Source organism: Elaeis guineensis, chromosome 4 (genome assembly GCF_000442705.2).
Source record: "Elaeis guineensis isolate ETL-2024a chromosome 4, EG11, whole genome shotgun sequence".
Lineage (NCBI taxonomy): Eukaryota > Viridiplantae > Streptophyta > Magnoliopsida > Arecales > Arecaceae > Elaeis > Elaeis guineensis.
This window is the reverse complement of record NC_025996.2, coordinates 23,588,037-23,659,289: the sequence shown is the minus strand read 5'-3', so window position 1 is coordinate 23,659,289 and position 71,253 is coordinate 23,588,037. Positions and strand designations below refer to the sequence as shown.

General features: G+C 38.5%; 6 protein-coding genes and 1 long non-coding RNA gene across 11 annotated transcripts in view; 2 read left to right on the top strand and 5 right to left on the bottom strand.

Moving 5' to 3' along the window:
* LOC105043341 (uncharacterized) overlaps window positions 1–2,554 on the top strand; it is a 7,276-nt gene extending 4,722 nt beyond the window's left edge. The window contains exon 2 of the long non-coding RNA XR_012140758.1: window positions 2,390–2,554. This is a non-coding gene — a long non-coding RNA (uncharacterized lncRNA). The remainder of the gene's footprint in view (window positions 1–2,389) is intronic.
* Window positions 2,555–12,933: 10,379 nt separating this feature from the next.
* Window positions 12,934–17,498, bottom strand: LOC105043541 (uncharacterized). The gene is given in 3 exon segments (XM_010921118.4): window positions 12,934–16,221; window positions 16,224–16,656; window positions 16,659–17,498. Coding segments are annotated over 3 exon segments (3,615 nt in total). The 5' UTR covers window positions 17,421–17,498; the 3' UTR covers window positions 12,934–13,801.
* Window positions 17,499–28,919: 11,421 nt separating this feature from the next.
* Window positions 28,920–43,205, bottom strand: LOC105043342 (lysine-specific histone demethylase 1 homolog 3). Its single transcript, XM_010920851.4, has 9 exons — window positions 43,052–43,205; window positions 40,065–42,911; window positions 38,716–38,857; window positions 35,762–38,281; window positions 35,567–35,660; window positions 31,099–31,580; window positions 30,248–30,964; window positions 29,696–29,770; window positions 28,920–29,399 (listed from the first exon to the last, which is right to left on the bottom strand). Exons 2-9 carry the CDS (start codon window positions 42,848–42,850, stop codon window positions 29,334–29,336), a joined length of 6,882 nt encoding a protein of 2,293 aa, XP_010919153.1. The 5' UTR covers window positions 42,851–42,911; window positions 43,052–43,205; the 3' UTR covers window positions 28,920–29,333.
* Window positions 43,206–45,382: 2,177 nt separating this feature from the next.
* Window positions 45,383–55,740, bottom strand: LOC105043343 (polyprenal reductase 1). 2 transcript variants are annotated; one of them, XM_029264061.2, is made up of 6 exons: window positions 55,367–55,740; window positions 51,618–51,970; window positions 49,082–49,283; window positions 47,564–47,659; window positions 45,880–45,951; window positions 45,383–45,769 (listed from the first exon to the last, which is right to left on the bottom strand). In XM_029264061.2, exons 1-6 carry the CDS (start codon window positions 55,670–55,672, stop codon window positions 45,665–45,667), a joined length of 1,134 nt encoding a protein of 377 aa, XP_029119894.2. In that variant the 5' UTR covers window positions 55,673–55,740; the 3' UTR covers window positions 45,383–45,664. The 2 variants fall into 2 exon arrangements, with proteins under 2 accessions (XP_029119894.2, XP_010919154.2); XM_010920852.4 differs by having other exon boundaries at window positions 49,082–49,316; window positions 55,367–55,736.
* Window positions 55,741–57,150: 1,410 nt separating this feature from the next.
* On the bottom strand, window positions 57,151–66,341 carry LOC105043344 (uncharacterized). 3 transcript variants are annotated; one of them, XR_012140756.1, is made up of 4 exons: window positions 66,119–66,341; window positions 64,405–64,575; window positions 63,064–63,161; window positions 57,151–57,696 (listed from the first exon to the last, which is right to left on the bottom strand). XR_012140756.1 is itself a non-coding variant. In XM_010920855.4 (3 exons), the coding sequence occupies exons 1-3, from the start codon at window positions 66,212–66,214 to the stop codon at window positions 57,613–57,615; spliced, it is 351 nt and encodes a 116-aa protein (XP_010919157.3). In that variant the 5' UTR covers window positions 66,215–66,339; the 3' UTR covers window positions 57,151–57,612. The 3 variants fall into 3 exon arrangements, 1 of the variants encoding a protein (XP_010919157.3); XR_012140757.1 differs by having other exon boundaries at window positions 57,646–57,696; window positions 63,064–63,269; window positions 66,119–66,340; XM_010920855.4 differs by lacking the exon at window positions 63,064–63,161 and having other exon boundaries at window positions 66,119–66,339.
* A 1,259-nt stretch (window positions 66,342–67,600) lies between these two features.
* LOC105043345 (histone H3.3) lies at window positions 67,601–68,322 on the top strand. The gene is made up of 2 exons (XM_010920856.3): window positions 67,601–67,747; window positions 67,843–68,322. Exons 1-2 carry the CDS (start codon window positions 67,676–67,678, stop codon window positions 68,179–68,181), a joined length of 411 nt encoding a protein of 136 aa, XP_010919158.1. The 5' UTR covers window positions 67,601–67,675; the 3' UTR covers window positions 68,182–68,322.
* Window positions 68,323–70,465: 2,143 nt separating this feature from the next.
* LOC105043346 (NAC domain-containing protein 37) overlaps window positions 70,466–71,253 on the bottom strand; it is a 6,153-nt gene continuing 5,365 nt past the window's right edge. Inside the window, exon 3 of one of the 2 annotated variants that reach the window (XM_029264350.2) lies at window positions 70,466–71,191. In XM_029264350.2, the coding sequence (XP_029120183.2) occupies window positions 70,625–71,191 (567 nt within the window). In that variant the 3' untranslated portion in view covers window positions 70,466–70,624. The remainder of the gene's footprint in view (window positions 71,192–71,253) is intronic. The other variant, XM_073255115.1, reaches the window with a different exon arrangement.

The window sequence follows — 71,253 nt, the reverse complement described above, 5'->3', positions numbered from 1 at the left end:
AAGTGGCCTAACCTCTTGTTGCACCATCTATGTTCCCCCCTTTTTTTTTATGAGACAGGCTGTATCATGCCTTTCCTCATCCATTTATCTTGCCAGGATTTGATACTCATGGATATTTAAGTTCTGAAATGAGCAAGGTCTTATTAAAAGTCCAAAGCATGTCATACTGTTAGCATATGCTCAAACTAACTTACAAGTAAGTTGATAGCTTAGTTAATTTAAGACAGAATGCATTCATAACTTTTGAAGAAATGCTGGTCTTAACATATTTATTAATTATCTCTTGTCTGGCTACTTGAGCTTCAAGATTGCTGCATGCACCCAAGGTTTGTCATACCGACCTGTATCACTCCATCCTGTAAATTACCAGTATGGTATTGAGGTTTGGTTCTGTATATGCGATGAACCAGTCTGTACTGGTCCGAACTAAATAGAATAGAACTGCAGCAGCTATTTTTGCAACTAATGACTGAATCAATGTATAAATAAAATTAAAAGTAGCTTCAGTTAATAACTATTTGAGCCTTCAACATGTTGAAAGCTAGCAAATATATTTTTGTTATCTGCATAGCTTGATAGAGTCATACTAAAACCACCATTGAAGCTGGTCAGCACATAGAAAAGGTTGTCTTCCTTTGTTTTCATGATATTTTTATTGCCTGACTGATCTGTAGTTTCCAGGTATCTTGTCTTTTCGGTTGCGAGATATACTAGGATTCTGAAAACATAGCTTGATGCCTGGACCTTGTTTCTACTAATCATTGCAATTGCACCCTCATGTGACGCTGGTCACATTGGATAGTTGAATAATTCATCCTGGATTTGCAATATGTTGAGAGATGATTGTACTATTTGAGAGATGATTGTGCTATTTGCAATATGCCTGAACCTTGTCTCTCTTTCTCTCTCAAAAAAAAAAAAAGATGTGCAGCACAATTTTGAAATTGCTTATGGGACAACTATTGAATACAATTCAACAATAGAGTTCTAGAATACATGTAATAGAAAGGATCAAAGAACAATGAGAAGGAATACCTGGATATTACCAATTGCTTATCTTCCACAATGGCATAAAAGGAACACCATAATAAAGTGAAATTTTGTTTAATTGATATAAATTAGTTCTGAAGGAAGGCAAATGATTGCTAGCATCGTTGATGTGATAGATGACACCTTTGCGGGACCCACCAGATAAGGATAGGCCCTTACATATTACTGCGTAAGGTGGTGTGGGGGGATAAGGCTTAGGGGAAAGGAGACGCGTGTCTTCCTGACGGGCATCCTCACTTTCCTATACGCAGCCATGGCAATGAAAGGAAAAAAGAAAAAAGAATGAAGGAAGAGGCGGCAAGGTGTGGGAAGAGATACACACAACTGTTATTCGTGTGAGGCAATCGAGAGTTCCGTCTCCCTTGCTGCACTCACCTCTTTCCTTCATTCTCTTGTGCTTCCACCACTCTCTCTATTTTTCATCCTCACACCTACGTTTGGCCCTTGAGAAGTACTACTACTTTTTTATTTTTCTCTAGGTTTACCTAGAAAAGGCTTCTTCGTGTCCCTCCTAAGAAATAAGATAAGGTCGGTAATTTTGTTTTCCATAAGAATTAGAATTTGACCAAATCTTTGAGAGCTCTAGGAAATTAGAAATTATTTTATTATATCAATGCACCGCCAGTAGACCCATATTAGTGTATGGTTTTGAATTTTAGGTCTTGAAGCGTCTGTGTAGCTGGATTAAAATTATCCAGATTTTTTTTACATCTGTAAGGTAAGTGACTTAACACTTCTTGATGTGTTTTTAAATGATTTAATAATCTTCGTATCTATTTAATTGAATGGTCAAGCATGTTATATCTTATCTGCAATATGAGAATTAAATATGTATTTCGATACCTCGACAATTTAGTTTGATATATAATTTATTCTGATATTTGAAAATATGGCTGTGCTTTTCACTTATTTATTTTCTTTAAATATCTAGCATGGCTATGATCTGTTTTGACCTTACCAACGGAGATTGTACGTTAGTCCTATCAACTTGTAATCTGAGAAACTAGTTTCGACACTGTACCACCAGTGAATAGAATAGTGGTTATCTGAGGATCTGTTATCTGATATCTGCTATCTGTATCGGTTAGTTATACCAACCCATGCCACTGGGTTACGTGGCTATAGCCAATTCAAAATTTAGTATTAGTTTATGAAAGATATGCCTTTGAAAGAATATAGTTTATTGTTCTCTGATATGTCATAAGAATTGAATATCGTCCGGCCAATTACATGAATTTAGTTTTGATATGAATTAACATGCTTTTACCTATTTGGAAGTATTTTGTCATTTACTGGGCTAGTATAGCTCATTATTTTTTCATCTTTTTCTGTATTGCAGATGCTGAACTATGAATGCTTATGGATTTCTGGGAGAGTGCGCTAGCTAGATGTGAATGCTCGATATTGTTTATAGTTATCTTTATTAGCTGGTTTTGTATGTAATTCTAGATCTGAAAACCACCACTTGATTTTTGTTAATATTATCTGGAAGTGTTTTGACTAAGGTTATCCCGGGGTTATATAATTGTGGATTCAAAGTTATTGATATGTAATTATATCAGCTCTTGAGGATTGAGGATCACTTGGCTCAAATTTTTATAGAGTAATTGGATTTGTTATTCAGGAAGCCTTGCGTGTCTGTGAGGTTCACCTTGCAGGCATGCGGCGTCTGTTATGCTCTGTTTTGGGGCATGACAATTGATATGAAGATTGCACTATGTGATAAGATAGAGGGTGAGCCTTGGCACAATGATAAGGTTGCTCCATTGTGACCTAGAGGTTATGGATTTAAAACATGAAAACAACCGCTCCGCACATGGGGATAAAAATGCGTATATCTGACTCTCCCCAAACTCTACAATGGCAGGAGCTTATATAGTAGGCTGCCCTCTGTTTTACAAACATATAATCTACTCAACTTAGAAAATAGTTAAAAAAGACAAACTTGTTAAATTTTTAAAATTTATGAGATCTCCAGAAAAAAGAAAATGTTGAGTATAGGGATCACAATCGAATTTGTACATATTTAGTGCAAAGCAAAACAACTTCAACATCCTCAACAATCTTACATGGCTTCCCATATGGTTGTTGGCTACTGACATGTCTCTAGAAGTCAGATCCATCCAAGCATCAAATTTTAGCATAGAGCAACATAGCTAAAAGGGATCCAAATATACATGAAGATACATGGTCTTGTTGGTTAGAATGTAATTTAATGACTAAGTTTCATATTTTGTTTAACTTTTAAGCATACAATATCTTTTTTGGACTGGCTTGCATATTTTTGTATACTCAATTATGCACATACTTCCCCCACACTTATGTTTGTCTGATACGAACTTATGTCTTATCTTATCCACAATCCAAGTACCAAGTGTTAAATAGCCGTAAAAACAATGCATAGAAGTGGATTAGTGGTGAATTGAGAAAAAACAGAGACTCAAAATCAAAATGCCTGTCAAGTCATCACCATTCATTAAATCTCTGCAATAAACCATATGCATTCACCTATGTTGCTAGGCCAATGATAACATCCTGACCCTCAATCCCACTTCCTTCTCTCAATATCACATGCTCTTCCCTATGCAAAACTCCAAGTATCTGGAATAGAATTGGATAGGAAGTGCTCCAAACCTTGTAATATCAATAAATAAGAAAATTGATCTCCATATTGTGTCATATAAATTAGTTTTAGAGGTACAAGATCTGCCTACTCCTATAAATTCAGATATGTTTACCATGGAGAGAATGAAGTTGTAGGTTCTTTGCATAAAGGCAAACATCCATTGCAAACAAAAACACTGGAATGCACAAATCTGCCTTATAAATTGTCCAAGAAAGTTAAATCACATCATATCAACACTTTATACTTACTAACATGACCGGCATTTTTCTTGTCTATAGTTTTCAACAATTACTGAGTGCAAATTTTATTTTTTTGTTGGTCGACAAGGTCGAGTTCGTTTGGTGTTTTCAGAACATATCTTCATACCAATGACATTAGTTGATTTTTGACTTTTAATAAAAATTAATTTTGTGGGAGCTAACTTTTGAAGAAATGCTAGTCTTAACATATTGATTGGTTATCTCTTGTCTGGCTGCTTGAGCTTCAAAATTGTTGCATGCACCCAAGGTTTGTCGTACCGACCTGTATCCCATCCGGTAAATTACCAGTATGATACTGAGGTTTGGTTCTGTATATGCGATGAACCAGTTTGTACCGGTCCGAACTAAATAGAATAGAACTGCAGCAGCTATTTTTGCAGCTAATGACTGAATCAATGTATAAATAAAACTAAAAGTAGCTTCAGTTAATAACTATTTGAGCCTTCAACGTGTTGAAAGCTAGCTAATATATTTTTGTGATCTGCATAGCTTGATAGAGTCATATACTAAAACCACCATTGAAGCTGGTCAGCACATAGAAAAGGTTGTCTCCCTTTGTTTTCTTGATATTTTTATTGCCTGACTGATCTGTAGTTTCCAGGTGTCTTACCTTTTCAGTTGTGGAGATATGCTAGGATTATGAAAACATAGCTTGATGCTTGAACCTTGTTTCTACCAATTCTTGCAATTGCACCCTCATGTGATGCCGGTCACATTGGATTGTTGAATAATTCCATCCTAGATTTGCGATATGTTGGGAGATGATTGTACTATTTTTGAAATCATAGCTGTTCTTTTACTCTCATGACAGTGGTCTCGCAAACTGCTTCATTGTGATAGTTGGAAAATTTTGTGCATTAATTCTAATGTCAGTTGCTGGTTTCGTGCCAATGATTGTAGTTGTTGACTTTGTCCATGCTTTTTAATCTGGGATTGTTTATCAATTAAAATGTATTGGACTAATGTATGTTCTAGTGTTTCAAGGATAGAAATGGAGTGCTAATATGTTTTCTTATGCAGGGCTTAGGCTGTCAGGTTCCAGTATCTGTTTTGCAAGTATGTAAAGTGCCAGATTAGGTTAGTTTATAAACGTGGACATAATTAATTGAAGGAGAGTTGAGATCATTTTATAAGTATGTTGAATATACTGCTATTGGTTTACTCTGCAAAACTGTACATATCACTATATCTATGTTAAAGTAGTCTGGTTGTATATTCTTTGCTGTTCTCACTTGAAGACTATCTGCCATGCTTCAGTTGGCAGAATCTAGTATAGATCATTTTTGAAGCATCTGTGTTCCATCAAGGCATTTGTATGAAGTCAGTCCTCTAAATGCTAGTGGTGGATCACTTGTTTCAAATTCTTCCAATGCCTTGTATCGTGATATAGTGCATTGTTAACCTTTATTTCTGGTTAGATTTTGTTGCAGAAAATTTCTGAATTGCCATCTCAGTTTACATTCCTGTACTATTGTTCAAGTCCATAGCGCAGGGAGTTTGATTAGAAGGTGTACTAAATTTAAAACTAATTCCATCACCTCAGCTAGTTTTGGGCTACCAATGGTGGACTCATCAATCCATTATATATATTGGATAAATCTTGTCATGGGCTCATAGCTTTTGGTACCTGATATGTTATGCTTAACCAATGTGTCATTTCATGTGACTATATTCAAATGTGCATTTGATCCATACATTTACATGATCATTCTGGTGGAACATAGCATCATTTCTAATGTTGAATTACTGTTTTGTTCATATTGTTTTGACAAGAGCTGGTAATTTAATCAGGGAACATATGCTGTTGCCTCTTTTTTTAACTATTCATTTTGCTGAACCTTAAGTTTATTTGGCTCGGAAGATTTATAAGAAGAGGGTGAAGAAGCGACCATGATCAAAGATCTCTTAACTGTTTTTTAACCTTAGAATGGTCATTACCTAGCTTAAGTGCAATTTCAGCTCAATTAGGTTAGAGGGATAGAATGAAGTGGCTGTGTGATGTAGACAAATCAAGGACAAAGTATGGTGGGGATTGGGGAATTTAAGTGACACCCAACAAAAGGTAGTGGTGGAGGCAAGCAAATAGGAGAGAATATTTGACCTCAAAAGAAGTATAATTGTATAAGATTAGAGGTCAGAAAATTAGCAACATGCATAATAAATGGCATGCGGTGCAACTTCGAAAAAAATATTTGAGTCCAACTCAATATAAAAATTTTAAGCTATGTTCAAATCAAAAGGATGAACAATGATGAGTCTGAATATGCATTGCTAGCTGTTTATTTTCAATAGTGGCAAAAGGCACACCATGAAATCTAAAAAGTTACTTGGTTCCCACGAAACTAATTTTTATTGAAAGACAAAAATCAGCTCATGTCATTGGTATGAAAATATGTTTTGGAAACACCAAACATACTCTACCTAGTCGACCAACAAAAAAAATAAAATTTATACTCAGTGTTTGTTGAAAACCATAGATAAGGAAAATACTGGTCATGTTAGTGAGTATAAAGTGCTGATATGATTTGATTTAACTTTTTTGGACAATTTATAAGGTAGATTTGTGCATTCTAGTGTTTTTGTTTGCAATGGATGTGTGCCTTTGTGCAAAGAACCTACAACTTCATTCTCTCCATGGCAAACAAATCTGAATTTATAGGTTTAGCCAGATCTTGTACCTCTAAAACTAATTTATATGACACAATATGGAGATCAAGTTTCTTATATATTGATATTACAAGATTTGGAGCACTTCTCATCCAATTCTATTCCAAATACTTTTACTTTCAAGTTCAAAAGCTAGAATTAATGCATCATTGAAGTTTTGTATAGGGAAGAGCGTGTGATATTGAGAGAAGGGAGTGGGACTTAGGGTCAGGATGTTATCAATGGGCTAGCAACACAGGTGAATGCATATGGTTTATTACAGAGATCTGATGAATGGTGATGATTTGATAGGTACTTTGAATTTGAGTCTCTATTTTTCCTTCAATTCACCACTAATCCACTTCTATGCATTGTTTTCATGGCTATTCAACTCTTGGTATTTGGATTGCGGATAAGATAAGACATAAGTTTGTATGAGACAAATATAAGTGTGGGGGAAGTATGTGCATAATTGGGTATACAAAAATATACAACCAATACAAAAAAGATGTTATATGCTTAAAAGTTAAATAATATATGGACCTTAATCATTAAATTACATTCTAACTAATAAGACCATATATCTGCACGTATATTTGGATTCCTTTTAGCTGTGTTGCTGTGTGCTAAAATTTGAAGCTTGGATGGATTTGACTTCTAGAGACATGTCAGTAGCCAACAACCATATGGAAAGCCATGTAAGATAGCTAAGGATGTAGAAATTATTTTTCTTCACACTAAATATGTACAAATTCGATTGTGATTCCTGTACTCAATATTTCTTTTTTTCAATAGATCTCAAAAATTATAAAAGTTTAACAAGTTTGTCTTTTTTAACTTTGATTATATGTTTGTAAAAAAGAAGGCAGTCATTATAGAGTTTGGAGAGAGTTAGATATACGCATTCTTATCCTCATGTGTAGAGAGGTTGTTTTCATGTTTTGAACCCATAACCTCCAGGTCACAATGGAGCAACCTTATTATTGTGCCAAGGCCACCTCTGTCTTATCAATATAACGGAATCTTTGTATCAACGACGTTAGCAGTCATTTGCCTTCAAAACTAATTTATATCAATTTAACAAAATTTCACTTTTATATTATGGTATTCCTTTTATGCCATTATGGAAGATAAGCAATTGATGATATCAAGATATTCCTTTTCATTGATCATTGATCCTTTCTAGTACGTGTATTTTGGAACTCTATTGTTGAATTGTATTCAAATAGTTGTCCCATAAGCAATTTCAAAATTGTGCTGCATATCATTTTTTCTTTTCTTTTTTTTTTGAGAGAAGAGAGAGAGATGCCCACCTGCATTATAATTATCCAGGTCTCAGTACCTAGAGACGCACCACCCAAGAGTTGAACCCAGAACCTTTGTTTACCATAGAGAGAGGTATGGCCACGGGGATGAGCTCTAATTCATAGCTGTATTGGATATCATTAGGATGGGCTATTTATTCTTCTTTTCAGATTTATAGCATTCCAATAGTACAATGTCACTAAAAGATGATTTTCTCCTGGAACATATCTTAACAATGTCATACCCCATAATAGTTATTATATCTTTTGATATATTTATGTGTATAGCCTAATTTATCTATAAAATTTATTAATGTTGTAATAAAAATATATAAACAGTTAGTAAAGAGCAACCATGCTGAAGAGCATGGAAAATATAGCTGAAGTGATATGAAACAAGAATGGAACATGCAATTCCATTAGAGAACAAAACCATACTCTCAGCTAAACAGATGCAGGGGGGAAAAAGAAAAGCCATCAAAATGGGTAACTTAGACCATTTTGTGTCCGCCATCAAATTTTCTAAAACTTATTATCTCCAGCCAAGAAACAAACACGAAGGGTGTTGATTTATTACATACGTGGAGTAACTTGTTGAAACTATCTGCAACACTTTTAGATATCTTACCTAACAAAGTAATATTTTGCTTTATGTTTCATGAGCAGGTGCAGCTCCCAATAATTTTAAACCAAGTGATCCTTTTTGTTCCATGCTTGTAGAAGGCATATAATAAAATGAATGTTAGATAACATAGGACAACAATGACACCTAGTTTTCCCTTTTGCTGATGCAAAAAGAATCATCCATGAACATCAACATTGTAGTATCATTCAGAAGAGATACTTGAGGCACTGCACAAGCTGTATACTTCAAAGACAGATAACAAACTTGTGTATAAAAATCATTTTCCTTTCAATGGAAAAATCACAAAAATGAAGCAAGCTACAAATAAATTTAGAATTCAGGTTCTATTTTATGATTAGCTTCACAATTGAATCCTCAGGGTTGTTATGCAGGATTGTTCAACTATTTCATATGATACCTAGGATGAGATTGATGGTAGATTTATCTACCTGTGGTATGACATGAGATTAAGGAAAAAACTTATTCCTATCCTTGTGGCGAATCCTTACTCTCAGTCTTGTAAGAATATATAGCAAGTGGACTTGTCAGATACCCCTGATACTGTGGATACAATTATTAATTCTTAATGCCCCAGATATATTACAAGTTGCTTCAATTTGGTTATCAGGAACAAGTCATGTTGAGCATGATCAATTATTAGTTACAAGAAATTATCTATTTTAGTTGTTATAATATTTTAGAATATCTGTTTTTTTTTTTTTTTTCTTTCTTTGTGAAATAGGTTGGTTGCATATATACATTAGTAAATATTAACCGAATCCATTTACTTGAACAATAGGCTGTCATTGCAAATGGGCTGAAGCCCATTAGTATTTCAAGGCACTCTGCATTGCAATTTACAAACACGACGACAGTGGGAGAATGAAAGTTTCAGAGAGAGAATGTAATGTCCTGATTTATGATCCTGAAAGGTAGATGTATAGTGAGTGATAATTCCAGGAATATTCAGTTGACATGTGCATTAAAGTGGAAACAGCAAGGTGAACTATTATTATAAAATAATGAAAAAAAATAAAATATAATCTGAGCTGATTTTTATCCATAAGCATATACTAGTGTAGTTACGTGCTAGACTCAAGGATGTAGAGATGGAAAAGGATTTTTACCACTTGTTTCATTCATTGGAGGACCTCAAGATACGAGACATAGTTATCTTGATCTAGTGGTGCTAGTCAATCAGTTTGAGAAACCACTTCCATCATTACGATGATAAGCTATGATGAATGGGAATTGATTGTTCATTGTTTAATTTGGGATAATATGCTTATTGAAAGTAAAATGGATGATACTGACAATAAAATTATCTGAGAAACATATTAGGTATTGTTATAGCAGATCCATGACACTGAATTTCAAAAATGAGGCTTGCCACATGCCTCTCTTGATCATCGTGGATAATGAACGTAAGAAATGTTGACTTTCAACAAAATTGTCCAAATGGAAACATTGGACCGGTTTGATAATCCTGCTTTAGTTGTTATGATTATCAATCATACGATCAACAACCTTGAGGACATTGTTGTTAAAATATCACAATTCACAATGCAGATCCCCATGGCCCAAAACAATCCGGATCCCATCCTTGGATCAGGATCAATGTAGGTTCACAAGATTTAGATCGATATGATGGATGATACTTTCATTTGGATCATAGGATCCAACTTGATTATGCTAATTACAAATTAAATCATGGGTGAATCCATTTTCTATAATTTATGTGACTGTTTGATGTTTAGATTATTTATCAACAATAAATCTCGAGTAGCAAAATTAGCAAGTCTGTTACTGAAGTTCTCAAGAGTTCAAATCAAATTGCAAATTTATCAAATTTATAGCAAATATGTTAAAAGTCTTATCCTTATTTTTATGAAAAACCCTACCTAAAATGATAACTAAATTGACAGATGGTATATAAATTCTTGAATAACCAAACAAGTATCTCTTTCATTGGACATGTTACATATGGCCCTGTATTGGTGAAATCCATACTTTTTGTATGTATCGCTTTCTATTGGCTATTTACCTACTTTATAGTTGACTCATATTTTGATTTTCACATTTCTTTTACATTTAAAATTTTTTGAAAAAATAAGAAAAATCTTGCCCCCTCCACGATTTACGACTCTATCCCAATCTTAACAACAGTCCTTGGGGACACCAAAGGCCATCACAACCATGTCTTGTTAATAGATACTCATATGCCCATGTCTTGTTAGTGTGTAAATATATACCCAGGTTTGGATTCTGATGTTTCAGGAATGCAACTCCAATCCTAGACAATTGCATCTCCAGTCAATTCACATGATTGTCAAAGTATGATGCTAGGGTTCCTCATTTTCTTGGTATTTTTTTTACTCGTGCTGAAGAGTGGTGATTTATTTGTCAATATTTAGACAGATCCTTAACTGTAAATTTGAGATGCAAAGCGGTACGATTTCGTACATAGATATGTTTAGTTCAGACTCTTTGCTCGGTGAGATATACCTTGATTTGTTGTGTAGTAAATTGTTACCGCAAATGTACAAGTAGGGAAAACTTAGATTTGACACCTTCAATAATTGTGTACTTTGTATGTTGTGACAATTCCGTTCCAACAGTTACCAAATTAATCGCGATCATCATCTGACATAACCCTTCTTCCTTGTTTTTCTAGAATGTAATTGCTGTATGTCTGCTTGGTTGTACGAAGGGTTAAAAATGCTGCAACAGTCGGTTATGGTTCTCTCTCTCTCTCACTCTCACACGCACACATACATCTTTTGCCTGCACTACAGAATATAGCAGGTTCCACTGCTCTCATGAATCTAGGAGTTTTTTTAAGTAGATGACTTCTTGTTCTTAGCAAATAATCTTCAAGTCGTGTATTTAATGCCCGCAGAAGGTTCATCAGATCTGCTCTTTCTTCTCTTTTGGCTTGCAAGCCAACCGATCTTCCCGTTAGGTGCTGCTACTGTTGGTTGGTGAGGATGCTTTATCACCTTAAAGAGAAGTAATGTCATTCAGAAAGGACATGAAAAATTATTTGCAGGTCTTATTTCTCTGCATGGCTATTATTTCGGTGTCATACCATTCATTTCCAAGCATGCAGTAATACTTAGCTTAGCCCCTACAAAGCTGATCAGCATAATTCTGTATAGAACTCTAGCCCATTTATTCTTGCAAGTCGATATTATCTTCCTGTGTGCATAATAGACTGTAGCATTTTGGGTTTGCTGGTGCTGGGATCCATGGGTGAGCAGTGTTCGAGCTTCTTATACCGTGAGATGTCTTTTGTTTGTTTCTGTCACATGGGGATGAGTTAAAAGCCGCAGTGGGCTTTTCGTAGTGGTCTGAAGTCATGCAATGATCTGGTCTCTCTGCGGTGTCCTTTAACCCACGGGTGACATTTACCGATGCTCCTCCAATTTTTTTTTAACCCATCTATTTCTTACTTTTGGTTGCTCTGTACGTTTGCGGTCAGCATCTTGATTGATATCAGTGCCACAGATTTCCAACTTGGCTGTGCCTCGAGGGACTTGGAGTCGCGGTCTGGTTGTGGGGAAATGTTTGAGTGACCGGTAAAAGACATTTGGATCGTGGCACCCGTGTTATTTATCATCTACCTCCTCTGCGTTCGAGACTGTGTTCTGTGAGTCCCATCGATATGGAGCTGGTTTAGGAGTGCTTTGATGAAATGGAGATCTCGCACCAGAATACCTTGCACAGATTGTATTATCCTCCAGTTGCTTACAGTTTATACATACAGTGTTAATTTGAAAGCCATCTTCTGATTTTTGTCGCCATCTCATCTCTGAATGGTTAAGAAGTAAGTTTTTATGTGAGATGGTTAGAGTTTCAGTTGATTGCTAAACTGTTGAGGGAGATGCCATTGATGATGCATCTCCGTTGCTAAAGCAATGAGAGTCGTGAAACAACTGAACGACGATTTGGCTGCTTGGCCCATCGAGTTAGCGGGCCCCCTCGTTGAAAAGGGTCTACGTGTGTTTCAGCGCAGCCAATGTCAACCCATTAACTTGATTTGTAGAGCACATTTATAAGATGTATTATGATATAGAGTACCTTTGTTATCTAGAGGATGAGTACCCCTTTCCCCACGGTAAATTATGTTGGAATACTTAACGGTAACATTATGCTAGGGTCAGATTATATATACCTGTAACAGGACAGGTCACACTGGTCGAGAGAGATTGGAACCGGACCGGGTTCCAGGACTTATTCTTCTTGCTAGCCTAAAAAGAAAGCGGAAAAGAGAAGGGATGATTAAAGTAACGGTCACCTGTATCGGGTTTGTCGCTTCGAGCTGGCCAGCTAATCCATTAAGTTCCAAAACAATTCTGCATGAGAAAAAATAATAATAATAATAATAAAAGGAGCCGGTACTCGGTAGGTCCCGCTTCGGAATCTGGGGAACCAAATCTGGATGCCTGAAAAGATAAAAACGAAACCAAGAGGCAAGGCCAGGGAAGACGGGAAGAGAAGAACAAATGATACAATTCCAATCAATAAAGGTTTCAGCACCAGTACGCCCCCACCTCCTATCCCCCAGCAGAGTATTACCTCCCGTCCCCATCCTCATACAACACAAATTTTTATACATTTAGTTGAAACAGACAAATCGAAGGTTGGGGTCCCCGTCTCAACCCCTGGTACTCGTCGACTCGAGATGAGCAGGCCGTTGAGATGGAATCCAACGATCCTAATCACCATTGGTACTCGAAGCCGGTAGGACCACCGGCACAGAAGCTCCCTCCCCTCCTGACACACCCACCATCACCACCACTCGATTGGAATGAACTTTTTTTTTTTTTTTTTTTTTGAAGATAAAAAATTTAAACACAGGAGCACGAGCACGAGCACTCGGGCGGGGGGCTGCCCCAACGGCTACTTCACAAGTCCCTCGCCCTACGTGGCCATCTTCTTTCCGGCGGGAGAAAAGTGCCGAGCAAGAGAAACGCAGCCGATGCGGTGGCCCCACAGAAGAGTCAAGCTGACCATGCCGTACGTGATCTCCTACCCCACCACCTTCGTCTGCGGCGCCGTTCGGCATCCAATCCGTTGGGGGATATTAAAAAAAAATATTAAAAGAACAAACAAAGAGAGAACAAGAAACGGAAAGCCCGGAAAAACAGGAAAAATCCTCCAAGGAAACGGAAATAATTCTTTTTTTCAGAGAAAATAGGGGGGAGGGAATTTTTTTTTAAAAAAAAAAAAAAACAATGGCCGAAGAAGGTGACACGAATAGTCGGGTCGTAACGGATCGGAAACGGTGTCAGGCGGGGGAAGGCTGGGAGGTGGGATCGGCGGAGGAGGGGACGTCCGGACCCACCCGGCAGCCCTCGAGCATGAAGACGATGTCGGCCATGGATGGCCGGTCGAGGGGATCGGGGGCGGTGCAGAGGAGCCCCACCTTCACCCCGAGGAGGAACTCCTCCCACTCCGTCGACTCCGGGTCCAGCTCCAGCAGCCCCGGCTCCAGCAGCTCCGAGATCTGGCCCCGCTGCAGCTGCCGCTTCACCCACTTCACGATGTCCTCCTCCTCTCCCGCGAACATCCCCGGCCGCCGTCCCGTCAGCAGCTCCAGCAGCACGATCCCAAAGCTGTACACGTCACCCTCCCTCGTCGCCTGCCCCGCCGCCGCCGCGTCCGGCGCCACGTACCCCAGCGACCCCACCGGCGTCGACGACGTCGACGCCACCGCCGCCGCCTCCGCCGCCCCGGCCGTCACCACCATCCGCTCCAGCCCGAAGTCCGACAGATGCGCCTCGAAGTCCGCGTCGAACAGTATGTTCTGCGGCTTGACGTCCCCGTGGATGACGCCGGAGGCGTGGAGGAATGCCAGGCCGCGGGCCACGCCGAGGGCGATGAGGTGGCGCATGGGCCAGGTGAGGACGTGGCCGTCCTGGTGGGACGCCTCCTGGAGGAGCGTCGCGAGGTTGCCGTTGGGCATGTAGTCGTAGACCAGCAGTCGAACATCTGGTGGCGGGCCGGCGTAGTAACCCCTCAGCACTGTGAGGTTCCTGTGCTTCACCTTCCCCAGCGACTCCGCCTCCTTCCGGAACGCCGCCTCCTCGATCACGATCGCCCCGTCGGCCGAAGTCGAAGGCAGGCGAAGGATGGATAGCACCGTGCCGTCGTTGTAGCAGGCCTTGAACACGAGGCCGTGGCGGCCGCGGCTGAGCACGTTCTCCTCGTCGAATTGCCGCGTCGCCTCCACCGTGTCGGCGTAGGTGATCCGGTTGTCGAACATGACCAGCTTAGGGCCCCCACCGCCGTTCTCTCCACTCCCACTCGACCCGCTGCCCCTCCCGGGGCTTCGCTTCTTGACGCCGGCTCTGCTGTCGAGGAAGCGGCGCCGCCACCTCAACAGGGTGATCACGAAGAAGCAGCAGAAGAGGACCAGAATACAGACGGCAGCTGCCACCAGGCCGATCAACAGGGCCCAGCTCCGCCGCTTCCTCCTCCGCGAACCCTTGCATTCCGCTTCCAGTGGCGGCCCGCAGAGGCTCGGGTTTCCGGCGAAGGCCGACGGGTCCCCGAAGCGAGAGCTCAGCACCCCAGGGATCTCGCCGCTAAGGTGGTTCTCCGAGACATTGAGCCGCACCAGCCCAGAGATGCGAGCCAGGGACGAAGGGACGGGGCCGGAGAGGTCGTTGGCAGAGAGGTCGAGCGTCTGGAGTTTGGAAAGATTGGAGAGGGAGTCGGGGATGTCACCTGAGAGATTGTTGCCATCCAGCCGGAGCGTGACCAGCGAAGAGCAGTTGGAAAGTTCAGGCGGGATCTCGCCGCAGAGATTGTTCTGGCCGAAGTCGACCTCCACCACATTGGAGAGGCGGGAAAGATCCGCCGGAATGGGGCCGGACAGTTCGTTGGACCGGAGCTGGAGTATGGTGAGGTTGGAGCAGTTGGCGAGCTCCGCGGGGATCTCTCCGGAGATGTGATTGCCGGAGAGAGAGAGGACTTGAAGGGACTGGAGGTAGCCGTAGGTCGCCGGGATCGGGCCGGAGAAGGAGTTCGCCGTGAGGTTCAGATGCTGCAAGCTCCAAAGGCTGCTGAAACCCTCGGGGACTGGGCCGGAAAACGAGTTCTCGGCAAGAGAGATCACCTGAAGGTCCGGCAGTCCGAAAAGCTCCGCCGGAAGATCGCCGGAGAGGTTTTTCTGCCCGCTGAGATCCAATGCCTTCAGGTTCAGGAGGCTCCCGATCGCCGCCGGAATGCTGCCGGAGAACCGGTTCTTGCTCAGGTTCAGGCTCTGTAACCCTGCAAGATTCCCGATGCCGGACGGGATGTCGCCGGAGATTCCGTTCCCGGAGAGGTCCAAGAAGGTCAGGTTGCTCAGCCGCGTCAGCTCCTCCGGCACGCCGCCAGTGAGCCGGTTCTTGCCGAGGGAAAGGGTCTCCAGCCAGGACAGATTCCCAAAACTGGCCGGAATCCGCCCGGAGAAGAGATTCCCGCCGAGATAGAGGCTCCTCAGCCTGGCGAGCCCTCCAAGAACCGTCGGGACCTCGCCGGAGAAGCGGTTGTCCTCGAGATCAAGAAACTGAAGGGCGCCGCATCGCGCAATCTCCGGCGGGATGGGGCCGGCCATGGAGTTGCCCCCGACCCGGAGCTCCTGCAGCGCCGACAGACGCCCGATCGCCGGCGGGAGGGCGCCGGAGAAGTCGTTGGCGGAGAGATCCAGTACCGTGAGGCCGAGACATCGGCGAGCCACGCCGGGAAGGTGCCGGCGAGCCGGTTGGCCTTGAGGTCGACGACCTGGAGGGAGGAGGAGGCATTGGCCGGCGGCGGCGGGGAGAGGGAGGTGAAGGCGTTGTCGGCTAGCTGGGCGATGCGGAGAGAGGAGTTGGAGAAGAGGGAGGAGGGGAGGGGGCCGGAAAGGCGGTTGTGGGAGAGGGAGAGGACCTGTAGGGAGCGCATGACGGGGAGCGCGGCGGGGAGGATGCCTTGAAGGTCGTTGCCCTGGAGGCCGAGGTGGAGGAGGGAGGAGCAGTTGGCGAGGACGGCGGGGATGGGACCCTCCAGGCGGTTCCAGTCGAGCCAGAGGTAGAGGAGGGAACGGAGGCGGGCGAGCGAGGGAGGCAGGGTGCCGCGGAGGCGGTTGAAGGAGAGGTTGAGGAGCTGGAGGCGGGGGCGGCGGCGGAGAGGTTGTCCGGGAGGGGGCCGGCTAGGGCGTTGGAGGAGAGGTCGAGGAAGCGGAGGGCGGCGGGGAGGGCGGTGGGGACGCCGCCGGTGAGAAGGTTGCCGGCGGCGGAGACGACCTGGAGGTCGGAGAGGTTGGTGAGGAGGGAGGAGGGGAGGGGCCCGGTGAGGGAGTTGAACTGGAGGAAGAGGGAGCGGAGGCGGGAAAGGCGGGAGAGGGAGGCAGGAATGGGGCCCGAGAAGGAGTTTTGGCGGAGGCTGAGCTTTTGGAGGAAAGGGAGGCCGGCGGCGAGGCGGTCGGAGATGGGGCCGGAGAGGCGGAGGCGGGGGAGTCGGAGCTCGACGACGCGTGGGGGGCTGGAGGAGCGAGAGCAGAGGACGCCGCGCCAGGAGCAGGGGGCGGAGGGAGAGGAAGGGTCCCATCCGGCGAGGGCGCCAAGGGGGTCGTGAAGGGCGAGGCGGAAGGAGGTTAGGGCGTCGATCTCCGCCTGGGTCTCCGGAGTCCGGTTCCCTGGCGGTGCTGGCTGCGGCGGCGGAGGCGGCGGGGTGGCGGAGATGAGGAGGGGGAAGAGGAGGAGGAAGAAGAGGAGGAAGGGGGGAGATGACGCCATAGTGGAGGACAGACAGAGAGAGAGAGCTTTCTTGAAGGGAATAATGGTTTTATCCATGCATTCGTTCATCAAGAAACGGAGAGAGAGAGAGAGAGAGAGAGTGGCGGTGGGTTCGTTCTTTTCTGGGCTGGGAATTGGCATGGAGAGGGGAGGCAGCCAGTGTTTCCAGTGTGTGAAAGAGAGGGAGAGAGAGAGAGAGAGAGGGGGAGGGAGGGATCTTGGACTGGTTTCCCTCCTCACTCCGTCCGAGGCTTTTTTTTTTTGAACTAAGAAAATAACTGTGGCATTAAATAATAAGTTAAAGGTTAAAGAGATATAAAAATATAACCTTTTCAATTAAGGTTGGCTAATATATACTGTAACTGGTCCGGTTTGCTTGCCTTTTGTCTTCTGGGGTCGAGAGATTAACGCAACGGGTCGGGTTGGAGGAGTTCAAAATTTTGGTTCTGTCGTTTTCTATGCTTTGTAAGTCAACTGAGACAGAAAACCCCTTTTAATTAGACCTTGCTGGTAATGTGTTTTACTTTTTGGCTTGAAAAAAAAAGAATTCCATCCCACTAAAAATCAACATTGCGAAAATTATTTGGTAAAACGTTTTATAAACCAAATTTTTGTTATATCTAGTATTTTTATGCTTTGATCAACAAATCCAGTTAAAATCTATAAAAATATTAGATTTTTTATTTAATTCAGCTAATATCATGGTAATAAAAGAAAACTTTGACATACCAAATGTATCACAAGATTTGATGCCAAAATAATTCATAGATTGTTGTCCCAACTTAATTTTCTAAGTTTAGCTTCATTTTTTACTTAGTCCTTCAATCTTATGCCACAATCAAGGATTGGTAGACAATACAAAAATTATATGAATCCTAGCAAGGATCGAAACATTTTTGGATGTTACCAAAAAAAATTTTTTTTTTGGATGATGCTATCTATTAATTGTCACCCAAACAATAGGAGATAGAAGATGATGCATGACAATTCAAATTATATTCTATGACATCTCATGTTTCTTATTTAATCTAGATATCTAGTTAAATCACTCACCATTCTGTTAAATTTCACTAATCAATCAATGAAGAGTAACTAGTTGGTATAGAGGAGGACTTCATTGAGTCTAAACATGGATTCTCAATTTTCTTACCATCATAAAAATTAGACTAAAAGAATAAAAGTAATTACTTTGGAAAGATACTTATTAGTGATTACATGAAAAATGCTAGATACTAAATAGAGCTAAAATATGTACAACATTATAAAGCTACTTTGGGAGAAATAGCTTTTCATGCTGCATGGCTACAAATTTAGGATGCATTTGGTTATATTTTTTTTTATTTTTAAAAAATATTTTTTATTTTTTAAAATTTTTGTTATTGAGTAAAAATAAAAAAATAAAAAATATGTTTGATAATTACGTTGTTATAAAGTAAAAAGTAATATTTGGAGACGACAGATGAAGAGCTCGATGAAGGAGAAAAATTCGAAAAGAGAGAGAAGGAGGTGGAGAGGTGAAGAACTTGACGAGGAAGAAGGGTTTGGTTCTTTACTTTTTGGTTTGACATTTTAGATGTGAAGAAGCAGAAAAATAAGTTTTGAAAAGCAAAAAATTTTACATTGCATATAAAATAATTATTTTAATTTTTATTTTTATTTTTTTATATATTATCAAATATTATTTTTTAATTTTTATTTTTTAAATATTAAAAAATAAAAAAAAATATATTTTTTTTTATGACTAACCAAATACATCCTTAGCAATCATCCACGTTTAGAATGTACAACAAATAAATTTGCTATCCGAGAGAAACCATTACCAATTTAAGAAAAGAGAATATCATAAATAATAGAGATTTTAGAACACTTAAATTAAAAAAAATATCACAAAAATGTTATTTTAGGAAGGAGCGGAGAGAACGTCGTTGTACTTTTTTTTTTTGTTTTTGGCTAGGTGACCTCAATCAAGCCAAAAATATCGTAGGCTAGAAAATTAAATTTATATTTAAAAAAAATCGAAATTTAAGTAAATAAATAATGATGTCATATACTTCTGCACAAGAAAAGTTCTTTTAGATTGTCTCCCTTATTTTGATGTGATGCTAAGTATTTGACATGGGGGAATCGTCCAAACCCACGTCACCATCTGCAACACTTTGCACAATAAAACTCATCATCTCTGTTTGGATTGCGAGCACCCAAACCCGTAGGCCCACACTTCTATTGCCTTTTTTTGGTAAATAACAAATTTTCTTTGGATTTTTAGGCTTCTAATTTAAAATAAAAGTCTGGTACCAGGCCCTCGTAACAGTGTGGCGGGCTGGCGATGGTGCAATCAAAAGGATAGGAAGCTTGAAAGCGATTAAAAGTGGGAGTCTACGAGGAATAGGGTCCTAAAGGGTAGGCAAAGAAGCAAAGAGAATATGGTGTCTTGCGAACATATGACTCTCTGGCGCAGTATTCTTTGAACTTAGAACTGGCCATCAAGAGAGTGAGTAGGATTGATTAGACCCAACATTGCAAGATGCATGCCATAATAGCTTTTTGCACTTGTCAAGTGGAGAATTGCATCCAATACCGCATGCATCATGTGGCTGTATATATCTCTAATCATGGCTAATTATTTTTATGGATCTTATTTATTAATTGCTCATCTCAATGCATCATTATATGAATGTGTGGCTATGATTATTTGCACGTGGCCACGTCGGAGCCACAAATTTACAATGGTTGGGATTGATTAGTTCCAAAAATTATTCGGTACATGTACTATAGTAGCATTTTGCACTTGTTAAGTGAGCCAGAGGGTTATAAACGTCTTAATTCCAACCTCAATCATATGTTTAGCATTGGATAACAATTCGATTGCATTTAATGATCCATAATTTTGAAAATTCAAAAATTTCATCAAAAAATTTTGAATAATAAAAATAATAAAATTTTGAAGAAATATAAATATTCTACATTTTTATATTTATTTACTTAAGAATAAATATAGGAGATACAAAATTAACAAAAGATAGCAAAAAAAAAAATAGTAGCAATAATATAAGCACCATTAATTTGTACTATATAAACATTTTTAAACTAGTCTTGAATAATTATGAGTAAATTATAAAATTTATGTACAACTTGAGAATAATTGAATAGTTCATTAACCTTTTTTTTCAAAGAATAATCTGAAGAATCACTTGATCAAGAGAAAAATATAAATAATTTAAAATTTAAGATAAATTATATTTCTGATCCCTGAACTAAGTCAATTTTTTTTTAAAAATATTCTTAAACTATAAAAAAATTTAAAATTTAATCTCTAAACTATCTAAATTGTTTTAACGTTGCCATCAGACGTAATTCCGATGGCTTTCTCTTGCTGAAAGTCTAATGTAAAAATCATCGGTACTTACATGGAGCAAGCTTCACTTGCATGGCTCAAATCTACATTGACATGGTTTAAAATATTTTAAAATATATTGTTGATATGATCAAAATTCTTAATTTCATCTTCTTCTCCAAATCTTGCATCTCTCATCTATCTTTTTCTCGTCCCTCCAAATTTCAATAAAAACAAAAGAAGGAAGGAAAGCCCTCTTTCCTCCATACCCTTGTCTCCTCTCTACCATAATCTTTTTTTCTTTATTTCTCACTACTCCATCTCACTGAACACTTACCAATCATCTCTTTTCTAGATTTTTTATCTCCTATCTCTCTTCTTGTCCCCCCAAAATCCTCATAAAAAAAGAAAATAAAGAAGGAAAGCCTCTCTCCCTCCATGGCATCCTCCTTCTCTTTTGCTCAATTCTTCTCCTTCATTCATCTTCTGTCACTTTCTTCCAATGCCTCTTGCTGAGCCAACATTAGTCACACTATCTTTTTCTCCCATTCCAACCTTCGTGTCCTCAAATAATTATTTTTTTTAGCAAAAAAGAAAAAAAAATAAAGATCAGAAAATAATCAAAGAAGAAAAAAAAATAAAATTAAAAAAATAATCATTATTTTTATCACATCAATAATTTTTTAAATTTTAATATTATATAAGTATCACGTAAGCATCGGTGATTGTCATATCGGACTTTTGATGAGAAAAAGCTATTCGAATTGTATCTGAGAATAATATTAAAATGATTCAAATAGTTTATGAATCAAATTTTAATCTTTTATATAGTTCAGAGATTATTTAAAAAAATTTAATTTAGTTCAAAAATTAAAAATATAATTTATTTTAAAATTTATTAATAATTCAAAAAAATGTCATAGCCGTTCTTTGTCTGCAGGCGGAAGCCTCTCAGCTATACTAGGTAAAGGACCGTTTCCTGCAATATTTTGCGGTTGGCAATACGTAGCTGCCTAAAAGGTGGAAGGTGGAAAAGTAGAGCCACCAGCAGGCAAGAATCCGACCCGAATTCAACTCGGCTGTCACATGCATTCCTTGGGATCCATACCTAAACCTAGCCTTTCAGTCAAGTCGGATTTATATATATCGAAAAGAATTTGTTTTACTGATATGACTCATATGAAAACAAGGTCTACAGTGTTATTGATGTGATATGTTTCTTTGATCGATTTGACTTTGATCAGAATTCATAACCTGATATTATGATATAAATTTTTGCAAACATAATCGATGTTGTGCATATGAATAGGCAATGACACCATAGATATCACATGCTGGCTATCTCCTTAAATTAATTATCTAGCAATGTTTCTAGTAAAATTATGGTTAATTTGACCATAGTATGTAAGGCTAGATGAACTTGAGCTACAACTCAATTAAACAACTTGGTGCAGTTCTGTGAAGGGTCTAAAATCTTATAACTAATCGGAGCTCAAATTATCTTTAAAGGTTTGGCTCGTAAAAGGCAATCTAATTCCTCAAAACAATTGGCAGAAAAAATATATTTACATTTTTCCTCGAGAAAACATTTAGATATCCACTTTAATGCCTAATTTTTATTTATAAGGTGATGGATCAAGTGCCTAGCTTGTAGTGATAGACTTATTAATGAATCGCAATTATCAACTTCCACTAGCAATTTAATATAATGCAAAGCTTGAAGTGATCGTTTACGACATTTCTTTCTCGATGTTCAATCATCTCCAATGACTTGATCACATGGGTAGGATAAAATTGTACCTAGAAGGCAAAAAAGAGGGCAAAAAAATTCCAAAGGGGAAAATAAAACTCGACAAAGTGTAAATTTTTTGTTAGAAGAGATGTTACCTCCTATATGTGCATGTCTTGGGTCTACATGCTGGTCAACATTAAAAAAAAAAAAAAAAACACACTTCAATGTGTCTTCCCCTGCATGATTTTTCAAAGTCATCATTCTTTGTACCATTATAATTATATCAACTTCTCATATTTTGTTTGAAAAATCATATATTCAACATACATATCCTTTAGTTTTATCCCAAGGGAAACAATAAAGAGCCTCCTGAAAAGCTTTATACTTATTAGCTCACATGAATAATAAAAATATTCTTGGATAAGCTAAATCCCAATTTTGCATGCCATACGCGCATCAAACATGCTGAACTCGAGTAATATGCGTAAAACTGAACATAAAACTTGGTGACCGCTGCTGATAACTTTGGACTTTTCTGGATGAACGGCTCTCTCTCTCTCTCTCTCTCTCTCTCACACACACACACACACACACACAAACGCAATGAGAAATGATTGTCTCTTGCTACCCGTAAAAGATAATTAGAAGACAGCTGAGAAGCTGTCTGGTGACGCAGCCACTGGGAGACAGAGCCCACCAACCACTGTAGAACGCTGGGTCCCATCCCATTATCTCGACAAGACCTGAGGTGGCAACGTCCGCCACGTTGGCACCACACAGCTTTGCACATGAAAAGAGTGGCATTCCATGCATTACGGCTAAAGAATTACGAGGGAAAAGAGAGCACCATTCCGTAAACCAGGAAGCAGTTAATCGGGGCGTGGGTCCCAAGGTTTCAGTAATTAGACCTGCAAGGATTCCTCAATTGAATGGTATAGCTGAAATAACGGTCATAATTATTTGTCTAATCCAATCATTGATTATATTTTTTTACACTAGAAATCGTTGAGGCTGTATGGCTCATGTGAGCAATTGCGTTTGCAGGAAGGGGTGTAATGATCAGCAGTAATGGCACCATTTGACTAAAATAGTGTTCATCAATTGTAATCTGAATCGAGAAAGATATGGTTGTAACTGTAATATATCTAAAGTTTGGAAAGCTTCAACTCCTTTGCCACTCTTGGCTAGACCCTTTTGTTCCGCAGAAGAAGTCTAGTCCTGTCTTTTCTTTCTTTTGACGGAATCCTACTCTGTTTTCTCCATTTCCCTATTGCATCTTCTCATCTCGTAGACATTACATTATTTAAACAGAAACTACATTTTTCTCTTGCATCCACTCGCTTTGTAGACACTCCGATATTTAACAATCAGTTTTGTTTACCACAGTAATATATTCATGAGTTATGAACCAACGGCGGCCACCAATAGGCTCCGTTGGTCAAACCATTGGGTATTGGTATTGATGATCTAAGTTCGAACTATGCTTACGGTAATGATCGAAAATTTTCTTTTATTTTTCTAAAAAATAAAATAATGAGAAAATTATATAATCCATTAGGACTTAGGAGATCGCAATCTTGCAAACTTACCTATTACATGGGAAGATCAACCAACTAACAACTGTTACTTAATTATATACATACCTGTTACACCATAATATATATAACATGTAATGAGAAGCAAGCAACACTGTTACATTGTTATAGTAGCCGTTACTTCCAAGCATGACGGGACCTGCCGTGGTCCCACCACTGGTAGTCGATGGAGACCGGGAAATTCCGATCCCCGGCCCTTTACCTCATGTCATCGTGTTGTGTTCTCCTTTATTTGAAGACGAGGCGCAGGAAGCCTCATTTCTTGTAATCTGGAAGGCGAGAGCTGCTGCAAAAGAGTATGCTATGCCTCAGTTGCTGGTTTGTTGACAATAAATAAGGATGGGGGAGATGTGTCTGCTTCCATTACAAGAGATAAGAGAGTTCACGCAGTTTGCATTTGGCGGGAGATAGGCTTCTTTATTATATTCTTGCACAGTGAAGGAAGGGTGGAGGGTTGCTGCTCCCATTAAAATCCAGGCAAGTGAAACCCCACCATTATATTTTTGAACTTGTGATGTCATAAGCCTCTTTCCTGATCGTGTTCTAAAGTTCGCAAGAGTGCTCAAGATTCTAGGGTTGCAAATGCTGTAGATGCCCATGAGAAGCTGGGGTTTGACAATTTTTTAGGACTTGTTTGGGTAGTTAGGAGTGGAGCAAATTCTGCACCTTATCAAAAACACCCTAAAATTTTTAAGCTCGTTCCCCTTGGGGGTGCTACATTTTATTAGAAAACAAGCCTAGGTCAAAGTCACACACACACACATAGGCTCAGTAGTTATACTATAGCAAGGTTTATATATGTGCATCATGAACCAAGCCTAAATGGCTGTGGGGATGCTCCGCATGAGCAGAAGCTGACGTTGGTCATCTTTTCACGTGACTGAGCTGATCGCATGGATACAGCTATCATGCAGGCAAATCTGATCTAAAATAGGATCCTGGGTTGGGTTGGACAACTAGTAAATTTAGTTGATTTGGTTACAAAGGAACGACAGGATTTTCTCGGATACAAAACAGGTCATGCGGAAAGTTGTCAGCAAAGCTAACTTTATGATCAGAAACTGGACCAAATTTGTATTGGACAAGTTGATGATTTTGTAATGAATTAATACGGAAAACTAGACCAGAGTCCTTTTTTTTTTTTTTAATAAAAAAATAAAAAAAAAAGGGTTTGAAATCCAGTTATGTTGATGGTGAATGGCCCAAAAGACGGTGGGAGGACGAAATAGTGCATTCATTCAACAGCAGCGCTCGATGATGCATGGAAATACGGTTACCAAACGGTAGTACGTCGGAAGCTGAGGCTAAATTTTAGATATTGTTTTATGCGGTACTTGAACCCCTCAAGTTTACTAATGCTTGCTTTAAGATATTCTTCCTATGGCAGGGAACTAAGAATTCTATTATTCCATTCCATCAATACAAAAAATGATGAAAATAGGCCCCGGCAATGATATTATATGAGCTAGAATATATCATATGAAATCATCACTTCTACCGGTCTTGTCTGTATGATTAATAGGAAATAAAACATATTTGATAGATGATAATAAGAGGCCCCCCACACCCCCCCTTGATAAATATGCTTCTCGTTAGCAAGTGGAGAACTAGATGGTCCATGTAACACATATGAATTGTTTGGATGAAACATACCAGTTTTTGTTCTTGCTATTCAGAGGATAGAAAAATATGATCATCTTTCCAGTTTATCACGGACGGGTTTGCATGATGATTTAAGTACAAACCTACTGTTCACCACTCATTAAAAAAAAAAAAAAAAAAAACAGTTTTATTCATTATTCTGTTTAATTTTAGGTTTATCACTGCTTGCAAATTAAATGAAATAATACCTGTCCAACTTCAGAAATATGTAGAGCTACAAATCACACTTATATACAACAGGCCTTTGGGCCTCTACTCTGTAATCCAGAAGGGTTTTGTCAGAAACGATTGACATGAAATACCTGTAGTCAAACTGTTGAAGAAATAAGAGACCTGAAAGTATGCAGAAGAAACAGCTTGAGTAGGCCACGAAGATCTGATTGCTTGCAATAGTGGAGAGAATCTTACGGATGGAAACAGGGAGGATGTCTCCTCTAATAATTCATCGAAAGATAAGACATTGCGGTCCACACGAGATTATAATATGGAGTTTGTTAAACAATAATGAACTTGTTTGTTTTAGGCCCAGGACTTCACAATGTTGCTGGTATCATGGGTTTTCATGAGAATGCACTTGCTAAAGCAACCCACCTTCTTGTTTATTCTTATAATCTTTAATTGATGCAAACTTTTGGAGGTTTTAACTATCATAAGCAATGGTCTAATCCTGACCTAATCTTTAATCATGCATGCTCTTTCAGCATCTTTATGATATCAATCTTTGTGCTAACAGACATGTTAAACTATATGTCGAGTGCTCTGCCGCTCACCCCTACGCTCACTAGATAAGCCATTATAACAATCCATGGATTGGAACTTTTTGCATGCACTTTCAAGCATGTAGACCCCATTATAGAGACCTCCGAACCATCCGGCTGATGTTTCTTATTCTTTTTCTCATCTGTCGGACAAACCATATGCACTCGTGATGAATGCATTAAGGTTCACACGCAACAGTGGAGCTTCAAAAAAAAAAAAATGGGGGAGAAAACAAAAAAAAAAAAAAGGAAAAACCTTCTAGATAGAAGAAAGAATGGTGGAAATGATGACAACAACTGCACCACTCTGATCAACATGAACTCGCCCTACAACTGTAACGAGTAACGACTCTCTTCTCTGACACCCGGCCAATAAGGCTTCCAAGTGAACCTTTCCAGCTCTTGGCTCAACTTTAGAGGATCGGTAATGAGATCAAAGCATGATGGGTATGTTGCTGCAATTGCTAGGAGTCGGAGCTTGTAAAAGTTGAGAGAAACGGATCTTTATTCTTACAAGTTACAGAGAAGTCAATTTTGTCTGCCAGGAACTTTATCCAGGCATTCCACATGGCTGACAGCACAGGCAAAACAAGGCATGAAAAGCATCGACAACACTCGGCGAAGCTGAAGACTTGGATAGAGAATGCGTGCCTCGTTACTTCAAAAAGGACGCTTCATAAATAATATTGCATCATGTCCCTAGGATGGAATGTTTCCAGATAATTAAAAGAAAGATGAAGTTGGCCTGTCACCTCAGTGTAACCTTACCATTTTCTCAAAGAGGGTGTACTACGATTTTCAACCAGAAAAAGGAGAACGGGCCTCTCGCTCCAACTAAACAACAGTAGTTATATATTACGGCCATAAACTTTTGTAGTCATCCATTGGATTGCATTCTATCACGAAATAAAAAGAGAAATATCCAAAAAAAAAAAGAGAATATTAAACATGCTTGCAAAGTTTCTCACTGCCTCTTTTTCTTTTTTTTTTTTTTCCTGAGAGGACGAAGCTTCCAAACTGCATTGACAAACTGAGATCACTTGCATTAGCATTAGCTGCAAAATCTCCTGCAGCAAGGCAAAAAGTTCGTCAGTAAAATAAACACCAGAATGAGTATTCAGACCGCCTCCAGCACCTAATGCAGGCATGCTTATATCACCAGCGAACCGTAGCTCGTGCGATGCTCAAAAAACCACAGGCGTTGCATGCTGGGCCAAAGGTAAAGGCTTACAGCATCAGAAGAGAGAGCACTAAATGGAGAATAAGCCTGTCTTGCACACAAAGCTTGTCGTTTGGTTAAATGTCAAAATATTACGCGAATATCTACAGCATTTTGCCCAGAGATTGTGAAGCTTTACAAAGGCAGGCATAGCTCCCACATACAGAAAACTTCAATGCATTAATAACGGGAGAATACTCACCATATGCTGCCTCAACCCACCGAAGCACCAGTGTCATGGCAAAAGGCTTGACAGGATGTTGCAACGGTGATGGAAGTACGGAGAGAATTCCGTGCTAGGGCCTACAAGGAAAAGAACTGAACATCTATTTAACAGGACAGAGCCAGCAGAGGAACATAAGAGACAATATTATCAATACCAAGTCTCATAGCAAAAACACGCCAAATGAATTTCAACATTACTGCAAACTCAAAATTTTATACTGTAAGTAATCCCTTGAGACAGAAAAACATGACCTAAAAGAAACAAATTCACTTTGGACAGCTCCAGAGCCCCCATAATATGAAGACAGTGCTACATTGCATAAGCATTTTTCAAAGTCTGCATAAACAAACATAGAAGGAAAACCATATAAAAGAATGGGCATTACAAAATCAAACTTATTTTATGTCCAGAATCCTTGTTGACAATTATGAAATGGAAAGTGAATGAGATCCAATCGCTGGGGTTCTGTCTTTGATTAATCAACTACATTTATAAAAAGCCAGCATCACTGGAATAAACACCAAAAAGTTAAAAAATTTCAGACTGAAACCTACCTTTCGACCTGTTCTTTGCAATGTCCCCATTATCACTGTAAAGGAGGATAACCAGAACAAGCCTGCTCACAATATTAGTATTGCAGCCATATGTTATGCAATATATTGTTTAGGATAGGATCCGTTATTCAATAAATCAGAACAATAAAGCAAAAAAGCTTGCAAGACCAAAATATCTAACTTGTCAACCAACATAGAGTACAAGAAACTTTTATCATCAACGAACATTTGCATGACAAGAAAGAAATGAGGGGTCACATCTTATAGACCTGCAGCATAAACAACTAAAAGTTGCAAGGAACTACTTTTTGAATACAAAACTAGATCAACGAACACACTACTTCAGGAGAAGGATGAACAGGTTATGTAAGTTGTCAGTTTTAGAAACAACCCAAAACTGTACAAAGATCAACAAAGAGGAAAAAGATCTGGTCTCATGTATGGGATCCCTTGAACAAAGAATAGGGTTAATTTGTAATCTAAAGAATACAAGCTCCAGATGGTACTCAATGGAACAACTGCACCTGAATCCAATTGATCCTCCGATAATACCACCAGTGCTCATTCAAAAATCTGTTGCTTCAAGCCCAGCACCAAAAACCAATTGGTCACTGAAGTTCCAACTTAAACTCGATTCTCTTTCCTCTTAAGCATCATTGTGAACCAAGAAGCACATGAAAGAAAATCAATTTTTCCAAGAATTTAGAATGTTGGTGGTCCATAGATTTGCTCCATATTTGACAACTTTCAACTAGATGCTTGTGCCATATCCTAGAGTGTGTCCCAGCATTGACAACTTGAGTGTTCTGCACGAAAATTAAAACAGATGAAATTGATTGGCAAGCATTCTTCTGATTCCATCTACCACTGTAGAACAAACTGATAGGCCATTTTGATTCCTCACTCAGGATGCAATTTATAAATAACAGGCATCACTTGCAAATGATTTGCTTCAAAGGCAATCCTTGAAAGCATCAGGACTGTGCTTTTTGATTCATTGCCATGTGCCTTTCAATCAACTTGTCCACAAAAGATCGAATCTGCAACAATATATGTAAAGCAGAGTCAAAAGACGAACTATAGCTGCAAAGTATAGTTCACCATGGAGAGAAAAATGTACAACAGGTCAAGGGACAAATTTCAGATGTCTAGCATGAGGAAATATTATAACTACACCAGAAAAAAGGGTCCATAGCAATAGCAACATAGCCAAAAACAATGACCACAGCCAACATAAATAGTTGCTATTCAGGAGATCAGAAAACTTTAGCATGATGTATTAGGTTTTTACATGAAGCAACATGGAAAATATCTGTATGAGATCCAAAGTGCAGACCTTATGCTTCCGCTTAGAATCGAGAAACTCATAAACTGCCATCCCCTTTTCTGCTTCTGTACATTGTTCCATTACCTGACAAAATCGAAGCAAAGAACATAAACATAAGCAAAATCGCAATTTTAAACTAATGAAAGAGGGAGGGGGGTGTTTCCAACAACTTCAATGTGTGGACACCTAGTTCCCAATGCTAACTAGTATGAAGAATCTAAATGTGATGAACATTATGACCTTTGATGCTCATTGTACATAATTGCAACTTATCTAATTAACCAGCAAAGTTGGCAGAAAAGGTAAGACAGACAGAAGCATAAGTGGACTATAAAGACAGTACAATCAGAACTTAACCAGAATCTACAAGCATGCTCACAAGAAATAGAATGAACTGAAGAGAATAATTTAGCAAGACAATGACTCTTATCCCAGAATTTATAAATGATGAAATATGATATACTAAGGAGTCCGTACGGCTAAAATATGCCAGAACTGCAGGTGCCAATCACTGACCTAAATCCTCTCAACTTTATGAAAAGATAAAATGCAAGAGTTTACCTTGGTAGCAGTTTTCTTCATTATAGACTTATATCCTTCTCTGTCAATCTTCCTAGTTTTATATAAGGGCATGAGTAATGATGCCACATAGTCCACCACACCTTGTTTAATATGGTCTATTCCTCTAGGTTGACCATCTAACGATGATCTGTTGTCTGCAACTTGTGAGGCAGTACTTCCTCCAATATGCCTTTGGTGCCTTAAACTGGATACAGTTGACATTTTATTTGAATCTTCCTCATCCTTTATGTGCATCTGGTTATAAAAATCAGCATCTGCATCCATTGCTTGAGACTGCCACCTCTCAATGGCAAGCGAATCCTTGACACCCACACTACCAGCTGTATCTGTATCAACCCATGCCTTTGTCCATCTACTATCTATTGCTCCACTTTCTCCAGAATGTTCTCTTAGATTTGAAGGGCATGCCATTTCATTTGAATAACTCCTTTGTGTATAGTTATCACCAGACAATTTTGAATTGTCGAGATTGGCACAGGTGGCAGTAAAATCAACAGACCAATTTCTGACCCTGCAGTTTCTTGAGTCTATTTCAGCTACACAATCTTGCCTTCCAAGAATGCCACCAGACCATTTCTTTCTTATGTCAGATTCTTCCATCTGTGCATACTGTTCACGTCTTGCAAATTTATGAAATGATGGTATCTTTGGAAGCTCGCGCAATGCACTAACCTCTGCTTCTGAAGATGCAAATGCCTACAAAGAACAACCAATATCTAAATTCAGTCCAGATGATGTTAGAACAAGAATATTGACAAGAAAACAAAATATTTTCTAATTAATAATAGAAAAGAGATAGGTTAATTTAAAAGAGGGTTTTTAATACAGACCTCAGCAGCTTTAAGAGCAGCAGAACGTGCAGCTTCAGCAGCAGCAAAAGCTGCAGCCTCTTCTTCAGACATTACCACATTACCCTCCAACTTAGATTCCTGTATCACTCGCTGAGAGCATGACGAGTTAACCTCAGAATTTGTGTCCATTATGGGTTCTAACTTGGCTATCCTGCCATCGAATTTCTTATTATTTGGTGTGGAAGGTGAATGTGTTCTAGCAGATGAAGGAACCTGCAAATTGCCTTTACTATCCAATGCTTCATTAGCCATACGTAAAGGTGGCTTTCCTGACATCAGTTCTTTAGATCTGACCTTGGATGATTCTGATGTTGTTGTTTGCCTCAATAGTTTCAGCCCACCATTTGTGGCCTTTTCCTTACGGAAAACTTCAATCCACACACTGACCAGCTGACTTGCTATAGCACGGATATCTCGACTAGTATGAACACAGACCTTCTCCTTTACAGTCCTTCCAATCCCTACAACAGGGAAAACTCATTATTTATACAAAAAATTGACACTAGGCTTGATGATCATTATGATGCAAACCAAAACAAATTTGCATAAAAAAAAAAAAAAGAATCATATAAATGTGCTTCATAGTTCAAAATGTATCCATACCACCATTTCAAAATCACATGACAGATAATGCTAGATATTTTTACTATATATATACACAAATATAGTGACAAGAAAATTTAATGCTTATTCACAAAAATGTAAATCTTGCATATTAAGAAACTAAAAGATACATGACATCACAGAAAAATATGCAAAAGCATGCATAGTAAGTTTTAGAATAAATTTGGCGGGTTCAAATGAAAAAAAAAAAATATACACAACTTGAACATATTAAAAGAACATAAGGCTTCCAAATGAAATCTATAATTTTAGGTCAATATAAGCAATGCATGCTCCCCGTTCACAATTACTACTGACAACACTAGTATTCGAAGGCAAAAATCCTCATTAAATCCAACGCTGCACATCAAATAATGAAAAAAGCACATCAAACAAAGAGAGATCATAATCACTGTTCTCAGTCCAAGTCATATTACTTACTATTGCCAGACATTTTGAATATTCTCCAACAGTTGTGCATCACAAGATTTCACATGTAGACACTTTGGAATATCTGTGGGTGATACTGATACTAGTTGAACACTCCCTGATGCAGAGTATGGCCTCTCTACCCTCGTGTTCCCTAAGGTTATATGAGCAGAAAAAGAAGCACCTCAACACATAATGCTCATGTCCTCATAACTCTCAAATGTCCCTTTATATAGTTGCATCATCATAAGCATTTTCAATGACATTCATGAAGACTAACAGCTTTATATGTCTCAAGCAACCAGGCACACTTTGTACTAATATTGTCATGTGGGGATAATCCCACGTTGGAAAGAAAGTGATCCTGCCACCTATGTTCCTTCACTTACAACTTTCATAAGGTAAAACAGATAGCGTGAACCATCAAACATTATCCTAACAACCCAGAAACACCAAAAACAGCATTAGAAACCCTCATTTGTCAATTGTTTCCATAAAGGCAGCCTTTGAAGTTAGTGCAAGTTTTTTCAAATTTTTTATCACAACTTCCATCTATGTTAGTTTGTGTCAAACCACCTCTCTCTAGACCCCAGGTGCATTCCCGAGCACCTCTTCTAACCATTGCCTCCTGTAAACTTCATTGCACATAAATTTCAATAACTATAAAAACTAAAGGTTCACAATTCATCCTAGTTTTTATAATGTAGCACTATCAATTACTGGCACGTACTCTATTTTGTTTATTCAATTACAAATCAAGACATAAGGATCTAATAAGTAATAAATAGAAACTTTAAGTGGCAACTGGAATACTTTGAAGTTTGAACTTTGGACATATTTTGATGCATTTATGCAGGTATACTCTTTCAAGATTAACAACCTACTTCTTACCCAACATTAAGTGAGCTTGTACATGTTCTGGTAGTTGAAAACAAAGATACATATAAATAGATTAATTTTGTCAACCTGTGTTGAGGTGTGTTGCAATGCACTGGCTATGTTTAGGCTTGGAATGATATTGGACCTGTGTGCAATATGCTCCTTGAATGTTGGTACCTTGATATCAGTCTTGATAGCATAGAATTTCCCATATGATACATCATTAAACATAATAACCATTATCGTTATCCACAGTAATCTTGAGAAATGAACCAAAGACTGCCTCCTATGCATATTTATGCAGATGCACGAACACATGCATGTCAACTCAGTAGTATAAACTAGCATTTAATGCAATATTACAATAAAGAGAGAGGGAACGGGTGCAACACTTCATAAGAAGTGTCCAGAAACATTAATCAACATTGTTATAAAAAAAGGGTCAAGATACTTTAAAGTTGCAATACAGCACAACAACAATGTCAAATCCCTTTTGATAGTTACTCAATAAGCGTTCCAAGTGCCAACAGTTTAATCTAACTTAAGCATGATACTACATTTTTGGGGTGCCAAAGAGTGTCATTTCTTGGTGTCTATATGTCCTAAATTGTCAGCATTCCAAGAATCCTACAAACTATGCAGTTACACTTAAAGATTATTCAATGCCAGTGCCTCTCAAATGGAACTTATAAGGAGTTGATTGCTTTAGGAAGGGAAGCTAGTCTTATATGTTCCTTGGTGCTTTAAATAAATAACTCCTCAAGGTGAAGAGACAACAAGTATTTACTGCACTAAGCCTTTTGGCAAGGCTAAAGAATGCTAAGTGCATCTTAAATCTCAGAGTTTTGCTACAAAACTCTCAGATTATATCTGGAATGTATTGTGATATTTCATGATTCCATATTCTGTTTGAATTTACAAGATGCCTTTATACCACCATACGTTTGGTTTTGCAACAAAAATTCATAACTCAAATCATAAATGGGAACTTCTCAACTTTAAGTAGAAATTTTTGAATCATTATTCACCCCCCATCATCTTACTTTTTTCCATTGATTTTTTTAACTAAACACTTTCTAAAAAGTCTCAATTCTCAAAATTCAAAGACTTCAAATATTGGAAAGGATAAATCACAGTTTTGAAATTAGAAACCCCCAAAAGCAGCCTTACCATTGACTTCAAAATTGAAAATCATTTCAGATTTGAAAGCATCAACAAAAATGTGCAAGATTTTGAAAGCTAAATCTAGCAAACACAAATCATCACACCCTGGTGATAAAAAAGGAGAATCTTTCCTGTAAATAATGGAAGAGAATATTTCCTTCAAGCATCATCCACTCATTGAGGTTTTCCATAGAGCAGTCAGACTTATATCCTTTTATTAAAGATTAGAAGAAGGGTAAACCCCAGACCTTTGACCACTTGAGGGTAAACCCCAGACCTTTGACAACTTGATATACATTATAGGATTTGAAGATGAAAATTTATGCTACAGGTAGCAATACCACAAAAAAGTGTTTTAACTAGAGAATGAAAAATTGTTTTGAGCTAAAATAACAACAGCCACTAATGTTGACCTAATTATTTGGAGTAAGCTCTACAGCAACTATAGAACTATGTTTGATAGCAAGTTTTTCAATTCCATTGTAACAATTCACACTGCCTTTTGGTCCTTTTTCATGATCCTATAGTACAAATTTAAATACTTCTGCTTGAGGGTGCTTCCTCATTCCCTCAACTTCCAGGCCCGTACTTTATTAATTAGTTATTTATCACTTTTTACTTACTTGGTGCAACTTCTGCGTCTCCTCTTATATCCATGTTCTTTTCCCTAGTGTTCCTCACTTAGGTCCTAGATATGATATGAGAGTTGCATAAGATAAATATGTGTCCACCAACATGCTGACTGTTCACCGGAATGAATACCCCAAAATCTACAACTTAAACAAACAAGGAGAACACCTCAATTTGTTGAAGCCAAATTTACACCACCCAAGCAAAAGAAAGCATCAGTAATACCTCAAAATAAACATCAATAAGAATAGAGATCCAGGATCTATGATTTTCCATTTTCAAAAGTACCAAGAATTCCTCCATTAATAAAATTATAGTAACACAGAATCATAAGCAAAAAAGTGAACCATTTGAATGAAATTTGATTCTCCAAACTAAAGACCTGTCTACAAGTAAAATTATCCTCCATGTTGTGGAACACAGATATAACACACTGAATAACAAGAAGCTAGTTCATAAGAACACCCCAAATTTGAAACGCATCTTTCTTTTTGGCAGGGAGTATGAATCCATTATATTTCCATAAATTTTGAATATAACAAAATATGATCATCTGGCACAAGTTTACATGAACATCACAAGAATTACATAATACACAACATAAGAGCAACAGATGCAATATGGTGGCATACAGGCACTTATAAGTTACAAGATAGGCACAGCAGATTAATTTATTTCAGTGATGAGAAAGTTTGTGCTTTTCTGAAATCTTAAATAAAACATCAGATAGAAAAATGCCTACCAGACAAACGAACAGCCAGGAGATCTGTCGACACAAGGACAAGCAGACGGACACAATGACGCAAGAGCTGAGTAGCATTTTTGCCCAATGAATCCTGATTTAAAATGGTAAAGACCAGTCTTCAGATATTCAAGGATCTTAGTAACCTGATACTGAAATTCATTCACATAATAATTGAAAGAGGAATCAACTTACAAGGATCCAAGTGTTGAGTATGCTAAGTCCCTCCTTGGTCCCAGCAAAGGACTTGAGAGTTTCAACAGGAAGGCGAAACAATTCTTTAGCCAGATGTAATCGTCCAGAAGTAGTCTTTGCACTAGAGAACATATCTTGCAGTAAGCTTTCCTTTGTGGGCAATGCATGCATGCCATCTGAGTTCTTGCAAAGAACATTGGAAAGTTTGCATGCATCAAGTCTCTTTGACATGTCTCTCACTTCATTTCTTTCACTATCTGCCTGTTGTTGTACAGGTTCCATTGCGTCAACCTCTGCCACATAATCCTTGCCAGTAGTGAAGATGTCAATAATACGAACTGCTTCTCGAAGACCACTCATCATTGCACCACCAACAGTATCTGGGTGCTCTTTGCAGGTTGCTTCACCCGAGAAAAATAAACAGTTTGAAACAGGCCTCCCCAAAATATCGTAGTCCTCCCCAGAGGCACCTATAGCAACATAGGAATAGGCACCCCTGGTGAAAGGATCCATACCCCAGTTTGTCACAACGGCTGCTACAGGATCTGGTACAGTAGCTTTGCCAAAAAGTTTACGAAGAACCATCAAAGCATGATTTACATGATCAGAGGTGTTCATACATTGTCCATCTATAGCTGCCTTCCCAACCACAAGTGCTATAAGAACAGGAGCCCCAACAGTTTTCCTGACATTCCAAAACATAAAACATTGGCCCCTTCGACTTGTTTCTTCTGCAGTAGCCCCAAAGTAATCTACAGTATCATCCCAAAATACTTTAGGGAACTCTAACACTACTTTGTTCAGCACACCAAACCCAAGCCTCTGGATAGAGGATTTCTTCCACTCTGGTAAGGGAGGAGAGAACTTAATGCTATCTGCCTTCAGACAACCAAGTGGCACGGTGATCAAGACAGCATCTCCCACAAACTCACCACCATTGGATGTACTTACTTTCACTTTATTTTGCTGTTGCCCAACTTCGCCTGAGTCCTTCATGTCATAGACGACTTCAGTAACGATTTGGTTTAAGTGAATATCAAGTCCCTTACCTAGACTTTCTATAATAGTGCTGTAACCCCCTTTAATCATACAGTGAGCCCCTCCAAATCCTCCATAAACATCATCCTGGTTCCAGTAGGGAAGAGATACCTCCTTAAGCAAGGCAGCACAACCATACTCCAGATTTGCAAAGTGCCAATCCATCACTCTTCTCTCAAGTGGACTCAATATGTCTGTTGTAAGACTGTCCTCGGCATTTGTCATTTCAGTAGCCATGGAAGCATTTGTAACAGTATTTATCATTCCAGAGTTGCAGTCCATCTTAACTTGATCAAAGTCTAAAGCAGCTGATGTCAACTGAGCTGTTCGACGCCTTCTAAGAGCATATTCTAGTCCATCCTCAAGTGACATCCTCATTGCACCCTCACCATTTTGTGCAACAAGTACTACCATGTCATCAAGGAGACTATTATATTCAGCTTCCAGAGCATCATCCAATTCAGCAGGAACTTTATGACCTGTCACTATATCATAAAGAGGGCAATCACTGTTCAAAACAGTTAATTCAAGTCCTAACTGCTTACAGATGAGAGAGGAGGGGTCTGGCCTTCTTTCAGTTGCAACATCAGCCTCTACACCAGTGATAATGCTGGCACCAAGATCAACAGGAACTGAAAGTGATTTGCGGTCTGTATACACACGACCTCCTATTCTATCACGAGCCTCCAGAACAGTGACAGAAAAGCCTTGGCGTTGAAGATGTCGTGCTGCAGTTAAGCCAGCGGGACCAGCTCCGACAATAATAATTCTCTTTGAAACTTTTAAATCAGATTCGGAACCATTATCCACCTCGAAAGATCGCAGTGTAGACTGGGCCACCCTATTTTCAATATATGCAATATTTTCTCTTTTACTTTCTACAGATTGGTGCATATCACAGAAATCCTCTATCTGCTTCAGAGAAACATCAGGATTTGGCTCATGACCAATGATCTTAGAAGATGAAACACAAATTGGACAACCATGTGGTTTTGCTTGTGGATCATTTGGCTGAATCTCTTGGTCATCTGGTATGACATTGCTGTACCCACTCCTTGGATTGCAGTCCCAATCTGTGCACATATTATTTCCAAACTTAACACTGTTGAATGTTTCTGTTTCACATCTTCTACATGCAGACTGCACATTTAGTTCCATGCAGCCAACTGTCTGTTCATTCAATTTCACCAGAGAGGACAATTCTGATCCAGAACCAGATGAATGGAGATTATTATTTTCATGGACTTCTGAATCAAGCTTCAATTTTGTGTTTTGAACTAGAAAGGGCATGTCATTCTCCATCATCTCAGCATTTTCAGAAACCTTAAAATAACTTTGAACCAAGGGAACTTCAAGCTCAGAACCAGTTGTCTTTACCCCATAAGTTTTCTTAGGTTTTAATTTCTTTGGAACTTCAGAATGATGCAAACCGGGCAGATCTGATGTCTCCTTTTCTGATGCAATTCCTGCATTTATATAACCCTGCAGGGAGCTTGTTAGAGGTTAAATTTTGTACCCTGTAGATGATCTTGTTTTTGAAAAGAAAAAGAGGGAAAAAGCAGAAATAAAGATGGTCATTTTAATGTACAGCAATAACCAATGACCACTGGAAAAGTAGGTTATGCCCGAGAAAGATATAAGTGGAATATGCAGGTTGTTAAAAAATAACAACTAAATTTTCTTTAAAAGGGGAAAAAAATCCCTAAGCCAGTATTTCGCTAACAAGCTTGGTGATAATTGAACTGTTAATTGCCACTTGTCCATCACAATAACTGACTCCATAATGTAGTGAAGAATAGGCCAGATGATGAAATTTTCAAAAGAAAAAAGTTACCTGAATAAGTCAGTCAGCATTAGATCTCACTCATAAAACATGAATATCTGGAAACATGTGGATGCTGCCAAGGAAAACTTACATTGCGGTCCAGAAACATGTAGATTTCACGGATGAGAGAATCACGTGGCGATTCATCTTCTGAAGGAGTATCAGATACACCACAATCTACAAGAGGCAATATGTGCTTCACATCTTTACTCCAGCGACCTAGAATTAAATTCCTGGAATGAAATGCAAAAAAAAAGGAAAAAAATCAGGTATATTTGGTGCATCAAGATCAAGTCAAAAAGCCACCAATGCAACAGCTAAATAGTCCTATGTCTGCAGATGATCACAAGCCGCATCTGATACAGATCAATTGTTTGAGTTAAGATGAGGAAATGTCTGAAGAAAAGATCAATTGTTTAAACTGTGCTACTACAAGAAGATGTTGATTAAAATATAGCTCAATCATTAGCATTGATCATCTCAAAACAATATGAAACATGATATACAGTGGTGGGGAAAGGAAATTATCCACAATCCCTGTCAATTCATAATATAACAGGAGATATCAAGAACAAGAAAAACAGAATTCCAAAAGCCACTGATACCAAATATTGTACAGATATTGGAAAAAAATTATTACCTTTTGGCATGCAGAAATCCTTTTCCCTACTTAAGAAATTTGGCATAAGAGTAATAAATAAATAAATATTACTGAAACAGAAAAGGATAAGCAGGTCTTGTGAGTAAAGATAACAGATCCAGATTTTCCACATATTCATAGGATAGTCTTCCATGTCATGCTCAATGCTGTAAAATGTGTAAAACTATAGTTTATGGACACTACCTGATACATTATCCTTCAAATTATACAACAACCTGCAAGTGCCAAAACAACTTTGACATCCAAGAAATCTCATGATGCATCTTCAGTAATGATGTGGTTTTTTATCATTCCACCTATATTATTCACCATTTAACTCCAATTTCAGCTCCATTGTAAACAAGCTAGTAAGTCAGATATTCCATTCCAAACAATCAGTTTTTGTTAAGACTTTATTAGAAAAAAAAATCAATTTAATCATACCAAATAATAGTACTAAAAAAGTGGTGCACTTTTACCGGTCATGGGTTGGGGCTGAGAAAATATTGAAGTTGACATACCAAATATGTCAGGGAATATAAAATTCCCAGCTTAACTGTAAGAGAATTTAAACTATGATTGATACAGGAAAATTTATTAAAAAATGAGAATTTAAACTTAAAAATATTGGGCCATCATATAAGGCAGTGCAAATGCCAACCTAGCGAAAAAGGACATGTTAAAAGCTATTACCCACTAAGAAACTTACACTCTAAGAACTATCGCAAACAAATTAACCAACTTTTCAACGGGAAAATCATGCGAACAATTTCGAACTTCAACATGAAGGATTAACGTACCTGCAATCCAGATATTCCTGGAGACCACCTTTGCGTTTTAAGACATCCTTAAATTTGATCTTTTCAATTGGAGTCACAGCACGAGCTTTCAGCCCAGCTGCTACTGCTGCTGTACGAGAATTACCTACCTCCTCAAGTATATTTGAATGGGAATCAGATTTCTCTCTTGCTCTGACAGATCGGTTTCCATCATCTGTAGAAGTATTTGTAAATAATCCTTGCTCATGCATCAGAACTTCCCAGTCAACATCTCCCTCATATGCCATATCACCATGCCTGCGCCTTTTTATATGTCGCATCACCCGGGGCACCCCCAACTGATTATCTGCATTGTCATGATCTGATATGACAGCTGCACCAACTTGATAAGTTTCTTTGAGATCCAATAAATTGGTCCGAGAAAAGGCAGCACTGCTGTCCTTGGTGACAAGAAGATATTGACTTCTTGCAGAAGATGGCTCTTTGGGGGCATCATCTAAATCTTCCAACAAGTTATCTTCAACAAATTGGTGCAAGGATTCACCAGTAGCAGGTAAATCCTTGCAGTCGATGGCAGATGAAAGAGCTGGTTGTTTACCTCCTTGTGAAGACAAAACCGAAATACTTACATTGGAAGATGGTAATCCATCACCAGGTTCCAACTTTTCTTCTAGTTGCATGGTGACTGGCAATGGTTGTGACTTAACAGATAGGGGAACATCTCTTGGTGGGTCTAAATCATCACCATATTTGTGAATATCTTGTGCCTTTTTGTCACCATCTAACAAGGACACACCATATGAGAGACTATCATATTCTTCCTTGATCCCATCATTAGGATCAACATCCATCTTTTCTGGTGTAGAAGACTCAGTGTTCTCATCTAGAGAGTTCCGCAAAGATTCCTTCAGATTTTCAGAGCATGGACCTAACAGAACATCAGAGTTGTCAGCGTCTGCCAATTGCTTGCTTCTTAAAACAGAAGATACCCTTTCAGTGTGAGGAGATGGTTTTCCAAATGCTTCCTTGGAAGGTAGATTTAGACCATCAGTTCTCATGACAGTATCCTTGCTCATTGTTTCTTCACATAGATCATCAGTGGGATCATTATCTAAAGACTCAACAATTTCCTTCCTCTGTATTTGCATCAAAGGGTTTTCTCTAGAAGCACCACCAATTATTTGATTTAATGCATTGCCAGATTCTGCACATTCCTCTGACATCTTGACTGCTTGCACAGTAGGTGAATCTTGAACTAGCAGATGAGTGCTATCAAATGTTACATCCTTAGACTGTGAGGGGCTTGTGCCAGTAACTTTTTGAGAACATGGTCTAAATTCAACAACATTACCTGTCCATGTTGATATCGGGTCAGAAGCTGATAATTCAGCAACCTTATGCATCAAGTGACTCACATTCCCTGTGGAGAATTGGTTCGAGCTATCCTCCAACATCTTCTCTTTTACCTGGTGAGGCAAGATATCATCGGAGGTTTCATGAGAATTTTGAATCAATTTACCACTATGCCTTATAAATCTACCCAATCCATCCTCTTCGGTTGCCGCAGGCCTTGTCTTTTTAGTTTCCAGAACAGAATCAGAATTCAATGACTGAAGTAGAGAAGGTTCTGAACTATCTAAATCCTTTTCAGCAGATCTATCAAAACCTTCAGCATCATGCCTCGTACTTTCTACTCTAACTTTCGGATGGAAGAAAGAAGAAGATTCCTGAACAGGAAGTGATTCTTTCACAGTTCTACTGGAACTGCGTCTTGACTCAAGGGGTTTCTGAGTTCCCGCCCGCCCTTTACGAATCGAAGTGCGGGTTTTCCCAACAACAACAGGCATTTTTTCTTCCAACATTTCGTCATTAGAAGTCTGATCCATACCCTCAACAACTGCAATACTAACTTCCATCATATCCGTAACAGGAGCACCATGAGGTTTTCTACCCCGCCGTCTGGCAAAAAGACCTTGTCGAGCTCCATCAGCAGGTGAACTTAACCTCCCATCCAATGAAGGGGCTGCCTCAACCACCGGTGAACTCGAATCAGCTGAGACCTTATTAGCACTTTGCTTCAACTCATTTTCAGTACTTGTATTTATTTCTATCTCCTTCCTCTTCTTAGAAACCAAACGAGTTCTCTGTACTGAACACGAATGAGCTTTGTTGACCAAAGCTGAAACTGAATCTTCCAGGCTGACATCTGAAGAATGGCCGGAACTCTCATGAGACACCGAAATTCCTTTTTTCTCATTTTTCTTTTCCGAGTCACTCTCAGGTATTTTTCTTCCAGATTTCCCTGCATCCTCCAATGGCGCATCTAAACCTGAATCCTCCATTCGGGCAGGCACTTTCACCCCACCCGAAGAGGAAGAAACTTTTTCAACCCCAGATCCGGCATCACAGGCACCTTTAGCCCTCTTCGGGCGCTTCAGCTTCTTCTTAAAACTAGCCAATGTATCATAAAACCCATCAGAATCTCCCTTCTCATCCCTAGGGTTTTCTGCCCTAGCTTCTGCAACCAGAGGCTTCCCCTTCTTCCCAGCCCGTGGCTTCTTCACCTTGAACAGCGATCCAATAGGACGCTCATCGTCATCTGATCCGCGTCCCATCCCTACCGAAGGCAATGATTTTCTTTTCTGCTCCTCCACCTCATCACCCATCTTCAGGTTGTCCGAGATAGGTTCCAAATAGGCCGGCTCTGTGGTTCCCAAGCCTACCACGTCAGTAACATCCAGATAACCACAAAAACCGGATTCTTGTTCCATGTGTTCTTCGCCAAGGTGATTCCTTTCATCGTTCATACAGCTATTCCTCTCGTTTTCTAGATACCGATAGCCCAAAACCTCCAAATAATGGCAAAACCTATCAAGAAAAGAGATCGAAAGGAAGGTGGGATGAGTTTTGGAGGCAACGAGACCCCTGACTTGCCGTTTTATACGAACAAACGATCGAATCCTATCGTTCGAAAGAGGAGGAGGCGAGAGAGGAGAAAAGCGGCTGACCTGAGAGAGATTTGTGGCGTCGGGGGACGGCGCGAAGGCGAGGCGAAGTGGACGATCTCGGAAAGGTATCGGCAGCTCAGCGCTCGGGGAAGGACGGTTCGGGGAAATAGTGAGAGAGAGAGAGAGCAAGCGACGGAGCGTAGAGAAGGGGGTCGTTTCTATAAGAGAAAATAGGAGGGCGGGGTTGGGGCTCCCCGTGGTGATTCCTTTTTGCTCAATGCTTGTTATTACATTTTAGCAGTGGGTTCTGTTTAGGAGTGTAGATGAACTGTATTGGGTTGGATGATACTCAGACCCAACTTCAATTTTAAATATTTTAAATTTTAAATTTAATTTTAAAAATTAAATTAAATATTTTATTAATCTAATCTAATCTCATTCAAAAAAAATTAAAATTGTATTGGACTGAATTTTTAAATTTTTATATATATTAGACTGTAATTTAGATTATAATTTACAAGCAAGTTATATGAATTCGAAATATCGTCTTACGTCTAACAACTAATATTATAATAACAATACATAATAAATAAAAAATATAAATTTCAATACTAAAGATTTTAATAAATCATGCTATAATAGCATCACGTAAAAAAATATAAGTTCTAGATTTTCATAAAAAACTACATCGTCAAAATATAATAAATTTTATAATATTTAAAAAAAATTAAACTTAAAAAAGTACATATACATACACACATATGTATGTAAAATCTCAAAGTCCAAACTAGAAAAATGGATTGTATTTGATTTGGACCTATAGTTTGGATTTTGGATTGGATTTAAATTTTATAACATTAAATTCAAATTCAAAATCTAATTTTTTTAAAAATTGACTTCAAATCCAAAATTAAAGTCTAAAAATCTAATTCAATCCTCCAGTTCAGTTTGAATTGATTTTGATTTTGGATTTTCTCCGATCTACTTACACATCTACTTCTGTTGATATTTTATCATCAATTTTTTTTTTAAAATAAATATTGTTTTGTGAGAAGAGGATTTTTATGAGAGATGAATAATTTGGAATTAACCTACATGCGTGGCAAGTTTGAAGATGAAAAGAGATTGATGGAAAAACTGTGGAATAATTTCTAGCAAGCCTTATGACAAAAAAATAAAATAAAATAAAATAAATAAAAATATATATCTATACAAATGTAAATATTTTATAAATCGGGAAAAGTTAAATAATTAAATATTAAGTGAAGTGAATGATTAAGGATTTGCATCGTAATGCAGAAGAAATGAAGGTATAATAGGCTACAAAAGGCACGGAAATATAAGAAGGTTTATTTGGCAAATAACTCCGATTAGAGATACAAGATTCTAAATAAATTTTTAATTATCAATATAATTATAAATAGAACTATATAATAAATGAGTTTTGCTTATATCCAAGTTGCACCTCCATGTCCCGGGAAAGAAAAAAAAAAAGGAAAGGAAGATTACCGTTATCTCTTTTGGAAAGAGAGAACTGCTAACGAACTTTTGAAATATCTAATTAAAAAAAACGACAAAACTCTAGTATAAAGGATTCGGTTTAGTTATTGCGAGCACCATATGATATGATACGAAGTGCTCAATAAAAAGAAGAGGAGAGAAGATCATCGACATCTTGTTTTGGAAAGAAATAAGCACTGACAAACATTTAAAACATTCTATCGGTAAAAATAATATAGCACGAATATAAAAGAACCGATGTAGGTTGCTATTGAAATTACAATAGGTTACACGTGGTGGACACGAATATTGGATCTTAATTTATAATTAACTTGCCCTCCTATGTAAATATTGACAAAAATATATTATAAATGGTTCACTCCTCGCCTTTCTCCTTCTTTGCAGTTGCCATGTTTATTGAAACATTTTTTTAAAGATGAAGTGGCCCGATTGAATTCTTTCTAGCCTTTGCGCAAGATTGGTGATACTGATATCCTATGCATAGGTGTTTTTTTTTTTTTTGGGGGTGAAGCATGCATAGGTGATTTACTAAAATATAAGATAGCAACTAAGGGTGTAAGAACTTAAGGTTTGTTTCATCCTGCACCCAATAAATTTGCTTAAATGTAAGGTAGCAACTATTGTTTTCTCTGGAAATTAGCTCAGGGGCATCTATTATGTTCTCAAATTCTTGCCATTCTAGGTTGTTAAAGGAATCGAAAGTATCGAGCATGCTCTATTTTGGAAAAAGGTCGTACTTGGTACAAAGTCTTCGTGTTTTGCATGGAAGAGAGATCGGCATAGTTGGATCTCAAGTATAAGCACAATCAGATACTTCAAGGCTGGCAAAGAGGTCTCAATCAAACTTTCTTGATTTAAAATTCCATTCCGTAAAGAGGAAAGAATTCTTTTCATATATTGAAAAATGAAACTCATCGATCATCTCGTTGATTGCAACATGTGAGAGTAAAATTTATGGCACAATGCTTTTGTTTTACAGTACATTCCTTTTGTTTTACAGCAATAGTATCAATGTTCTGATTTATCTCTGAAATATGAATATTCATACGTTTGAGACTTGGCCAGGACAATGTTAGAAGACACTTATTCAGATTGTCCGCCAGGTGACCTTTGCCTCAAGCCCAATTGTTCAGCCTTTTTAAACCACCACTGCTAATATATAAATGGTATTATAGCACGCCTGGACTGAGGGTAGCTCTCAAACTTGTGACAGTACCATCTATGAGTTTCTGCTGCGGCAAAGACAAGATTGGATACCTGTAGATATAGACAGAATCAAGACCCAACCAAGATTTCCTTTTAAGTTCCATTTGGGACAGAGTGTAATTTCCATATTAACTTATATCTCGCGAAGGGGCTAGACATACCACAAACAAGAAAAGCAGCCACACTGTAATATCCAATCCTCCAGCAGCAACCAAAATGCCAGCATATATGACCTGCAAGGCAAGTTCAATTCAGAATACACCATGAAGTAAAATAACATTTTTGAAGCTAACAGTGTTTTCAGAATGATTCTCATGGTCCGATTACTGATTTTGTGCTTTCTATGACTTTGTCAGTATCACTCAGACAAGGAAAGAGATTATTGAACATATTAGTAATATTAAGCACTTCAGATTGGGTTTTCTTTTTTTTTTTTTTTCTTATCTTTTTTTTTTTTCCTTTTTTCTGGGAGGTGGTTGGGTTGTGGGGGGGCGGGCGGTGGGGGAGATCTCACAATATGTATGCAAAGTACTCTAGCTCAAGTAAAAAAACTCTTTATGCCCTCACAATGCATGAGTCTCAACAAAAGAAAATCTGCCTTGGTAAAGGGTGAATCTTGACAAAAGAACATTCAATGCTTTCATAAGTTCTAATCTGTATTGAGTCAAAAACTTATATTTAATTAAAAAATAATAATACCGTAAAACAGATACATATTAATTTTTATTCAGACCTTAGTCAACAAAAGCATACTCACTGCTTTTATAAGTTTGAATTTATCCTGAGTGACAAAATTATATTTAATCAAAAAATGATTTTACTAAAACAAAGATATTTATGTGATTCTTCTTCAGAATTTAACCAATGCTGCAGCATACAACGAATGTGTATATAATTGTACATCAACAGTTTGTTTCACATGTAATGCTTTTCTTTTTTTGCCCTTTTCTTTTTTACCATTCAACTTTTTTCTCCCCTTTTTGACCATTCAAAAGGTTTTATGTTCAGCATTATACAAAAAATAAACAATTATTTCTTCTGGAGGCAGTAAAGTGAGGATTCATGGGATATATTTCCCTCTCAGGTGTCAATAGCTAGAGGTAAGTCGCAGGCATATACTCTAATTTAGTGATTTATATAAACAAGGAACCTCAAGAATCACTTGGGCAGAAGAGGGGGATTCTTCAGTGTCCTAATCCACCAAATAAGGTTTGCTGAACAGCTGAGAAAGACTAACTCTTCACATAAACTACATCACAGGATATCAGGCTTGAGTGTCCTCGAATAGAAGAAAACAGAAGAAAATCCTAAGCTGTTTAGGATGTTTTTACGAGGCATGGATGCTTAATAGCATGCAAAACCTTATATCCAGCCCATGTGAACCTAATTTGCCCATGAGACTATGGACAGGCTAAGATGGGGAAAATGCTGCCATTTGTTGTTCTTTTGTTGATCACTTTAAAATAACCATAAACTAGTTAAACTATAAATATCATGGGTCTAAATTACTTAAACTAAATTCAGAACACAAACATCATTGGCCTAAACAAGTCATTATTAATGTACAAGTTAAACCAAAAAATCACTTGCATAACTCTACTTAAATCGAATCCAGCACAAATGGAAGCAGGTTTGCCATTCACGGGCCTAAACCTCAATTAAACTGTGGACAAACCAAATAAACTACCAGATAGTGGCACACATACGAACAAACAATTCCTTGACTAAATTTGAAGTCTGCAGTTTTGCTTTTTCTAAATTCAAATTTTTATATGTTTATTTGTTGGGATTGAGTGAGCTCAATATGTTTTCAAGTAAAGAAACAAATGAGAGCACAAGAATTACTATTTCAGCAAGATAATGTGGGCATGAGACATATTCAAACCAGTCGCCATGAGGGATTACATATTCATCAGCTCCTTTATTCTCACGCAAAGAACCCTGTCAACATTTTGTAAGCAATATGAGAATGATAGAGTAGAGGTTGCAAATGAACATATTATTTATGAAAATATAACGAAAAATATACTAGAGCAGATAAATAAAAGGAAAAGAAATTTAAACATTTGAAGTGCAACAGAATCATAAAGGAAACAAACCTAACTCAGCATCTGAGATCACAGAGACAAAAATGCAGGGAAGAAGAAAATGAAATTGTAGTTGGTACATATTGTCTTCATACAAGGGACCAGAAGGAAAAATACATGTGGCACTGAAAATAGCAAATTTTGAGCTGGTAGAAGTGTTCATGCTCTTATCATGGAATTAGAACATCTAAATCCCTTATTATATGGTTTCAGAAAAATCTAACAATAGGTTTAGGGAAGGAAAGAAGTAGAATAAACACATAATCAGGTTAGGTAATCTAGTATGGAACATATCATGGTCACTAGCTAGAGAATTGGGGCCTTCAAAAATTGCCTGCCAACCTTTTTCACTTTGCTGGAAGAGCTTTCTCCAATGAAAAAAGGCATTAGTGCAAGCAATGAAGCGTTCTAGATGATCAAAATACTTATAGCTGCATTCTCCTAGCACATTATTAAAAGGACAAGTACTGGCTTATTAAAAAGATTATGGATAAATTTGATGCCACTTAATGTGGCAGTTGGGGAGCGTCAGCTTTTAGACACCATCTTCCTGCAGAAACTCCTGTTGAGTTTCAGTTCTTTCAGTCTACAGACAGCTGCCACTAAATTGTAATGAGCAAGGATCTAACACTATTTCAGGAAAACTAGGTATGATGCACATGCAAATGAATGTGGCTGCTAAAGATTTTGGATATAGGATAATTTTTAAAAGATTTAAGCATGGATTGAGTGTTAATATGTCTTCTTCACAAATTGCATTTATTTCTATATATCAGGTTCTGAATCAAGATAAGTTTTTAAGTTCCACCATGACCAAGAAAGGACTATGAATTTAAACTTTGGAGAACAGGAGTGCCTCACCCTTGGACAACTTCTAGAAGTCCAGTAACATTGGAATTTCTTTAGAAGTTTAAATGGTGCAAGATGTCAAGGGAGAAACTATTTAGGGTTATTATAGAAACTGAAAAGTTAGGTGATGTCGCCACTTTCATATAGTGCTAGGATGAAACTTCAACTGCATGAGCTGTGTGTTATCATCTTTCAAAGGACAAGGTATCATTTAGAACACACAGAAAACAACTTCACCAGCTTGTTGGATAAGCTAACTTTACATAATATTTGCTCATTGGCCAATAGATGGTTTAAGGTTGTTATGACAAACATTGCCAGGTAACATACTGAATTAACATTTAATGAAATAAGGATAGCCAAAATGTTCTGATTACAGACAAAGGATCAACACATGGTGCAAGTAAATTGAGAGAGTAAGACTTACAAGAATTGCATGACAACGAAGCTGATGTAGCGAACCCCATATAAAAATAGCTGCCCCTATCCACTGGCACCATCCCAATATAATAAAAGGCTTCAATAATTCCCACAAATGCACCTCAAGATCTGGCATTCGAGCCCGACCTTTGACTATAAATTGAGCTATTTGACCACCTGCATAACTCAGTGCCTCTGGAGCACAGGAGCTACCAAGTGACAGCGGTGCCATTACGTAAAAGCTATCAAAAAAAAGGGGGAAAAAAAGAATGCAAGTTGTCATTTAACAGAAAAATGACACACATAGTTCTGTATCATCTTAATTTATCATTTCATCCTAAAGGCATGATATTATGATTGACATGATCCAATAGTTCAGGCTTATCAAGTTAAATTGCATGGCAAGCCAAGCTAACAGTCAGATATACTAGAATTACTACAATCTGCAAAAAGTCAAAAAGAAAATAAACATTCTTTATCAATGGTTTATCATTCCAACAAGCTCTAAGTTCAAGCAAAAGATTAGTTGTTAAACAGAGGCACAATTAACTTCTCAAACAACATGGTTTAGGTGGTGTGGAGGCCATAAGAACCTCAAATACGTTACAAGTCAATAAGCTAGCTTAAAAATTGAAAGCATATCTGTGCCCTATATTAGAAAGACACAAGATAATATTTCCTACAGATTCTCTCTAATTTTTGCCTCATAAATCTGTTTTGCCCAAGTCAAGCTATTTGGCTAATTTGGTCATGCCTACCCTCTAGACCTATTGCTTGGATTCAACAAGCAAGAGTGTGTTGATTCATTTACATCGGATCCATCCATTTGTATGCTATACTATTACTGAGAACTTATCTCTTTCTTTGACTCTACTATACGCCTGAATGTGCCCCCCCCTCCTTCCAAAACCCAAAAAAAAAAGAGCCTCAAGTACATTTTTCTTTGCCTACTGTCTATCACAAAAAGAAAATTCTCATTCTCATTTCATAAATCATGCAAAGATATCGGAGTGGATACGATCAAGATTTTAAATCCCATGAGGTGGGGCTGTCCCAATTTTTTCATAGAATTGGACATGCCACCGTTCTGCCCCATCCTGATACTTTGGATAGGGAATATTCTAAGACATGCTGATCGGATCTTAGGACAGTGGTGGGATGGTCTTGTCCCAACACTTAGATGGTACCCCATTCAATATCCCATGGGACATCCCACCGTGACTTGAGTCCATGGATATGGTACAACAGTGGGAAGTAGAGCTGTCAATAACATTTAGGCTAACAAAGCACGAAAGGAGCAGCTTTGTGAGCAAGATTTTGGGAAAACTCTAGAGCATGTGGAGCACCCTAGGTAGGATTTTATCGACATTAATTTCTAATCTATCAAGAAAACCTGCAGGTTAGTTGGAAGATTGATTAGCTGGAAGACAGCAAAAGCTGAAGTGCTGAACACAGACTAATTTCATGTACAGATTGAATTTGGATATTTGAGTTACTGAAGTGCCTAGGAAGTGTCTTATATAGAACAATAATCAATATTACAAAATATAGAAAACTACCTATTTGATAATTATTACATTTGATAATTTAGAACAATGAAGAGTGAATTAATTAATTAAACAAGGTTGACTTTATTAAAATAGTGGAACATACAAGCGGTCTGTTTCCAGATAAGGTGGAAAACTCACTAAATGGTTATGCCATTTACCATTGTCTTATAAAAACTTTACATTTAAAAACTTTCTTAATATCAAGTCTGGTGAGCTTTCTTCTACATGCCAGAAGTTTAGATTACTGGCACTCTATTGTCTGAATAGTTTGTAAAAATCATTTGGAAAGTAAATTAGCTGGTCCACCAAAACCAGCAAAAAAATGAATTAGAATTCTATGTTATGCTATATACTTGTTATTACTAGAATTAGTTTCAAAATTAAAGTTTAAAAGCCTATTAAATGATACAAGGTAAAGTGAGGAAATTTTTGTTTCATCTATTCAACTCAGCTACACATGGAAAATAAGAATCTTAGACTGACAGATGTAACAAAATTGTATGGCCAATTAACTGCATGGAATGGTAATTACAGTATTTGATTATAAACTATCTACCCATTCTAGCATGTTTCACACATATACATGAAATGGACGTGCAAATCAGCAAATATTTGAAATAAAGAAAAAACATCCAATTCATTTAAAAAAGAAGAATTCACTAGATTGTTTGTTAAAGTTCATTAAGATATTAATATAAAAAATTCTACAGCAACAACAATGAGTACCACTTCAGCAAACTAAATGATAACACAGAAAAACGAATATCTGAGATATTCAGTATCCAAAATACATTTCATTATGAAAAATGTTAACCAAAATCTTAAATGAACTATGCGTAAATGAATCATTATGAATCTACAACACATGACAAGCATCTGAATCCACATGAAAATATTATGAATCTACAACACATTCAGGATTGTCATCGATTTTGATATTTACTCCAAAAGGCTATGCATAGAACAACAAAGAAAAGTGTCCATCAGACTTACAACAGGCCAGCTAAATAGCCAAAAATATGCATTCGAGCTGACGGACTATAATTAAACACATTAAGTGTCTCATGCAAGCGCCTTAGGACCTGAGCTTCCATCAATAAAAGCACAAATACAGTCCTCCACACCAGGTACTTATGCTCCACAGAAGCTACCGGGACTTTGTGAATAGAAAACACATGTGAACCTCCAGTCAGGTGGCTAGCAATCGTGGAGTACTGTAATGATTCAGAGGATAATGGTAACATTTTCCCATATGCATAGAACCATGTACAAAGTACCAAGCATGTTGTCAGCACCAGAGCCACCAAATAAAAATGCAAAAAATATCTCTGCGGAACAGTGAATTTCTGCAAATCATAAAACAAAAAACAAATTTTCTTTGAGGTACCCTGAAGTGAGCATGTGACATACGAATTAATGGTTAGAGACTTAGAGTATACAAGCAAGAACATTTTAAGAGTAAAATGTGAAGCACATGAAGAACTAAATAAATTTATCTTAAAAAAAAGCTTTTGAAGAAGCAAAAGACATAACATCTAGCATGAATCTATGGAACTCACTTGTAACCATTCTGTTTTTGGAAAACTCACTTATAAATTTACCACCCACAAGAAAGAAACAATTATGTATTAAAAATTAACAAATAGCCTAAGGAATTCTAATTTCAACAGCATGACTATATTAAAAAATAAAAATGGAAAAGTGTCATAGTACAAGATTAATTCACAAAAAGAAATGACACACAGAAACATATCTCCATCAAAAGCATTTGATCCACTGTATGAGTTGCTTAAGAGAATAGAGGGGATTTTCCTGATCATTCAGATTTAACCATCCATGAATAATTCAAAATTTCAGTCGCAATCTGTCCAGTCTACTTCTATATGATGTTGCATCTACATCAAAGTGACACACATGAAACATTAACAGAAATCCTTTCTAAAACAGCTGGCATACTCCAAGAGTATATTTTCCTTATTCATGTTGTAATTTGTTGAAATGTTGCCTCAATTTTCTTCATATTATCTTCAACTAGTCATAATTTGACTAACATTTTACCACCAAAAGCAGAAGTTTAGACATGTAGCCATCTTAGACAGCATCAGGTCGACCCAAACTAAAGAATTTATATCCCTAAATAAAAAGAGAAAAAAAAAAATCTTTCACTAATACTAAAGCCAAGTAATTAGAACCAGACTTTCTTCAAATTTTCTACAACTCCTGATCAACTATAACCAAATACCCCCAAAAATCTTCTTTTTTTTTTTTAAACATGCAAGTCTTTAGATTAGGATCCATTACCAAACCTCCCATAATCTTCATGTTAAGTAATAATGTTTAAGCTAGCTTTTGGGGTTTGGATTAAGGGGTTTCTATGAAGTTTCCTGCATCGCATTCTTGAAGTGAAGGAAGATTCATAAAGCATAAAATTGTTTCTTAGGTTAATGAATGTGGTTAGATTTAGGATCTTTGCCTTTTAAAACTGAATGGAATTTTGACTGTATGCTGGTGAGAAAACGGAACCATTGGCTTCAATTAGATGAGGTGGAAGCCTCTGTAAAGACAAACAGTAAAGATGATCAACCAACTGTGCTCAATCAAAGAAAAGCGAGGTCATGAAGCAGCAGCTAAGAAGAATACTTCAGTTTTCTTTTTTTCTTTTTTTTTTGTGGGGGGAGGGGGTTCGGGTGCAAAGATCTTTCAAAATAGAAAGAAACAAATTAAAAATCAGAAAGATAATGCAGCAAATGCTTGACGCAAGATCTAAGAAAAAGAAATGCTAGCGTCAATCACATCTGTCTCTGAAGACTCTACTTTGGAATATTCGAAGGTTAGTGAAATTAGGTCAAAGAAGAATTGTTGATTATGTACAAAGTCAGTGATTGCATCACAACAATGCTTAGGGTCACTGGGATGTGCTATGTTGATATTTAAAATAATCAGATTTAACCTGGGACTCTAGAAAGGTGAAAAGACTTCAGAAGTGCAAAGCTAAGTTTTCGCACTGTGAGTCTAGCTGATTTGTCATGGTAGGTATTGATTAGGCTATACAAATCCAAAAAGGAACTATCAGAAAATTAAGAGAATCACACCCCCCACCCCCATCCCCCTCCCCTCAAGAGAGAGAGAGAGAGAGAGAGTAAAATTCTAAGAATAACAGATTTCTGTGCATCTGGCCATAGAAAAATGAATATGGAAGGAGGAATCAAAGATGATAACTGCATGACATATTTATTTAATTTCGCAAATGATATGGATGTTACTTATAATGCATTACTTATCTGTAAATAGAGAAAAAATTAGGCATTGACATGTTTCACATTTCAGCATTTCAAAAAGCAAAACCCCCAACTCAGCAGTCAAGATTGTCAAGACCTATATCTGATTAGATCCTCCTATAATTGGATGTTGTAGATTACTTATATGACTGGGTTCCATTAACACTGAAAAGGTGGGTATAACCGTAGAAATGAATGTCATACCAAGGCAAAGAGAGTACAATTTATGGATTAACTAATTCATATGTTCAATATATAAAGCCAAGCATTACAAGACAAACCTAAGCTCAGTGAGGGGAAAGTTGGGGAGAATGGTTAACAAACAGATAAAGGCTATCAGAAGTGGTAGGGGCAATAGATTGTATAGAGAAGGAAAGAATCTTTCCAAGTGAAAAATGAAGTCAAAAGGTCAATTTGATAAGTGCAATCCAAGGACACATGTATATAATATTGGACTCTATGGTTGCAAAACGGAAATGTATTTGCTTTCTTTCAGGAGCAACAAACACAATGAAATAGTCGAATATTAACTGAAGATTTATGAAACAAACCAATGGGTCATGTATTTCTTTTCTCTTTATTTTTGGAAAGCTGGAGCATCTTGGTTTTATTACATCTTTGCCATCAAAGATCTAATAGCTGCAAACTGTAATCCATCAATTATTCTTGGACATTATTGAAGAGCATTTGATGGAACTATTTCTAGAGCATCCCATGGAGAAGATTACATACTCAACGAGTGCCAAGCCTCAATCACTATTTGACTATGCAAAGACAGAAGATCCAGTACAACTCAACTAACAAGATCATAGAGTGGGTCTAAGGGCGATAACATACAAAATGATTTACAAATATGTAATGTAAGTTAACTCCATCAATACACTTATTGAGAAGAATAAGGGAGCACTAGGACCGTTAAACATGGTGTGAAGAGCCTTTCTATTTCAAAGACAATAGTTTGAAACAGTAAATAACTCGCAAAGCACAACCCATGCGTTCGTATTCACATATATGTATGATTACCTCGACCAGGTCGATATTTTTGCTTTCCCACTTCCAAAGTTTTGTAGCAAAAATGACAAAACGTCACCAAGAAAAACGACAAAAAAGTGACAAGTTTGTTGAATCCAAAGCATATCTTACTAGTAATAATCCTGGAATTGTGGCATGCTTGGCATTTCATAAAAATTCCTTTCCGTGCAATCTTTACCAGGTTAAGCTTCTTCGGCCCTTCCTTCAACAGAAATTTCACTACTTTTCATCTCGACCCCAGAAGTGGCACCTAACTAATAATTCCTAGCTCTTCTGTAGCTAACCAAGAAAGCAACTAATCATTAGAGAAAGACACCAACAATCTACCAACCATAAGCAACTTCACAAACATGAACAACAAAACAGATCAAGGTTACAAAGAAGAGGGGCATAAATTTGACGCCTTTTCTCCACAACTAACCAAGAACTTACGCTGGAAGAACTCCTGGTCTTTCCCCTGGCGGCGAAGCCCGTGAGCATCTGGTGCAGGAACCCGAGGACCGCACCGGAAGGGATGCGAGGAGGATGGGCGCGGTCGCCGCGACCCAGGCGAGCCGAAGCAGGGCCGTGAGACCCAGCTCCATGGCCGCAGGAGGGGGAGTAAACCAAGGCGAGAGAAGAGACAAATGGGCGAAAAGAATCTCCAGAAACCCTATGCCCGTGGCCGAAGGCCGGAGAGGGCCACCATCTCGCTGGCTTAATGCCGGGGTTTCGGGCCAAGGAGGGAAAAAATACCATGCGTGCCGACCGCCGAGGGAGGCTTCTTTACTTTGCGGCAGAATAGTCAGCGCTCTGGAAACGTTGGACTCGATGGCCGGGCGATGAGCAGTAACGGCGGCTCCGCAAGCGAGGTTAGTCACGTGTATCGCCGCAAAAAACGTGCCATCTGATCGGGCCGATCATAGCCGTCCGTACGGGAAAATCAACTCATAACACTTGCAAGGGCTTTATCGGGGAAGAAATGGGTGGGCTAGAGGATGTCAGTGATGAGGATGTGATTATGCTGAAAGAGTGAAAAGTTTCGTCTAGGTTGATAATTAGGATAAAACTTGATTAGTGTGAGTAGGATAGCAGCCGATGACCCTGATCTGCAATTTGATTTAGTTGATGCTTGGGAGGAATTAATCTTGACGGACTTTGTGGTTTGGAAAGGGGTTTAGGTTGTGGAATGATTGATCTTCTCAACCATTGGATCGTGCTTGCATACATCTCGAAGTACTATGCACTTGTTTCCTAATCCACTTACATGGATCCGAAAGCAGCCACTACATGATCCAACAGTGAATTTGCATGAAGAAGGTGAACCTTCTTTCGTGTTAAAGGTGCAATCCCTATACTTTGGAAGGGGGGGTGAAAGGCCATACTATGAAGGGTAGCAACTATAGTTAAGGACATCTTGATTAAATCAGTTTCCATAGCCGAACCTGCCAAAGGATTATTGGCATTGCAAAAGAGGACATCTTGATTAAATTGAAGAAGTAGACAAGGCTGTCTAACCATCAACGAGCTAGGGCTACAGCAATTTGGACAGGATCTTTATTTTTCTATTAAAAAACCCTATAACTCACTCTATTAATTATTATCACCTCTCTACTTTGCTATCAAAAAACATACCATAATGAGTAGAACTGCATCTCGTTCACTATATTTACTTTGGTCTCTACAGTGCATCTGAACTGAGTTACCTCGTCTCTTATATATGCATTTAAGGAAAAAAAATGGCAGGTGATGAGTACCATGGACCTGAGCTGGAATCCAAACCTGTGATGATAACATAGAAGAGCATAGATGTCGTGCTTTTGGGTAGGAGCAGGAATCTAAACTGAGAAGGATATATGGGGAGTTAGAGCAGTCATGTTTTAGGATAAGGACGCTTAGGTATGGGTTTGATTATCTAACTCTTTGCTCGACCAGAAAAAAAAAAAAGGAAAACATGGCTGAGAGAGCAGTCTCATCCACTGAATTTTCCAACTGGAGATCGATAGTTTGGTAGCATAGAAGATCAATCATTCTTTCACACGAATCACAGCCATTCTCTTTTGATCGATGAAAATGTCCAAAGATCCAGATTACTTGAGCCGTACACCACAGCAGTAGTTTAGAATGGTTGCATCATCTTTTCAATTATTGGTATGCAGATTCAAATAAACCATGCTAATTTGCAAGAGAAGGAAACCAGAGAGCAACTGCCTTTGTACCTAGAGGAAAAGGCTAAATGACTGATGAGGTCATGAGAACTCTATTCAACTATATAGAAAATGACATGCAGGAGAATTATCCCCTTGAAAATATGGTAATATCCTCTTCAAGACATTGCATATTCGGAACATGCCAAAAACTAGTTTGTTCTGGTCTAACTAAGCTTTACAGTGTTTGCTTTCAAAGAACTTGAGGAAAGAAAAGAAAACAACGACAGCTGAGGCCATCTAAGCACTGCATGCTCCATGCAGGCCAATAAACATGGTAGTAGCACCTATTACATGCACAGATCTTAAGTAATATATATCAATTGATGGATGGAATTGTGTTCCCTCCATTGTTCCAGATTCATTAAAAAAAAAAAAGGCTTTTCCTGTTCTTTTCAGCTGATGAAATTTCAAGCTGTCAATGAAACCATATTCATCACTGAAGAGAGATTCTAGAGGATGAAACAGGAAACTTGACAGTACGCAGTTTGTCTAATCTGAACTTGGCTTTGTTTTGATGTTGGATTGGCTGAGGATGAAAACACCAAGTATGATAAGAACAGCACCTGCAAACCACTGGTAATCCAGAGTTTTCCGGTCAGTAAGGAAATATATATATCCATATGAAATATATGATCAGCTTGTATGGCATAATTTAACCACGACAAAATATTTTCAGTTACTATCAAAAAAACAATATTTTCAGCAGCTTATGTTAATAAGCAAAGTGAAACACTGACAAAAAGATAAAATTCAAAGTTCATAAAAACTTTATGATATGCTTATCATGCATTAAGATTCCAGACAAGTTGATTGCTCTCTCTCTCTCTCTCTCTCTCTCTACACCACACACACATATACATATATACATGTACACATGCACAATATATATATATATAATGTAGACCAGGCCAACATACCAAAAATAAAAGATAGGCAATGAAGAGCTAAACATCATGTGAAAGGGATGAGAATGTATGAATTCTCAATCAACATTTGGATGCTGCAATTGTTCATACTGAATTTGCTTGACTGAGAAAATATGAAAACACCGCCCTTGCCACTAGAAGTTTACTGCTATCAGTCAATATTTATCCTAGCTTCAAGACAATCTCTGATGCAGCAAATAGTGAGATGAAGGATGCTGCAGATTATGACTGAAATAAAAATTGGCATATGCTGCAGTTCCTGTTTTGTGACAAGCCATTTAGGGAATATCAAGCAGTTAACTTGGAGTCTTTAAAGTGCTTGGATTTAGACAGATGTTATGTCTTTAGGAGTTTCTGAGAACTGAGTGGTTCCTAAAGCATTAGAAGATGGAAAGCACACTTGGTAAATGGAAAGATGCAGATGGAACTTTGTGAGTGGTCCAAGAGTTACAGAAAAAAAAGCCTTGGACATCTTAGGGTTCATTTGGTTGGAGTATATCAGATTACAGAGAAATCTGATAATTTTTGAGAATTATGTATCTAAAAAAAATGATTGCAGAGGAAAATAACTTTTACTATATTTGGTTGTTAGAAAAATTACTCGGAAAAATGACATTGGAAAAAGATTACAATGTTTGGTTGGAGGTAAATCTACATAGGAATATGGCCAAATTTATAAATATACTCTCAAATATAAAATAATTTTTTAATACTAGGATAGCATTGCCATCTCCAATTAATTTTTATGTAATGACTATAATCACGTAGCCATTTACATAATATTATCTCCATCTTAATTTTTTTACAAAAGCTCTCTATTGAATGAATTTGGAAAGACATCAGAATAAATTGAGGATATTTTTGTTAAGTATGGATTACCGCCGTTCGAAAATTTATCAAATACCAATCCTCCATAGTATTTGTTTTACCTTATCTCTCCAGAAAATAAGCATGGGCCCACCAACTTTTTTACCATCTTTTTCTTCTATTTTTCATACCAAACATAATAAGCTGACATGGAAATCATTTTTTCATTATCAAATTACCCCCAACCAAACGGCTCCTTAGAGTAACATCATTTTCAGTTGGCTTTGAATTTTGACCTTAATGGATACTGCTGCTGGTATTGTATTGTACCATCAGGTTAATTTTCTTGTATTTCCCTGTTTCTCTTGCAATTTCAATAATGTGACCTTGATGGGTACTGCTATTGGTACTGTAAGGTTCTCTCCTGTGTGTGTGTGTGTGTGTGTTCATATCTTCCTAATGCTTTTCTCCACGATCTTGTGGGATAAAACTCTAATCAACAAATAACTCCATGTGTTTAATCAAATCATTTTAAGAGTTCTTTTCTATCTTTAAATGTCCGAACATGCAAAGAATGGCATAGGGTCTCTTCTGTAGACCATTTATATTAATGACCTGTAAGAATTCAGCTTCATAATACTTCTTCACAATATGTCTACAAGTAAATTTTCTTGAACTTTGAAGACTAATGGCGCCAAGTTTGTCTTTGAATTGAGCTTCTCTTATCATGCTCTGATAAGATGAATACGGGCACCATATCTGTCCTCTGCTAACGGCAGCCTAAAAGGGTATAGTCCCAGTTTCCAATGATCTTCAATGGAAGGTCATGATGAATTGATCATACAGGACAGCAAGGACCAACTCTTCACTGATTACAAACTTATCCACAAATGTAAAGAAGACCATCTACCTGTTGGGATATAATATAAGAGGTTTAATGGTTACTTTGTTTTCAATAAACAACATTCATAAAACCCAGTTTAATAGAGTTCCACTAATCATGTTTTGTAAGATGTAAGACAAGGTTTTGGGTTGAACCATGAACCATCTAATAGAACCCGAATTTTGAGTTATTGAAAACCCAATCTATTTCTCCAAGTTGTTTTTTTTGACATCCCGAATCCCACCTTAAAAATCAAATCTCCATTCTCTGGTCACATAATCTCATCACAATGAAAAGACAGACTCTTATCACCTCCACTTCTCCCCATTTCTTTCCTTTCTTCATCTGCCTCCTCCATTCAACCAACCCAACCCAACATCGACCCCCCAGCCCAGGAAAAAGGGAAAAAAAATCCACCACCCTAGGTACACATGCCATCCTTAACCTTAAAGCTCTCCTTATTCCCCTCCTCCATTTATCTCCAATATGCCCCACATCTTCATCCTCTTCTGCCCAATCTATTATTATCTTTTCCTTTTTAACCCTCCCAATACCCTTCTCTGACCAAAAAACCATATTTATATGAAATAAATTTCAACCGCACAACTTTTAAATCCTGTTTTTATAATAATAATAAAAAAAAAAAGTTTATGAAAATTCATCAAAATCAATGACCAAACAGGCTTGTAAAAGAAACATGTGCCATTTACCTACGTAATAGGCATTAGTCCAATAATGTACAAGAAGTTGGTCAACCTTCAAAAATAGATTAAAAGTTGGCCAGATTGTTGTGCCACAAGAAATATTTAATTTGATCAAAAAGAGTAATCCATTTTCATGCAGCTTCTTCTACATAACACTATTTGTTAAATACGTACCACCAGATCCATGGTGCTTCAGTGACAACAGAAATATTTGCTAAATGAATAAAAGTTCACATAATCTATGAAGATGGATCACAGAATATCTATAATTCAATACCCATTTGGTTTTAGAGAAACTGGTTGGAGAATATATGGACAGAAGGCCAATTTTCAATATGGTGCAATCAGATCATAATGTTGAGCAGATATCAGAATATACAAAGACCAGCAATAGATAAAGTCCAGTCCAAACACTTGCAGTAAGTAATACAAATGGGGGGAAATGAAGATTGGAAGGTGTAATTAAAACAAAAGCTCAAAAATCAGAGTGAATATGCAGTAGAATGATGAATAAGAGGGACTCTAGATGTATAAAGGGAGATCTTATGGAGATTATAAATATATCTTACATTGCAAATATATCTGGTCATAGGGAGCGTATTTGGCAATGGTTAGTTAAATGCTAGTCACATGAACAAATACAATTCCACAATAGCTAGAAGCAAGGTTTAAGAGACCAGTGCTGACACTTGTACAGATAATTTGTTGAGATGATATCATATCCGGACAGTACTATCCTGATTCTTGGAATGGTCCTGCATCCCAATACCATACCTATACATGTTTTCTTGGGTAAGTCTTTTTTATTTTTTTATCATAAATAACGTTCAGTGAAGAGTGTGGCCCCACTACTCTCTTTCTCTTTTCTTTTTGGAATCAAGTGACCCTGTCTAGTCATGCTTAATACAAACCAGATGGAGCCCTGTTTTGGCCAGTTCAAACCAATTTTGGCCAAGATGGGTCGGCCATATCAATCCAATATAAACTAGTGTTCCACAAGGCATCCTAGTCCCATTCTTGCATCAGTATAGTCCATTATTAATGGTATCATCCCATTTCAACAAGACCTTAAACCTTGGCTGGAAGAAACAAAAACAAAAGGTGAATAAGAACCTACGAGGAGTTTGAAACTATTCACTGTTTCTGTCATTAGAGTCTATTCATGTCCATTGAACAATTAACAAGTGATGGTATTATTTAAAGATTAATATTAAATACCTCAAGGATTGATGACTGATGCTATTTTTCTTCACAAACTTATGATTATATGAAGTAAAAGACAAGATATATTGCAATATTTATTAGCAACTGCCCTTGGATTCATGAAGCTAAACCTTTCCCTTTTATTTCTCAGGAAGAGTTACAAATGGAGCAAATAATCTAATCAAACCATGTCAAGATACTCTAATATTTATATCAGTAGATCACATCTAGATGTTTAGTTAGTCATAAGAAACCAAGAGAAGAGGAATTGCCATTCTCTTCGAACAGGTGGGACTTTGGTAGATGGTAACAAAGTAGTAATATTGAAGGAAACTGGGTTGCAGAATATATGGTTGGTGTGGCCTGCTTGTTATGAGAACTAAGATCCAGTCATCTGATTTTCTCTATTGACACTTGTCAGAGGGAAATGAATGATATTAGGGGTTGTCCCATGGTTAGAATGTAATAAGGGATAGTGGGGAAATGTGGTTTTCTCCTAGAACTCAATATTCTCATTTAGCGATCATGGGAGTCACAGGGGAAATCTTCTTCATTGCTGAATGTATCCCCCAAAGCACTGATATGTCGTCACTGAGATGCAGACACATTTCCTAGGCAATTTGATGGACACACAAACAGACACCAGCAGTATGCCTGGTATGTTAGACATATCAATCTACCTATGCGTAAGTTACCTTCTGGCAGCACATTCAACCAGCATGGATTGGTTTAGGTTCCAAATATTTGGTTAGTGCAGTCATCTCAACTTTTGAATATTCAATGCCTAAAGAGCTCCTAAAGTAAATTAAACTTGTTAATTTTTGCTGCTCTATACTTTATTGCCAGGTGCAAGGAAGAACATAGTACTCTGGTTTCCTTATTGCATTGACCTGACATTACTGTGCAGTAATCAAGATCTGAGACCATGCTTGACATGGCAATAGTGCATATTATAATCAAGTGAAAGATGAAGTGAGAAATTTGATGATGACATCTTCAAGACAACATTTTATAACAGAATTACTGAGAAAGTAAATATCATCACACTAAATAAAGCCCCTTAAACACTCCTAACAAAAATGACAATGCTGATAAGTTATGAAGAACAAAAGTATCCCAGAAAAGTTGGTTCTGCGGAATGTGGCAATGTAAAAAGTATTCCTTGTGGTTTTCAATGAGGACTGCTGATACAAAATATCATAAAAATAAAATGGATTCATTAAGGCTAGTCATCTACTCCCTATTTTATCTCCGGTTACTTCAAAATGACTGATAATACTCCTAAAAATGACTATATAAAAAACATAGACAGTGAACAAAATATGACTGAACATTTACAAGAAATCAGGTATATCTTTAGGCTCTTTTTGGATACCGGCTAGGTAAATCAAATGAAAATAAGAAAACAGGGGTTTACCATGTTTGGATGGGCAACTAGTTTGGCCATGATCACCCAGATTCCAACCCCTCCTCTTCATTTTATTTTCCTTTAGTCTCCCAACATTCAAACAGAGCCTGAAAAGCCAATAAAGATCATATTCTGCCTACTTGTTTTCAATCTGATGCAACAACTTGATAGACCCTCACGGAATTTTCAACCAGGGATCAGATATGGGCTGAAAGCTGAATCAAAAAAAAAAAAAAAAAACCAATCAGAATGATAGGAGTATGCTTGAAACGAACCACCCACAACTATTTTCCTTTAGAACAAACATATCAAATTAAGGCCCCATTATAACCTAAATAGCAACCGTGTCAAACCAGCTGTTTAGAGTGTACTGAACCAGACCAATCGGCTGTCGGCATGGTTCAATATATTCAACTCAAGTTATTCAAGTGCCCTCGCCCCAGCCCCTGCACATCCACTTCTCTCCTTCGCCCCTCCCCCATTTCGAAACTCTAATGGTCTCCATCCCCAACCTGCTTGATGATGCCACTGCCACCACCATCGAGGTCCCCCATGTAAGTCTCCTTCCCTCTTTCCCTCCCCCTCAGCACAATGACAGCCTCTCCCTCTCCTCTCCCTTCCCATCTCTCACCCTCTCTCTCTCTCTCAGTGATGACAATGGCTCCCTCTCTCTTGGCCTCTCTCCCTCTCTCTCCCCTCCTCCCTTCCTCCCTCTCCCTCATTTTCCTCTCTCTCATTCTCCCTTTCCCTCACCCTCTTTGGCTCTTCCTGTTTCAACATGCTAAGGAATGGCATGGCACGGACCTGTACCATGCTGAATCAGTTGCCAGACAGTATGCCCTCTGTAACAGGTTTGGCGAACCTTAATCTAAGTACTTGACTGATACTTGCATCCTGTGCCAATGTTTTAGTTGGCTAATGTGTTGAACTGTTGATCCTGATGAAAATGCAGCCTGGGGAATTAATTCTAAGATTTTCAGATTAACCTGTATTGTTCTTTCCATTGAATCTTTCTCTTGCACCAATTTGTATCAGTTTTTCATGTTCAATTAGAATGTCCTCAATAAAGCATAGGTACTAAAAGGAGAAGAAAGCAAGATACTTGAATCAGGCATTGCTTACATAGACAACAGTTTTTCAGTTAAAATGGACAAATAATGCGTGATGATTTCAGTCCTTTCACAGGGGAAATATCCTGGTGCTTAAGTTTTATAGTCATATTGGAAAAGTGATAATTATGCATTTAAATAATACTTTGTCAGAGTAAGCAATCATGGAGAATTAACGCTTAGATATCCATTCAGTGAGAAAAGTTATCATGTGAGCACTGAATAATTTACTATGAATTACCCGAGAAGGTAGCGGCTCCTCAAAAAGAAAGTATCCTGCTAGACCTGATGATACAAAATTTGTAGCGAAGTTTGTGACTGTAGCTTGCAGAGATGAGAGGGCTTTAAGGCTATTCACAAAGCATCCCCACATTGTGACGTTGAAGAATATGACAAGGACATATTTTAAAAGCTGCAAGGAAAAGAGGTATACAGGCATACCCATTAGACCTTAAGTAGAGCAAGAACTGCTTTGAGTAATTACGAATCATAATTGATGTTAATGGCAGTAACAATAATTAGAAAGAAAAACAATTATATGTAAAAATGCCAGAGTTTCTGGTTCCTGGAATTAAAGGCATTGGATTTACAACTAAAGCATTCAAATCTAATGCAATAATGAGGCACCAAACATTTCAGAACAGTGCTACCAAAATGTTCAACTATAAAACATTAACTAGAATGGTACCCATGGATGATTAGCATAAAGTCAGGATGGCTAACTGAGGCAATGAAGTTCTTGTTTCCAAGCCTTGAGAGCTAAATCATCTTGAGACTAAATTTTAGTATTATTTAATGAAATTAACACTTCTGCCTTATATTTAACATTTAGCTATATTCTACCAGAAATAGAAACATTGGCCAGGACTTGTTACATTATACTTGTGCCGGTAAGGCATGGGATTGGAGAAGCTGGCAGTTAGGCTTTTGGTTGGAGTCCAGGTCTAGAATCAAAGTCTAACAAGCTTTCTTCCAGATAATCACAGCCTAATCATACATAATACTGCAGTGAGCTTTTCCAAATTCCTTCTCACAACTTCGTATCTTATGTCTTTCCCCCATCTTTCGACTGCATGCTTGAGATATTTCAAAACTGAATGAACTGATGTGCATTTGAAAAACCAAACCTAAGATCCTTCATTTCAATGGTAAGACATTTTTTGCAATTCATATACTAACAACAGTTTGACTTGACTGGAGCCAATGCTGACAAGGCAAGAATGCCAAGAAACCACAGATTGACTTCATATAAAGATAACTACTAAAAATAACAATAACAATAACAACAACAACAATCAAGAGTCCAATGCTTGGTGGTCAGTAGAAAAAAAGTCATACTAATCTGATCAGAAAGTTCCAAAATTGTTGCATATCATACTACAGTCATGCCACAAGTTGATAGAGAAATAACATATGTGAATGTCGCATAGAACAGTGAATGGAAAAAGAGCTGAAAATAGGTAAGTCACGAATGTATCCAGATATTCATCAAGTGAAATTTTGATGCTATGCATATATGGAGCTAACAGCCTTGATATAGGCAAACCACTATAAACACATCCAATGGAAAGAAAACCACGAGAATGCGGTGGAGATTAAGAATCGCTACGAATCCCCATAAGAAATGGAAATCAACTGTGTTAACTCTCAAATCATATATTGGATCTGAACCCAAGGAAAAAAAAAAATACGAGTCATGAACCATCTATCTCACTACACCTCTTCGCATTTTAAATTTCAGTCATCTACAGATTTGATTGGTTCTCGCCCCACGAAACTCTTTTTGACATGACTGGTTCATTCATCTAATAAAAGTCCACCTCACGAAATGAGCAAATATCAGTCATGAAACTAATACGACACTGGATTGAGGCAACGGATGGAATTGAGGCAGAAGAGGATAAATAGAAGAGATTGGAGGAGAAGGAAAGGAGAAGGGGGTTGAAATGATCTACCGGCAAAGTGAAGAACTTCGCAGAGACGGCGGCCAGGGCGGCGTTCAGACCGGCGGCCACGGCCCAGGCGTAACCACCAGGATTAATCATGGCCATGGACGGAGAGAAGGGAAGGAGATGGGTGAGCGGAAGGGTGGTGGAGAGCTTTTCCCTCAATTCGTCGGAGTCAGGACGATCCGCTTGACAGGAATTCTTCGTCCGATTGCCCCGGGGAATCCGATAGACGTCCAGTATCAATATCAAATAGGCTTGATCGCCCGCCGCGAGAACCCGAACCAAGTTGGCTCCGAAATCCGGATCCGATCTGCCTGAGATCTGAGGCTTGCGTAAATTTTGGGACTTTTGTATTATTCGGTAGCACAAATTTGGTCCGTTACTCTTGGACTGCATTTTTGGAGTTAATTACATTTTTTTTTTTTTTTGGTTCCAAGAAACGAGAAATTAATTCTAAACTTATTTTTCAATTAACAACAAACTCACAATGCCGATTGTTTAATTCCAATATTAACTAACACTACCTATTAGTATTGATCCTTTGACTTACATTTCCTAGAGGAGTCAAGCTATAAATTTTTTTTTTTTTTGAGAAAAAAGCTATCAAAATTTAGTTGACCTAGGCATTTTGATCCCCCAACCTGAGACAATGCAACTTAAAACCATCTGTTCATGAATGTCTAAATTTTACGTGACCCACAAATCCAATAACTTAGGGTGAATTGAGTATGGGTTTGATCAGGCCAGGTCAAGAACCAAAATTGTCATTATTCTTTGAATTTGACATCTCATTCATCTGTTGTATCATTGAAAAAAAAGAAAAACAATTCTCTCGTCACCCTTCATATACATAATTGCAATGATCATGTCAATATCTAGATATTTTTTTTCATTTAGTAGGAACCTAGACAATTAGTATAGGATAGTGTGTTTTTAATATAACGATATTTCTCGAGCTATTGTATTTTCTTCATCTATTGTTGATTTTTTTTTGATCAGATAATTTTTAAAAAAAAATATTTATGTAGATAACTTGATTAAAATCTATTTAATTATTATTTTCTTTAAAATTATTGCTAAACCAAGATTTTTCATGAATTGCAAATCAATATTTTCGTGTACTGGCATTTGCTTTGTTATTATTATTGTCTAGGCCTCTTTGATATTTGTCCCAATGTAAATACTTCCATAAATCAACACGCGAAATCCTTGATTTGGTACGAGTTCAGGTGGTTTCCGACACTCCGCTTCGATCCCGACTCGACTTGCACAGTCCCAAACAAATACTCTTTGTCATCGAACCTGGTCACTAAGCTTCAACCGGTAAAAAGAAAGCACGCGGATCGGCAGCTTCCCCAAACAAACCATAGCCGTTCGATTATCCCATACCCTTTCCTTATCAACGGGCAGCCCGCTCCCGAAACCGCCGATCCCACGTTCCCTCTGTATATAAACCCTCACGGTCGCGCCCTTTGCGGCACTCTCTCCTCTCGCGTACCATACTCAGAGGCGGCAAGCGAAAGAAGGTTCCAAAGACCGTAGCCCTAGCCCGCGCCTTCATCCATGGCTCGTACCAAGCAAACTGCCCGCAAATCCACCGGCGGAAAGGCTCCGAGGAAGCAACTCGCCACCAAGGTATTGATGTTTTCCGAGGTTTCGCCTATTAGATCACAAAATTTCCTTGAAAGGTCTAATCTATTTCGTACTCTTTTGTTGATTTCCTCGTGAAGGCGGCGAGGAAGTCGGCGCCGACGACAGGGGGAGTGAAGAAGCCCCACAGGTTCCGGCCGGGGACGGTGGCGCTTCGGGAGATCCGGAAGTACCAGAAGAGTACGGAGCTGCTGATAAGAAAGTTGCCGTTCCAGCGGCTTGTGCGAGAGATAGCGCAGGACTTCAAGACCGACCTTAGGTTCCAGAGCCATGCTGTTTTGGCTCTCCAGGAGGCCGCCGAGGTTTATCTCGTTGGGCTCTTCGAGGACACAAACCTATGCGCCATCCACGCCAAACGTGTCACCATCATGCCCAAGGACATACAGCTCGCCCGCCGCATCCGTGGCGAGCGCGCCTAAAGCTTCTTCTTTTCTCTTCCTTTCTATACCTTTTGTTTTAGGTTTTGTTATTTACTTTTAGTTGTCTTTTCTTTTTTTTTTTTTAGTAAAGAAACATAGTTTTGATGTACATGTCTTTCGTGGTAATGAGAAGATTGGAAATTTAGACCATGAAGGTGGTTATTTTCTTGTTCTGAATCCCCCCCGCCCCCCCCCCCCCCCACGTAGAGGGTGATATAGATATTGTTGAGAACAGGGTCTAAAGTTTGGTTTGGGGTTTTGTGGGTTGAAACGAAGTCATTGCATCGCTCCTGTGTTCGATAACATTGATTTGTGATTGGTTTATGGTTGGGACTGCTGCGGACCCTTGGGTTAAAAGTTACATACTTTTTGGACTAAATTTGCGCGATAACAGAGCTACGTAGGCGGGCTTCAAAGGAGGATAAAACTTCTATAGCTGGTCCGATCATGGAATCATGAAAAAAATTAAGGTCGGGTCATCATCGACTGCTATGTGTCTCCATTCATTAAAAAAAAAAAAAAAATCTTCTCCTCCACGTCCAATCTCACGCCCCACCACCCCCCTCCTCTCATGTCCGTGCCGTCCCCATCGTGGGCCTCCGCGCTGACCTTTGCACCTCCTCCTGATGTCCGTGCCGTCCCCATCGTGGGCCTCCGCGCTGACCTTTGCACCCCGGCCTCCGACTGCTTGCACCTCGGCTCCCGCTATCTGTGCCACCTCCACTGCGGCTCCATCCTACCATCGTTCGCGTCGCCTCCGTCGTGGCTCTACTTCTCTCATCCGATTTTGACGCCACCAACCCCCCCCCCCTCTCTTTCTCCCCTTTTTTTTTTTCTTTCCTCTCTTTGTTTCTGCTTTGTGATCCATAAGGTAGGAGATATGTGGTAGATGACGACGGTTTGATCATAATTTTATCCCTCAAAGCATCACACTAAAATGGTTTCGAAACATTAGTGGGCTGGATTGGAATTCATCTGGATTGATGGTAGGTTTGGACTAGTCTGAATTGATGGTAAATTTGGATTGATCAAGTTGATTAGTATGTGTATTATATTAGATATAATTAATATAATTAATATTTATTTTGGTTAATATCAGATCAAGTTATTTAGGATTTCGATCAGGTTTCAATTTAAACCTAATCATCTCTCTGGTCAGGTGCAAGGATGATGTCAAGATAAATTCTTCGTTTGAACTCGGCTGAGCTTAAGATTAGGCATGGTAGGGATTGGGAGGGCTCGAATGTGACCCATTTGGCTAGGCCTGATCCAAAAAGAGGAGGGAGAGATAGATTGTCGATTGGGTTTTGATTTATTAGTTAATGTTGCTTTATTATCTTATCAGAGTAATTGGGTGGTAGCTTGATGGTATCGGTTTTATTTTAGTAGTTGGTTTTATTTTAGTAGTTGGTTTTATTTTTTCTGTAGTTTTTTTTATGTTTATTATAGCCATTGGATTGGTGTGTTGGGTATCCTAATTCTATTATGATAGGTGTAGCTGTGCCTCTCCAACAAAGTATAATAGCTCAGATTGTTTATTTAATTGGAGTTGAATAGTACTAGTTAAGATCCTGATCACATATAAAGAAAATCCGCATATGTTGGAGAAGAAGATGGGAATTTTTCGATGGAAGAGATCCGTTCAACATTGATTGAGACCTTCCCCAACGGGGGTAAACCTCTCTGCTCAGCAAGCAGAGGTTCTGAATCCAACGTTGCATCCCAGAAAATTTAGACGCGGGTAGCTATAGCGCCACTGAGTCTCCCTTCCCTACTCTGGAAAAGAAACAAAAAAACCATGAAACCGAACGAGTTTCGGGTTAATTTCACGAGTTAAACCATCACGGTGATCTCCAATTTCCTGGTTCCTAGCCTCCGTAGCACCAGCAAGCAGACAAATGTGAGAGAACGGCAGCCTGAAACCATGGAAAATTCTCTCTCTCTTCCGGGGGCAAGCGCACGCGGCACGCTGTCCCACGTGCGGAATCCTCAGTGCGAATAGCTGTGGAACAGAATCTGTACGACGTCCGTGGCCTTTGTTCTTTTGTAGTTTGTTTTTATTGTCGGCTTGAAAGCCTTTAAAACCTAGCGGTATTCTCGCTAAAATTTTCTAAGACAGCCAAATTATTTTCAAGAATGAGTTGGGCCTCAGTCGAAGTTAAGACATTAATCTTTAGCAGTTCACTACTTCCATTATTGTGATCTATATTTTTTCTTTCCCACGATGATCTCTATTTTAATCGTAAGAGATATATATATAGTTGTTATTTTATATGGCAATCCTTTACTGATAACCTAAACACAGAACGAACTCTTCCTCTACACCATGAAAGCCTCACTTATAATAACCAATCACAAACATACATAGAATGAAGAAAGAAGGAAGATCGAACAAGTTTTGATAAAGCAACCCCACTTGCACCTCTCCATATGGGCTCATTAATTATTTCTCAAATACAAAGATGCCTACGTCGCACTCCGGTCCACCGGTGGTCAAGAACCCATTCAACTTGCCCACCTCCTCCCTTCCACTCTGGAGCAGCAGCAACGCCATGTCCGAGTCGTCGTCCAAACCAAAATCTGAGCCAACTCGTTCGGCGCTGAACCCATCCTCCTGGCTCAGCTGAGACGCGACGAACTTGTCGAGGGCTCTCCAGTCTGTCACCTTCTCGATGGCATTGCACCCCCTTGTTCGCTCCTCATCTAATTCGTTCTCCGTGGGTATAGAGAGTAGGCTCGGTGGCTTCACTAGGGGCAGGGAGGGGCTCTCCAGCTGCGGGAGTTGGAGAAACTGGTTTGAGTGCAAGAGGTTCAGGGGGTCAAGCTCGGTCTCCTGCTTGCAAAGGAGACTCTTGGGCTGGCTTTGGAGGTATTCGATAGGGTCAACAAAGGAGGAGCTCGCCCTGCTGGGCTCATCATAGCCATAGTTGGAGTCCCACACATCGACAACACTCCTCGTTGGGCAGGCAGTTCGTTTCTTGAATGCTCGGCAAACGACCCAGCCTTCTTCCTGCAAAGAGAAACCAAGGATGGGAGTAGGAGACGCATGCATATTGGTTAGTGCATACTTCT

Excerpts from the sequence above, each read along its gene's own strand:
- LOC105043342 (XM_010920851.4), bottom strand. The coding sequence starts at position 42,850 with ATGAACGATGAAAGGAATCACCTTGGCGAAGAACACATGGAACAAGAA. Across the intron at positions 38,282-38,715 it reads ACATGTTTCTGGACCGCAAT|GGTTATATAAATGCAGGAAT; the intron begins GTAAGTTTTCCT and ends AGCTCCCTGCAG. Across the intron at positions 35,661-35,761 it reads TACTCAACACTTGGATCCTT|GATTCATTGGGCAAAAATGC; the intron begins GTAAGTTGATTC and ends ATTTTAAATCAG.
- LOC105043343 (XM_010920852.4), bottom strand. The coding sequence starts at position 55,672 with ATGGTATTTTTTCCCTCCTTGGCCCGAAACCCCGGCATTAAGCCAGCG. Across the intron at positions 49,317-51,617 it reads GGCTATTTAGCTGGCCTGTT|CTTTTACGTAATGGCACCGC; the intron begins GTAAGTCTGATG and ends TTTTTTTGATAG. Across the intron at positions 45,952-47,563 it reads CACATTATCTTGCTGAAATA|GTCATATATGCTGGCATTTT; the intron begins GTAATTCTTGTG and ends CTTGCCTTGCAG.
- LOC105043344 (XM_010920855.4), bottom strand. The coding sequence starts at position 66,214 with ATGGCCATGATTAATCCTGGTGGTTACGCCTGGGCCGTGGCCGCCGGT. Across the intron at positions 64,576-66,118 it reads CGAAGTTCTTCACTTTGCCG|CTTTTAAAATATGTCCTTGT; the intron begins GTAGATCATTTC and ends TTTTCCTTGCAG. Across the intron at positions 57,697-64,404 it reads AGGAGCCGCTACCTTCTCGG|TGGTTTGCAGGTGCTGTTCT; the intron begins GTAATTCATAGT and ends CTGGATTACCAG.
- LOC105043345 (XM_010920856.3), top strand. The coding sequence starts at position 67,676 with ATGGCTCGTACCAAGCAAACTGCCCGCAAATCCACCGGCGGAAAGGCT. Across the intron at positions 67,748-67,842 it reads GGAAGCAACTCGCCACCAAG|GCGGCGAGGAAGTCGGCGCC; the intron begins GTATTGATGTTT and ends TTCCTCGTGAAG.